The sequence below is a fragment of the Salarias fasciatus genome, chromosome 16, assembly GCF_902148845.1.
Source record: "Salarias fasciatus chromosome 16, fSalaFa1.1, whole genome shotgun sequence".
Classification (NCBI taxonomy): domain Eukaryota; kingdom Metazoa; phylum Chordata; class Actinopteri; order Blenniiformes; family Blenniidae; genus Salarias; species Salarias fasciatus.
Genome location: NC_043760.1, coordinates 26,815,417 through 26,880,919, shown reverse-complemented (window position 1 = coordinate 26,880,919; position 65,503 = coordinate 26,815,417). Strand labels below are relative to the sequence as shown.

Below are 65,503 nucleotides of genomic sequence, written 5' to 3'. Positions count from 1 at the left end.
CAGGCAAAGCTTAAGAGCAGGTGGAAGAGTTGAGTTGGATGTGGAGGGGTCCATTTTTATGTATAGTTGTGTGTCATCAGCGTAACAGTGGTACGACACTCCATGTTTTGTGATAATTTGTCCAAGGGGGAGCATATAAGTGATGAAGAGTATTGGACCGAGGACTGACCCTTGTGGAACACCACAAGTAACTGTATGGTTGCCCAAGAGTGACAAATTCTGTTCTCCCACTGAGGTACGACTGGAACCAGTTTAGAATGGTGCCAGAAAGACCACCAATCTCATCCTGGAGCCGGTGCAGCAGGATGTTATGATCGACAGTGTCGAATGCTGCAGACAGGTCCAGGAGAACAAAGAGAGATGGTGAGCCCTGGTCAGCAGTCACAAGAAGGTCATTAATGACTCTGACCAGGGCTGTCTCCGTGCTGTAGGCTGTTCTGAAACCAGACTGGAACTTTTCGTACAGGTTGTGAGTCTGGAGGTGATTGTGAAGTTGTAATGCAATGACTTTTTCCAGTACCTTTGCGAGGAACGGTTCGTTTGAAATTGGTCTGTAGCTGTTGAGGATCTCAGGGTCCAGTGAGGGCTTTTTTAGAAGAGGGCGGATAACTGCAGTTTAGAGGGCAGGTGGGACTTGACCGGCTTGTAGTGAAAGGTTAATAACAGTGGTGATCATTGGGCTGACGGCTGAGATGTTTGCTGGATCCTATTCCTACAACCCTAATAAAATCAAACATGTAGAGCCGGGTTCCTCAATTAGTGGACCGCGGTCCACGACCGGACCGCGGCACACCTGCTCGGTAGTGACCGATGGCAATCTGAAGCTTTCTGAAGCAACAAAGATTTCAACACAATTGTATCAAAAAAAGGTTCAGTACTCGAAGCTTTTCAAATCAGAGCCCAACAAGGACCCCTGGTGGTGAAAGTCAAGGAAAGCATGTCATGTGTCAGAGCTGAATGAATGAATGTGATGTATGAGTAATTACATTTTTTTAAATTATTGAATGATTTGTCCACATCACTAAAACCTAGTATAGCTAATATTTTGATGTCAGCATTTCTATTGTTCATAGGTCAACCTGAATAAAGACGGGGATGAAAAAGCAGAGTATTCATATGCATGACTGAATGTGTTTGAAGTGACCAGTACATTTGCTGTGTCTCACATAACAAGTCAGCAGCAAGCTGACTTATCATTTGAGACACAGTAATTATTTAGGTATCATGAGAGACAGTGGAATTGAATTGACGTTGGCAGATGCTGGCCACAAACTAAACACTGGACCTAGAAAAATAAATTACTAATGAGGGATGTTTTTTAAAGAAGGGATTTGGTCTGACAAAACAATACTTTCAATATGACATATTGTTGCAACTAGCAACCACCCACCCTAATTGTGTGACCGAGAAGAAATCTGAAAAAGTGCTCTCTGGCAATGGAACAGTGTTTGTAGGAGTTTTGGAGACTGTAGGGAAGGTATAACGTAAAGAGGCCACTTTGTTGGTGAAGAACTTCATGAATCTGTTACACTGATTGACACTCGTGTCGCTATGCGTGTGAGGTTTGAGTAAGGAATTTATTGTGGAGAAAAGCTGCTTAGAATTACTAATGCTATTTGAAATTTTATGTGAGTAGTATTGAGATCTGGCTATGGAGAAGGAATTTGGAGTACGCTTTCTGATGGTCCCGGAAGGCATATTTGTGCACTAGCAGGCCACTGGAGATGTAACGACGTTCCAGGGCACGGCCCACATCCCCTGGAGCTCCGCTGTATACCAGGGGGATGATCTAGAAAAAGTAACTGTCCTTGTCTTAAGTGGTGCATGTAGCTCAAGGACGTTGTGTTGGCTGGAGTTATAATGGTCAACAGATGTATTAGCAGTTTTAAACTGAGAAATTGAGGAGACTTGATTCATGTCCTGGTTAAGAAGAGCAGAGTCTATGTTTATCAGGTTTCTAAACTGAATTTGGCGCTTTTGTTTCTGATTTGGGGCCTGAAGAGCAAGTTCCAAAGAGATGACCATGTGATCAGACACACCAAGGCCATAGACCTGTAGGTTGCTGATGGGGGCAGTGTCAGTTATGACCAGGTCTAATGTATGGCCTTTTGTGTGTGTGGGGGAGGTGACAAGCTGCGTGAGGTGCGGATAATCCAGAAGCGCAGGGGTTCTGCTGCAGGACGGTTTGATGGAGAGTCAACATGCAGGTTAAAATCCCCCAGTATGACTGTACTGGAGGAAGTTGCACACAGAGATGTAAGAAGGTCCTGTAATTCAGTGATAAATCTGGGATTAGGTTTTAGTGGGAGATAAATTAGAATTATTGTTGTAGATGTTTTCTGAAATGCACATTTAAATAGCAGGCACTCAAATGAAGTGAGCTCTGGCATTGGAAGGGGAGTGATGTTCAGGTCTCTACGATAGATGACTGCAAGCCCTCCTCCACGGCCAGAGGATCTAGCTTTCTCTAGGTAAGTGTATTCAGGTGGGCAGGCTTCATTTAGAGCGAGATTGGAGTGGGGTTTGTGCCAGGTTTCAGTAAGACATATAAGGTGTAATTTCTTGTCAAGGATGTGTTCACAGATAAGACTGGGTTTGTTGGTCAAAGACTGAGAATTGAAAATGCATTCCAGGATTAAAATAAATAGAAATAATTAAAAACAATAAATTAGAAAGTAAAGTGCTAAGGAGTTAAAAACACTGAAGAGACTTAAACAACATCGCCCCCCTCTCCGGCCTGAGATGACAGGGTTGTACAATCTGATGGCCCATGGCACAAAAGAGTTCTTTAGTCTGTCTGTGGAGCAGGTCAATGAGAGGAACCGAGTGCTCACTGAGCTCCCCTGTTGGGAGAACACTGAGTGCAGGGGCTGGCCCTGGTTAGACAAGATGTTCTTTATTTTTGCCAAAGTCCTCTGTTCCACAACCTTCTCCACAGAGTCCAGGCTCAGTCCAATGACAGAACCAGCTCTCCTGATGAGGTGGTCCAGCCTCTGAATGTCAACCTCCCTGGCACTGCCCCCCCAGCACACAACCGCATAGAACAACACACTCGACACAATGGACTGATAGAAAACATGGAGCAGCTCGGAGCAGACTTTGAAGGAGGAGAGCCTCTGCAGGAAGTACATCCTGCTCTGCCCCTTTTTATAAACTGTCTCCATGTTCTGTGCCCAATTCAATTTGTGGTCCAGGTGAAGTCCCAGGTACTTGTATGAGGGCACCACCTCCACCTCTGCTCCACTGATGGTGACAGGACGGGAGGAGGAGGGCACCCGGCGGAAGTCCAGCACCACTTCCTTGGTTTTAGAGGTGTTGAGCTGGAGCATATTCCGCCTGCACCAGCCCTCAAAGTCCTTCACCAGGCCTCTGTACTCCCCCTCCTCACCCCCCCTCACACATGCCACAACAGCAGTGTCATTGGAGAACTTCTGCACGTGGCATGTGTCGGAGTTGTACTGAAAGTCCGAGGTGTATAGGGTGAAGAGGAGGGGCGATAGCACTGTTCCCTGTGGCACTCCAATACTACACGTCCGAACAGCCCCACTGTGGACTGTTTTAAGTCTCTGACTGTTTTAAGTCTCGTCTTAAGGCCCACTTTTATTCTTTGTCTTTTAACGCCACGTAAGTTGTGTGGTCCTCTGTGTCTTTTAATTTATTTTTATCTTATTTATTATTTTATTTCACACTTTTTATTTTATGTTTTATTCATTTTATGGTTTTATTGTTTGTATTTGTTTTTATTTTGTTGTTCTTGTGCAGCACTCTGGAGACTTTTGTCTGTTTTAAAATGTGCTTTATAAATAAAATGGATTGGATTGGAAACAGGACTGAGATGTAGACTGTTGACCTCCCATCCTGACGAACTGTGGCCTGTTGTTTAAATAGTCCATAATCCAGTTCACCAGGTGAAGGTCGACATCCATATTGTTGAGCTTCTCCTGGAGCAGGCAGGGCTGGATTGTATTAAAGGCGCTCGAGAAATCAAAAAAGAGCAGCCTCACAGCACATCCACCCACGTCCAGGTAGGAGAGTGCACGGTGTCGGAGATAGAGCACTGCATCCTCCACTCCCACCTTCTCCTGGTAGGCAAACTGGAGTGTGTCCCCCCCCACCCTGTACCAGTGGTCGCATGAGCAGCAGAACAAGTCGCTCCAGCGTTTTCATCACGTGGGATGTAAGTGCAACAGGTCTGTAATCGTTCAGCTCATGGGGCGGCTCTTCTTAGGTACAGGGACAATGCAAGATGTTTTCCACACTGAGGGGACCCTTCCCAGGCGCAGACTCAGACTGTAGACGTGGTGTAGGGGGATCACCAGCTCCTCAGCACAGACCTTGAGGAGCCTTGGGCTGATGCGATCCGGTCCAGCTGCCTTCCTGGGGTGGAGTTTAATCAGCTCCATCCTTACCTGGTCCACTGATATAATAGGGAGGGAGGAAAGGGGCCCTGGGTAGAGAGATATGTACAGGGAGAAACTGAGGTGCCCTTGGTCGGAGGAACAGAGGGTGGAGGAGGGGGGCCGGTGACTGGGGAGGGACTGATACATAAAGCTATTAACAAGGCTAAATCATATCTTAAAGTTTTATTAGTCTCATTTTACGTGAAGTCTGAAACACTATAAGGGGAACCTGCTTTTGCACTTTTAAGACAGCAGGCCATTGTTTATAGTTTCATTCTTATGAGTATGAAGAAGCAGTCCTCCTGTGGTTGACAGTGTTCATCAGTCATTTTCTTTGTCACATGTTGAAATCATTGATGGAACAATGACACCACATGTATAATTCTTTGTGCACATAATGTGAACGCTGCAAAACAGCGACTAACCACTTCCTTGTGTGGAGCCTCCTCTGCAGATGCATTCAGGGCTGATGACACTCTTCTCACTCTCTGTCTGAACGACACAATGTTCAGTTCAAACCAAGCAGCTCTGCTCTTCTTTCAGCTGCTGGGGATGCATCGTGTCTTTGAAGGTACGGTAAGGTTTACATTACTGATAACAAATTTAATTCTACTTCAGATTGTCTTTATTGCTGACTGGATGTTTCCTTTTGTGAATGTTTCAGATCAGCAGAGGACGGCTGTGATGTTCAGAGGAGAACCAGTCCAGCTCAACTGAAATATATCAATGAGAAATGCACCACAATTCGCCTGGATGAAAGAATGAGACTATTTGTAAGCTTCCCTCTCCAAGACAAATCATACATCAGGACTCTTTTACCAGGCTCAGTATTCTGAATGCTCAGGCTGAAGATGAAGGACTTTATTCATGCTCTGTAACCAGGATGGACTGCACATAATAAATTGAATGGAATGTAACTGTGACTGATAAACCTGAGAAAGGTAGGTAAACCTTCCCAGCATCTCCACAGAAGATAAAACATTGTCCACTTGCTGCCTCGATCTCATTGTAGTTCTGTTTTGATGCAGATTCACGGAGATTTCTGGTTATACCCGCCATACGATTTCCTCTCTGCTTCATGATATTAACTATCTGCATCTACAGGTGAGTGAAAGTATAAGTTTATCTCTGATTCAAAGTTTGATTCACTCATTCATTAAGTTCAGTTATCTGGAAGAAGCTGCTCAGTAATCTGGACGTTTGTGTAGATTCATGAAAGAACAAGATACAAAAAAACGAAGCAATATGACCTCTGTTACAAAAGTTCCCTGATGTTCATTCAGGACCACAAAAGCATGACAGGAACTGTGGGTGTATTCATGTTACTTACAGTTGTGCTCAAAAGTTTCCATACACTTGGAAAGAACAATGTCTTGGCTCTTTTGAGTCCCCAGGTATTTCTATAAGTCTGATTTTTCTTTGGTAGAATGATTGGAACTGATACTTCTTTGTCACAAAAAACATTGATGAAGTTTGGTTCTTTTATGAATTTATTATGGGTTCACAGAGAAAGTGACCAAATCTGCTTGGTCAAAAACATACATACAGCAACGTGAATGAGCAATTTTGGTGACTCAGAAAGCTGAGTGAAATGACCTTCGTAGCATGGCTTGTTACCTTCTTGTGAGTGATCATGAGTGATTTCCCAGAGGCCATTAAATAAGTCTCATAGGATAGAAACGCCCTCAGTCGGTACAATACACAGGTTTCAGTGTCCACAGTGTTTTACATCACCAAGGACTGACAGGCTGCTGTGTAAGAAGGAGGCCCTTGCTCCAAAAAGCAGCAACTGAAGGCTCGACTGAAGTTTACTGCTGATCACATGGACAAAGACGAGACCTTCTGGAGGAAAGTTCTGTGGTCAGACGAAACAAAAATTGAGCTGTTTGGCCATAATGTCCAGCAATATGTTTGGAGGACAAAAGGTGAAACCTTTAACCCCAAGAACACCGTGACTACCGTCAAGCATGGTGGTGGTAGTATCATGCTGTGGGGCTGCTTTTCTGCCAATTGACCTGGTGCTTTACAGAGAGTAAATGGGATAATGAAGGAGGATTACCTTAAAACTCTTCAAGATAACCTCAAATCATCAACCCGAAAGTTGGATCTTGGGTGCAGTTGGATGTTCCCAGAGCCGTCCTGGGCTTGTTAGCTGCCCCAGACGAGCTCGAGACGAGCGCCCCGTCGGACTGGTGTGGGGTGTGGTGCGGTGCTGACATGGAGCGTTGGAGTGGGGGGGCGCGGTGCGGTGCGGTGCACTCACATTGCACCCTAGTCCGCCTATGCTTAGCCGGCCCTGGGTGTTCCAACAGGACAATGATCCCAAACACACATCAAAAGTGGTAATGGCTAAATCAGGCTACAATAAAGGTTTAAGTTCTGACTTAAACCCCATTGAGAACATGTGGACAAGCTGAAGAAACAAGTCCATGTCAGAAAACCAACAAATTTAACTGAACTGCATCAATTCTGTGAAGAGGAGTGGTCAACGATTCAACCAGAAGCTTGTGGATGGCGACCAAAAAATCGAATAAGAAATGGCCAAGGGACATGTAACTGAATATTAGCATTGCTGTATATTTTTTAACTGGCAGATTTGGTCACTTTTTCTGTTAACCCATAATAAAGTCATAAAAAAACTAAACTTCATGAGTGTTTTTATGACAAAGAAGTATCAGTTCCAGTAATTCTATCAGAGAAAAATCAGAGTTGTAGAAATAACTGGAGACTCAAGAGAGAGCCATGACGTTATGTTCTTTACAAGCGTATGTAAAATTTTGGCCACAGCTGTATGATGGACATCTTTCATGTTGTCGTCTGGATTGAGTTGAGGATTAATAAGACTTCCTCCAGCAAATGATAGTTTAATGTACACCACCAGAGTTGGGTATGTAACGACAAGTAACGAGCGTTACAAGTAGTTAAATTACTTTTGATGGGAACGAGTAGTGTAACGACACTACTCCTTCTAGATTGGTAGTTAAACTAGCGTTACAAATGAAATGCTACGATCGTTACTTTTACAATGACTGCAAACCAAAATATTGTTATTTAAGCAGAGTTTTTTTATTACCACCAGTAGATGGAACGGTGGCCATACGAGCAACTACTCGCTATCTCTTCCGGGTCAGGGCTGATGGAACTGTCAAAGTCAAATTGGTTACCTTATATAAATTTGTGCCCCACTGACAACACTGCACTCCCTCCTACTGTAAATGCCCCTTTTAAATGAATACTCCGAAGATTAGGGACCCTCACCCTTTCCCTATCATTGAGAAAGTTAGACAAGCTCATAAATTCCTGTGTCTCTGGTTCCCAGCTGTTAGCATCGTAGTAGCTTAGCTCGAAGCTCAGCTGGAAGTCAGTCAGAGCCGGACTACGCAAATGGACAAAATACACCTTCCAGTGGTCCAGGGGACGGCGTATTAGCACGTGAAGTAAATCCGAATGGTTATGAAACATTTTAAAAGGCGTGTTTTCTTTTCAATCCGTTAAAAAAAAAGTTCTGATACACACAGATCTGCGCATGTGCAGTGCTCCACGGAAGGATATAAGGGAGCACAGCTCCGCGGAGCACTATGCAGTAATGAGTAGTGTAACTTCTTTACTATTTCCATGGAGTAATCAAGTAGTGTAAGGCACTACTTTTTTCAAAAGTAACTAGTAACGGGTAACTCTTTACTTTTTTGAGTAACGGACCCCAACTCTGTACACCACACACTGTTAATGTGTCTTCAACTTCATTTCATTAATTTCCAACTTGTTAAATTTACTGGGATTTTTGTTTTTTATTTTCCAAAGAAGAATTTTCACATTTATTTTATAACAACTTTACCAGTCTTGTCCATTTAAGATAAATGAACTTTTTGTTGCCCTGAAGTAAAATGAGTTTTACACCCCTGTTATATTCAGCACAGCATTCAGTTTTAGATGGGGAGGCTAACACTACTTTTAAGGTTTGATTTAAAGGGGACATGTTATGTTTTTTTTTTCACTTTGTGAAGTCATCCAACATGACTTAATAAAATCCTGAAATCTTTTTCCCCCCATTTGTCCTTAAATGATTTTCTGAAACATACAGCTGACCTGAATATTTCATATTTTGGAAACGCTTATAAAATCACCATGGCAAAGTTATGAGGCAGAAACAAAAAAAAAACAAAACAAAAAAAAAAACCTAACTGGCCTCCTTTTAGTTTGCTATTTGTTGCCGTAGCTTCATTATGACGTTCAAATTTGAAAACTGTTTCCTCCCTGTCTTGCTGCACCACATTTTGTGAAAATGAAACATAAACGGAAGCTGAAATGGTTGAGTTTGAGTTTGGTCTGCACAAACTCTGAACAAACGATGAATTTGGGGCGAACAAACTTAACCATTATGTTTTTGGGCTTTTGAGACTGATATGACGTGACTGAAAAATAGCATAATGTGTCCCTTTAAATCTTTTCTATTTAAAAAAGCTTACAGTCAGAACTGGCTCAGGCCACGTTGGAGCACTTTCAAGTTGAGCAGGGATAACTGGCTTGTGGTGGCCAAGCGTTCATAACGACGTCGCTTTTTGATCCTTCGATGTCGGCTCTTCCTGTCATTGTGAAGCAGAATTCACCAAGCGTTGGATTGTTCACCCACTAATAGGGAACGTGAGCTGGGTTTAGACCGTCGTGAGACAGGTTAGTTTTACCCTAATGATGATGTGTTGTTGGCATAGTAATCCTGCTGAAAGACATTCATCTGACTGAGCTTCTCTTCTCTGCTCTCCTTTCTGTCTCCAGACATATTTCATCATCAAATGTCACCAACTCCTGCAGTCTGAGCCTTTTCTGTCCTCTCTTCCTGTGGGAACTTTGATGGTGGAAACTTACAACCGGTGAGTGTATTTGGTCATTAACCACTTTTGAAAACATATTGGTGTTGAAGGATCGTGGAATTCAGTAGTGTGAAAGCAATCTTTAAGGAAGGCTAAAGGTTATTTAGTGATTTTTGTTCCAAAGAAATGGTGAAATATGCTTGAGTTTGATCAGATTAAACCACATCTGCACTCTATTCTTGTTGTATGCCACCTTTAAACCAGATAATTATTGTAATGAGAATCATTTCTGAATGAACTTCAGTGCATAAAGGTCAGGATCGATGGATAATGGATAGAATCATTAATTTTTTTTTATCTATACAAATATTCTGTCTTTGGGTTGTAATGTTCATTTTGCCCATATTTCAGGGACAGACCTGAAAACACTTATTTGCATCTTCAAACTGATCACATATCATTGCATTGACTATATGTCGATGCATATTTAGTTTCTCATTCTCACTCTCTCCCATCAGTTTATTACTCCTTCTGGATGTAGCTCTCCTCATCCTCTCAGCTATCCTATCGCCAATAGTTCAGTTGTTTCCTGCACAAGTCAAGAGGCATTTCTCCTGTCTCAACTGAGAGAGCACACTCTGGTTTCACTGCTCAGCAAACCCTCAAGGCCAGAGCCTGAACTCCATCCAAACCTGTCAAAATCAAATAGCAATCTTCATTCATTCATTCATTTTCCGCCGCTTCATCCCTTTCGGGGTCGCGAGTGGCTGGAGCCGATCCCAGCTGCTGTGGGCGAAGGCGGGGTACACCCTGGACAGTTCGCCAGTCTGTCGCAGGGCTGACATATATAGACAAACAACCATTCACTCACACATTCATACCTAGGGGCAATTTAGGGTGATCAATTAACCTACCATGCATGTTTTTGGACCGTGGGAGGAAGCCGGAGTACCCGGAGGGAACCCACGCACACACGGGGAGAACATGCAAACTCCACACAGAAAGGCCCCGAGCCCCGGCCGGTATTTGAACCCAGGACCTTCTTGCTGTGAGGCAAGAGCACTAACCACCGCGCCACCGTGCGGCCCCAAATAGCAATCTCTCAGATCTATTGGCAGATTTATGAAAACGTCATTGCTTATTATTGAAAAGAGTGTGGGACAGATGACACCCCCCCTGTGGCATTTCACTTCTCTAGGAAACAACTGACCGATAGTTCTGTGCCTATTTTCACTTCCTATAGTTCTTTTCCTATCTAACCTCCACTCACATATTGTTGCCAATCTACTGGACACCATAAAGGTAAACCCAGCACTGGCTTCAACCCTAGTTTTACTTCTATCATTTAAGCACACTAAATCCCCCTCTTTTAACAATTCTGTTATTACCTGTCCACTACTGTCAATCCTCTCACTTCCCCACAGTATGAAAAACCTCACATGAAAACACATTACTCTCCCCATGTTCCTCAAGTTAATTTAGCTGAAGTATTTTACAGCTGTAAGGTATCCCTTATCTTCACAAATGTGATCCATCCTCTACCTGATCCCTTCTGACAGACACTTAAATCACAAGATCCAAATCTTTGCTGTGATGCTCCTTGCATTCCAGTGCAGAATCAGCATGATGATTATCAACCACATGGCTCCTGCCTGTGCTCTTACTTCCAGTTCATCCCTTACTTCTTCCTAATTCAGTCCTTATTGCTGTCACACTCGTCTGGATCCTGTCAGTTTTAGATTAACACCAGCTGTTGCATTCATCACTCCTGCTATAAAAGTCACCAACTTCTTGTCTTGCTATGCTTTCCTCTTTTCTAATTTTCCTTTTCCTCCATTAGTTGTTCATTGCACCCATTGCTGGTATTCTGCCTTCCCTCTCTTAGGATCCTGACTGTCAGTGTATTTTTTTGTTTCCTTTGTACCTGCTGTGCCTCCACCTCCTTCCTCATCAGCTCACATCCTCAGTACGCTGCACTATGACTCCCTCCAGTTACAACACTTCACCATGGCACCTTCTTCACATGCCTCATATCTATGTTCACCACCACACCGAACACTTGCCTTTCTTTTCTCCAGCTTTGGTGCGTACTCTCACTTTGTACCTCATCAACCCATAAAACCCTTCATTTGGGTGAGAGCCTCCTTCGAATTTAACTATCATCGTCTTTCTTCTCGACTCCCTTTGTCATCCTGACCACACTTAGACTTTATCAAACCCTCTGCCAGCTTTTTTACATCAACATTCAGGGTATCCCAGATATTATTATTATATAAAGTGCAACCACTTTAGTGGCTGTTTATAATGATGCTTTTCACATCATCTTCTCCAGACAATGAGGATCACATAGACGGACTGTCACATGAGCAAACAGCCTTGTGTTTCACAGACTGAGGCGAATAGAGAAAGAATAATTTTCCAAGCTATTATTACCCTAAATGTCTGAAATGGACATTAGAATGTGGCGGGAAAAAAAACACCCAGTAATATGTGAATCTCAGCATGTTGTGTCAGAGTGTCCACAGCAGCATCATCACTGATATTCACTCATGTCCAGGATTTGATGCACTTTCACCACAAAAACACACATCTCATTTCAGTGTTTTATTTTGTGAATTTTTCATGATTCTGTTTTTCTTTACATTTGAGGTTTATGCTAAAAAGATTGGAAATATTATCATGCCAAATGTATTTCAAGAAACATTTTCATTTCTTCCTCACAGACTGTCAACTTCAAGTTACTGTATTTAAGACTTTGTTTGTTTTGGTTTTTTGCAAGCACTTTGATTAGAATCTATGCTATGATCTAAGTTCAGCTGAGTATATTAAGAAGTCACTAAGTGACTGATAATTTTATTTTATTCTGTATAAAGACCAAATTCCTTATGTGTTTTGAAACGTTAAAATAAAGGAAAAAAGGAAAAAAGGTGCATACCCCCCGCCCCCCCCCCCCGCCCCCCCCCACTACAGGTTCCCACACTGTCACTACTCTCCTCCACTAACTCTTCATCCTCCTTTCCAGCTGGAAATCTCCCGGACCTCCTCCACCGCCTCCTCTCCACTCCTGACCTCCTGCCTTGAATCAGCCAGCTCACTGCTTCCCTGCTTCTCACTAGTTCTACCACCAGGCGGCGCTGTGGTGCAGGATGGGAACCAGACCAGCTCCTGTTGGGCAGTTTGTTTATTTAAATGTATGTTCTGTGTTTTTGCTTTTGTCCTGTTTTTTTCTTTATTCACTTTTGTTTGTTTGTTTGTTTGTTTGTTTGTTTGTTTGTTTGGTTGGTTTTTCGAAATCAAGCTTCTTCAACTACTACTACTGTTGCTGAGCCTTATAAAAATATATTAGAGGTATATGTGAACAGTTACATTTGCTGAGTTTATGGTCGCTGCTCAGCGATATTATGTAAAGACATTATATACATATATTACAATATTTATCAAGTAAATATGTATTGGACAATAAATATATTATAATATTATTGATTGATTGATTGATTGATTTTATTTGTTTCATTCTTTTTTAAAAGAAAGAAATGAAAAGGAACAGAAAGAAGTGAGACTTATGATGTCTGCCCCTATTAACATAAAATAAATGACAATTTGTCAAGATTTAACATATCACAAAAAAAAAAAATGCAAAATTCAATACAACAATTTCACTAAATCAAAATACAAATATGACCATTTCACAAATAATTGCAGATCAAATACAACCATTTCCCAAGTGTAAATACAAAACAAACAAACAAAAAAAAAAAAAAAACCTTAATGAAATATGTTCAAAAGAAACAATCATTCTAAGTTTGACCATTCTTTAAAACAGAGTCGTACCCTCCCAATAACTGTGCTTTTAAACATTTCTTGAAGATGTGAATGGACTGAGACCTCTTAATTTCACTGTCAAGTTTATTCCATAAATTGATTCCTTTTGTTGTGATGCATCTTTCTTTCAATTTGGTTCTTGATTCTGGTCGTTTGAAAACTTCAGTGCCTCTTAATCTATATTGACTGTCTCGCTTTGCAAATCTATTCTGTAAATTAAATGGTAATTTTTTCCGGTGAGCTTTATACATTGTTTTAAGAAGGTTGAGTTTTACCAATTCTTTCATTTTTAAGGATTTCAATTTTATAAATATTGGGTTAGTGTGGTCTCTGTAACCACTTCCATTCACCACACGAATCGCTCGTTTCTGTAAGAGGAAGAGTGGTTCAGTGTAGGTCTTACAAGCATTTCCCCAGACTTCAACACAGTAGGTCAGATATGGTATAATCAATGAATTGTACAACAGAAACAAAGAATTATTGTGAAGTGACTCTTTCAATTTGTACAGAACAGCAATGGTTTGAGAAATCTTAGTTTTAACGTACTCTATATGGGATTTCCATGTTAGTTGTTCATCCAGCAATACACCTAAAAACTTAATTTCATTTGTTCTCTCAATCTCTATACCTTCCACTGTCAGTGTTGTGTCAACGTCTGTCCTTCTGTAACTGAAAATCATATATTTGGTCTTACTGATGTTCAAAGATAGTTTGTTAGCGTTGAACCATTTTATAACATTCTGAAACTCTTTTTCTACAATTTCTAATACTTCATTTATATTGTCTCCAGCATAATACAAAGTAGTATCATCCGCAAACAAGATGCATTTCAATAAGCTGGAAGCAGTGTCAATGTCATTGATATAAAGAAGAAAGAGCACTGGTCCAAGGACGGATCCTTGAGGAACCCCACAAGTTACGTTTCCATTTTTAGATTTTATATCGTTGATTTGAACAAATTGTTTTCTGTCTTTTAAATAGCTTTTGACCCATTCATGAGCAACACCTCTTATACCGTACTTATATAATTTATACAGCAATATGTCATGATCTAGAGTATCAAATGCTTTTTGAAGATCTACGAAGACACTTACTAAGAAACGTTTCTTGTCCATTGCATTTGTGATTTCTTCTGCCAGTTCCATAATTGCTGTGGCGGTTGAGTGATTAGTCCGAAATCCATATGATTGTTACTTAAATGTTGTGTTTAACAATAAATTTATTTAATCTGATCACAAATAATTTTTCTAAATTTTTGAGAGCTGAGGAAGTAACGATATAGGTCTGTAATTGGAGACATCATTTTTATTTCCTTTTTTGAAAAGTGGAATTACTTTGGCTATTTTCATACTCTCTGGAAATGTTCCTGTGGTAAATGACAAGTTACAGATGTATTTAAAGGGTTCAATCACGACATCTATTATTTGTTTTATCAGTGACATGTTCATGTCTGTATAGTCATTGGAGTTTTTATTTGGAAATTTACGAACAATACTGACTATTTCATTTGCTTGTACAGGCTCAAGAAAGATGCTACGTTCATTATTTTGTATTATTCCACTATTTATGTTTTCGTCTGGGATATTTTGAGATAGATTTTTCCCTATATTCACAAAGTAATTATTAAATTCCTCTACAATGTCCTGTTTTTCAAAAATGTCTATTTTGTTTTTGGTTATATGGTTTGGAATTATGGGTTTAACCTTGCCTTTGTGCAAGACTGTGTTAATTACACTCCATGTGTTTTTTGTACTATTTTTGCTTTTCTCTATTAATTTTGTGTAGTAATCCTTTTTCTGTTGTCTTAGAATTGATATCAGTTTATTTTTATATTTTTTATACCGAACCTCGGCTTCTTTTGTTCTTAGTTTGAGAAACATTCTGTAGAGATAATTTTTTTTCTTACAGGCGTTATATATGAATATATCAAGTAATAAATACATAGAATCGCAGTAATGTTTTTTTGACAGGTCAGCAGCCACCTCCTCACGAATTATTCAAACATTATGTACTTCCTGAGTGAGTTTCGTTTTTGTTTAGTTTAATTACGTATGATGAACATGAAAACAAAAGACCATCGACTGAACTCCCTCGTCTGTCTCCTCTTTCTCTACTTCCAAAATTATGAATTAAAAACAAACAAAAACAAAAACGAGGCTCTGGGGTCTCCAACCCTGTTCCTGGAGCCCTATCCAGCATGTTTTAGTTCTCTCCTGCTTCAACACACCTGAATATTCTGTACCAAGCACAGAGCAAAGCCCAATAATGAGACTGTTCATGCCAGCAGGTGTGTTGAAGGAAGAGATGTTGTTCGGGCTCCAGGGACAGGAGAACCCGCTCTGTTGAATCCATCTGTGCGCCTGCGCACCATCTTCTCTGAGCTGCAGACAGCAAATGGGAAGAAGTCACATTCTGCTCTCCGTCCTTTATGGACCTTTTCAGTCATCATATTCCTCGGAATCGTTTTGCTCCGTCACGCAACCTGCTGATTCTGATGTTGGTGATCTTTTGGAGCCGAAGTACACAAGGTATGGAGCTTTTTCTGCCGTCTTTGTCCTGTTACAGTCCAGGCCGTGAGCACCTCCGTCATATTCCATACAATGTTATTAAATCGACAGAGTTAAAGTCCTGCAGAGATCACGAGATGAGTGAAGTTGACTTGTTCTGAAGGAGAGCATCCTGCAGGACACCTATATTCTACTGTGTACAAGGCAGCAGTCTTTGTTTTCGTATGTTCGTTCGCGCGAACAACTACACTGAGTGCATTGACAAGGAAAACCGCAATATGGTCAAAAAGGAGTAGGAAAAAGCACAGCCATATTGAGACACTGACGTGCCCCTGGGCAAGTTCTTTCAAAGTGCCCCCTCTAAGCTAAAATTCTGACGCCTACAAAATCCTAAAGCACTTATTGCCCCCCCAAAGCACACATTTAGTGTTAGAACAGGAGCAAGTCCCCTGGTCTCAGCTGATCTATGAGCCCTCTGGTTGCATAGAAAGTTAACACGCTTTTTGAAAGCGACCACTCTGAAAACTTCAAATACCATACTTGTAAAAATCTTAAATTTGGGTAAACATATAAAGGAGGCTAAATAACAGGGACAGTGATACTGAAAGCAGTTCAAAACTTTTTGCTTTAATTATTTAATTGCAGTCACAGTTCATGGACAAAAGAAAAAGAAAATCTGAAATGATCAGCAATTTGCCTGAAAATGCTCAAAGCATTTTAAACATAAAGTCATTCTCGCAACAAGAAAAAGGACGAGTTCAGAATTCTAAGAGCGACAATTATTTTTACATGTCCATGTTTCTTAGGTGCAATTTTGCAGTAAATACTACTACTACTACTACTACTACTACTACTACTACTACTACTAATAATAATAATAATAATCTAATCACGAGTTAACAAATGTATAGGAAACGCTCATAAGTGCAAACATAAAGCCCGTGACATGTGGACGATTATTGTTTACAACCATCGGTTCAACCCGGTTACAATAGTAACAAGTTCAGTTCTTCTCTTTTACTGAAAAAGCGCAAAAGCGCTGCATCGCATCATTTTTTTTTTTAATTAAAAGGAAAACAAATATATACAAACTCTCGCGGGGGCAAACAGTCAGGAGTCAGGCAATCAAAAAATAAATAAATACCACAAGCAAGGAAAAAAATACAAGGGGGGGGGGGGGGGGTCAAACCATGATGGTTTGACCCCCCTTGTAATTTTTTTTGATGGCATCAAACATGGCACAAACAAATCAACACAAGTTAACGTCAATTAAATATGCAGTGGTCTAGGTCTTCTGTCAAATCAAAAGAAAACGGGACATATCACGGCATATTTTTTGGGGACAGCACCTGACATTCTTTTCAGAGACAGAAAATACAGGTCAAACTGCTTTTTGAATTTATTAAAGGAGGGTCTTTTGTTCTTCCATTTATTGCAATGTAAATGATATTTTCCCAGGAGAAGAATGATATTAATTATCATAGAGAGGGCTGTGTCTGGATACGTTTTGTAATAAAGGATGTCAGAGAGGTTCAGACTTTGAATATCATTGATCTTAAAAGAATTCCAGTCTCTAACATCACTCCAAAATTTTTTAGAGAGAGGACAAGAAAAAAATAGATGCTCTAATGATTCATTTGGTTCATCACAGAAAACACAGGGATTAACTTCAAAACCAAATCTGTTTTTTAAGAATTCTCCAACCGGGTAAATCTTGTGAATAATTTTAAAATGTGTTTCCTTCACTTTTGGGGGAATTGGCCACTTCATAAAACACTTTTGAGCTTTTTCCAGTTTTGACCAAATTTCGACATCATTAAAAGGTGGATGGATCTGGCTTTTATAATTACAGAAAATGATTGATTTGAATCTCTCCAGAGATCCGGAGCTCTCCCGTCAGCCTCCGTGGGGCAGCTCCACTCGGCCCGTGGAAGCCACGGCCTGCTTCACGCGCCTCTGTGGAGCAAGCCGCGGCGCGGCAGCTCCGGATCTCCGCTCCCGGGTGGAGACGCGCTCTGTGCCGGCCGCGGAGCGCGCAGGGACCCGCCGCAGAACCACGGAGGCGCGTGAAGCAGGCCACGGCTGCTGGAGCTCTCCCGTCGCCGCCGTGGAGCAGCTCCGGGCCGTTTACCCAATCGGCCCCAACTCAGCAGGGAGTGCTGCTGAGACTGGCCGCCTGTGAGTGCTTTGGGACGGCGGAGAGGCTCACGCAGCACCCGCTGCTTGCTGATAACAGCGGAGACGTCCTGTCACGTCTCCAGAGCACCAGGAAAAGCCGCTAAATTTGTCGCTAGTTACTTTTGACAAAAAAAGTCGAAAAGAGGCTTTGGAAAGTCGCCAGATTAGCAAGAAAGTCAACAAGTTGGCAACACTGCCGCCCCTGATCCCAGCAGTGTTTGAGTCCGTGTCCACGGCGGCCATGTTCTTCCTGTTCGGCAACGCGCATACAGCGTCAATTTACGTCACATCCCCACGATTGCGCGGGAAATTCGGACCCCGAACAGCAACAAATTATTTGGCACACAGCCTGTATAAGGCAGCAGACAGATACGTGGATTGGCCTGTTATTTTAGGTTTTTAATGCTTCACGACCCATTAGCATTGAATAAAGTGGAAATGCATGTGCAGTTTTTCCACAAATCTTGCCTTAAGTCCCTTTAATGGGAGTGGAATTGCTTTACATATTTTAGTGAATTCTAACCTGGAACAATTCAAATTAAACTTGTTAGTAAAGATTTGAAAATCAATAAAATGTCCTCCCTCATCCAACAAATCAGTCACAAAGCACAAGCCCTTCTCATGCCATTTTTCTTTAAAAATAGATTTTCTATTTATTACTACTAGTCTGTTATTCCAGAGAGTTGAACTATGTGGTGAAAAATTGTGGGAAAATATCATTTTCCCAAAAATCTAAATTTGTTTGTAAAAATTAGACAGTTGCATCACATCATTGAACACATCACCACGTCCTGCCGGTGTAGGTACCAGATGTGTCCTTTTTAACATTTAATGCCGAGATTGCACTATCCGGAACTGCGGATATCCACAACTCCATTCTGACTAGGCGTAATGAATTTTGGATATCCGGAATTTTCATTAAAGATATATATAATGTAGTTTTGACTATCCGAAAGGACTGATAGAGATATCTAAATTTCAGTTTCGCCTAGTCAAAACTGAGATTTAGATATCTCTAATGACATCACTGAAAACGTCATGAAACGCATCACATATCCTAAATGACAAGTACAGATATCTGTAATTGAGTTTCCACTAGGCGAAATGTAAGGTAAAGATATCTTAAACGTCACTATGACGTGTCGGAATGACGTTGCTCTATTTTAGATATCCAGAAATGCGTAACTTCCCAACCCCGCCAGAAAAAACAGGAAGCTTATTGCAAATGAAGCCTTTCCATGGCGGCAGTATTAAACAATATTGTACAAAAATGCCACGGAGTAGAACGAGCCCTCAGTCAGGGCATTCGCGGGGAGATAGAGCGTCGTGCTGTCCAAAGCTGTCAAAGCAATGCAGAACGAATTGAACATTTGCTGTCGCCGGACACAAAAAAATGCGCTTATAGCCTGCTTAGATGAGCTACGAACGCTCATTTACACAAATGTACCGGCCGTGAGAAATCGAGGTTCCTTTGTGAGGCGCATTTGTGGCATTTAGAGCCATTAGTGGATTAAGAACTGTTATATAAAGCAGTGTCTAACTCTGACCAGTAGATGGCGCGTTCGCTACACGGTGTATTCGGGTGTAGGGATAGTCTCACGTGATTACACTCCGAAAACGGGAACACACACGGAAGCCCCGAATGTATCAACTGTGGTGTTAAAATACATATTTTTGCTCTTTGCAGAACCAAAATGAAAGAAATTCAAGTTAAATGTGTAGTGGAGTGCAACTTCGCCTCGTGCCACGCTACACATTCGGTTCAAATCAGCATTTCACCGCTTCCCGCCTGAAAGTGGGAGGAGTAATTGCACGACATTATGGATATCTGCAACGTCATTTCGTCTAGTCAAAACTGTCATTCAAGATATCTTTAATTCCATTTCGCCTAGGCAGAATTGTAGTTACTGATATCTCCATGTTTTAGATATCTCTATCAAAATGAATTAAAGATATCGCTAACATAATTTTAGATATCTATCCGTTTCCTATCCGTAATTCCCATTTGAGATATCTACAACATAGTTTTGACTAGGCGTTACTTTAACTTAAGATATCTACAACGAATTCCGCCTAGTCAAAACTGAGTTATGGATATCCATAAAGAAACATGTAGATATCTGTAAGTAAGGAGGGGTTGGAGATATCTCGAATTGGAATTTTGACTATCCGTAATTCAGTTGTAGATATCTGCAACTGGAATTTCGCCTATCCGTAATTCAATTGCAGATATCCGTAACTCATATTGCGGATAGGCGAAATGACGTTACTAGTTACTAGTAATTCTATAAGTCATTGGTACCGACATCTGCTTTTTCTCACAACAAGAGAGAGGTTGCGCTTCAGGCGCCCTTCTTCTTCTGTGGGTCTGTGTAAAATCAGGTTGAACATGCAAGCAGCACACCTAGTGGCATGAAGTGCAAATGCGGTCATGGCGTCGTATTGACTGACTGTAAAGCATCAAGTTGACGCAAGCCGGGTAGTCGTGGGGCCCCATTAGGTAGGTTCCAGACGTGTCATTGGAAATCATCCCGGGGATTTCAAGTTGTGGTTAATCCGGCCTTGGGAAAAAGCAAAATGTTATAAAATGCTGTTTTTTCCAATCACACATAGTTCAGTAACCACAAAACACAGCAAAGAACGCAAACATCAAGGAAATACGCTGATTCATGGTACCAGCTCTCTATCCCATCTTCATGTCTTATTTCACTGTAATTCTGTGATTTTCAGAAAATCAATTTAAGAAAGAACTTAGAAAATTTAGAAAAGAACAAGCAACACAAAGAAAAAATACAAAGTACAGTTCTAGTCATTTGATATTCAGAATGTGTCAGTTGTTTTTCAAGATTTCCTATATTTTATTTACTAAGGTTGAATAATACGTTTGAAACAAATAGAATAATAAGTTTGAAACAGTCTGCTCTTCTGTGCTTTCTTAAATGTATTTGAATGTATTTCATAGAAGCAAAGTACAATTTGATACAAGTGTTTTGTCTTTTTCAAAGTTACTGCAGCCAGAAAAATAGCCAAGATCATCTGGTTTAATTTTTAACATTGAAGTGACTCAGTATCACAGAAGTCTTTCTGAATACTGAAAGATTTGCCTTCATTTGTTTTTACAACAATCCTATGAACATGATGGATGACAGGCAGAACACAGGATTGATCTTGTGTTGTTAAAGCACAGAGTTCTCCCAAAATGACCTCAAACGGTTCACATCTAAAGCTGTAGAACTCGTCCACACCGTCCAGTAAAACATTTACTCAGGTCCAACAGGACCTGTGTTTCTGTGTTTTATTTTTTTTTTTATTTTGTGGGCATTTTTATTCACACCATTGCTATTTCTCTGTTGCTGTTGCAAATCATCCTTACTTACAGACTGGTAGAACATGTCTTTGCTCTTTCTGTTTGTTTGTAATGATTGAACAAAGAATTTATTATGAACGACTTACTGTAATTTGCTTTAATTTATCTTCTATTCTGCAGCATCTTCATGACTTCAACTCCCTCATTGTTCAGGCCCACGGGGTTTTGATTCCTGTATAATTATGTAGTTATGTCTCTGTTTCAGTGATGTTGTTGTTCTTCCAGGTGTCTCAGTGACTGGTGGAGACCTGACCGTGGTGGAGGGACATGATGTTACTTTACCCTGCAAGATGACTGAGCAGGAGAAGACACTCACTCAGATATCATGGAGGAGGAAGACCAGAGGAATGCCTGGAAATCCTTTTTTTTACACCATTTCAGAAGAAAACGGTCCACATTTTTTCAATGGTCCTGATCCTCGAATCAGTTTCATTGGACATTTTGCAGAGAGGAATGGAACTCTACAAATATCCAATGTTTCGTTAAATGATGAAGGAAGCTACACGTGTATTTTTTCTTTGTTTCCCAGTGGAACTTCCAGTACAGAAATACCTCTACGAGTAGAAGGTACATGACATTTACTATGTGAGGTGCATGAGAGAAAATTGCTGGTCTTTCCTTCTTGCTCGTATTTTCACCTTTCTGTCTACTTTTCATTCTCCTCCAGTCCCTCCAGCTACAAGCCTCAACTCCACACTTCTTATTTTGGGAAATGAAGAAGTTCTTCTTGCCACCTGCACAGCTGCTGCCTCCCGGCCCGCTGCGCAGCTGCGGTGGATCACTGGCGCTCTTGAGAAGAATTTAAGGGAAACGACCAGCGTCACGGAGCTCGATAATGGAACCACGACCACGGTGTCGTCGCTGTTTGGAGTGCCAAGGAGAGAAATCAGCGGTCATGAAGTGCAGTGTGTGGTCAGCAGCTCGGCCCTGGCAGAAGAACACCGCGAGGCTTTCACCTTACAGGTCTTCTGTAGGTACTTTCCTTCCTCACTTGTTGATGGATGTTCTCATTCCAGTTCTTCTGTTATTTATTATCAGTTTTATCAAGATAGTCACACTCATGTCGTCAAGAATGTTTACAGCAGACATGACAGGAAGTTTAAAAAGATAAAAGATTGTGATCAGTGTCAGAGGGAAGCAAGTTTGAACCATCTGTTTATCTAAATGTCGTTTCAGGCTTTGAATTAATCCTTATTGCTCTGCATGTTGTATTTTGAAGATACTTTATTTTGTGACTGTTTGACTCACAGTCATGAAAACCCCAAGAAGTCTTCTGTGGTGAAGAAATCCCTTCAGTCACCTTTTAATTTTTGAAAACTCTTCTTTTACAAGCAACTTCAAAAAGAGTCAAATTCAAAAAATTGAAACCAGACGATATAATATCAAAAGGATGTGCCTGAATGAAGCATGTTCATATGGAAGATTTGTTTTTCCACCCAAATGTCAGCTTTTCAGTTCACTGCTGCAGACGAGGATCTGTGAGACTCTAACATTCTCCCCTCTGCTGTGATTTGGTCTCCACTTTATTCGGCATCATTCTAATGAAAGAAGTGCAGTGCTGTGGCTTTTTTAATTTGACAGTTCAGAAGTCGAAAGCAAAATTAGCACATCTGCATAAAAAGCTGCATCGACTGCTGAAAACTTTCACAGCTAAAAGTAAGATCCGATTTCTTTAAAATTTGCCAGTGAAGCAGAAAGAGCGTCTTTTCAGCGTCAGCTTCACGGACATCTCTCTTCAAATGTGTCATTGAGTCGCTGTGCAAAGGCTGAACCTGTTTTGATCCAGTTAATCTGTTTACACTGCAAACTCAGTGTTATTTGGGACATTCACAGCTGCTCTGTTGCCAAAGGCAGAAGTTGCCACCAGGATCCAGTTCAATTTTTGTTTGTTCACAGCAGCATTTCAATGTCAGCACTCTTTTAGTAACACAAACCTATGTGTTGCTGAGCAGTAAAAACCATTTTTGTATGAAAAGTAACAACAATTTAACCCAACTGCTGGATCAGAAAGGGACAAACCCCTTTTTGGGTTAACTTGTGTGGACACACACGGGGAGAACATGCAAACTCCACACAGAAAGGCCCCCACTAGCAACACATAAGTTGGGTTAACCCAACATCTGTTAGTGTGTACTTTTGGTTCAATTTGGGGTTTTTTTTTTTAGAAAGAGTAACCAATTTTCTGGGTTATAGGGCTTTTATTTTAAACCAGTTTCTGGTTTTTCAAGGTTATGGACCATTTATGAACTGTTTTTCAGAGAGCAGCCCATTTAGATAGTAAAGTGGGGCGTTCTTTTCTTTCTTTCTTTCTTTAGTCACTCATGTCAGCAGGGAGTTGTTCAGCAGGAGGCAGTTAGCTCCTCCTCTCATCATTTCCATCTGTTACACCTCAGCTGCTGCAGGCTGTGTCAGTAGTGGTAAACTGGTGGAAGATACCCGATCAAATTCAAACACTACTGACTTCATTAGAGGAAATCTTGCACACGGTGCCTTCAAATATAACTTTATGTTTGAAGGAAAAAAAGAGGTGATAATGTTTGGCTCCAGTGGCTCCAGACAGTGACTTTATGTTGGAGTCAGCCAGTCATCACTCCCACGTCTCCAGGAGCTTCAGATCGCTGCAGACCGACTGCTTAGTGGAGCACACCAGAGGGAACACATCACTCCCATCCTGCCTCTCTTCCACTGGCTGTTAGTGGTGGGCGGATCGATCCAAATATTGATAGTATCGATACCAAAGTTAGTATCAGTATCGACCGATACCAGCACGTTGAGATCGATATTTTTTTTCTGCTCTGGCAGAGTTAGCGCAGCCTCTCTGTCGGACCTCAGCTCACTTCAGTGCTCAGACGCTTGTTAACGCGCTCTGCGCCGCTCCCTCCTCCCTCTGCGAGAGAGAGAGAGAGAGAGAGAGAGAGAGAACGAGAGAGAGAGAGAGAGAAGGAGAGAGTGAGGAAAAGCGATGGTGGACGGATAAAGATGCGCTGTGTGGACATATTTCACAGCTTCAGACAAAGACACTGCATCATGTGTGCATGAAGGTGATTCGCTGCTGCGGTAACACCACCAATCTGCACAAACTTTTAAAAGCAGCGTAAACGGACCAGACCCCGACACAGACAGAGGTGTCTGCCTGAGGTTTCCAACAGAAGCCTCCAGAACATCCAGGGAGCTGTTTTAGCCAAGTTAAGATTTTGGTATTTCCAGCATAATTTGACGTTGCTTTTCAATTGGTGGTCAAAGATGTCATTTTAGCAGTGATTAAACTATTGTCATATATTTAGTCAATTGAAAGAAATTCTGATTGTGTTAATGGAACTAAAAAAATATAATATATATCAAAGGTGGTGGTGAATGACAGCCAGCTATAGTTTACAGTATATTTACACTAATGACAGGAGTTGTTTAATGTGGTTCAGCATGTGACTCTGGAGATGCTGTGTCTTGACACAGCTTGTGTGTTTTTAAAGTTTTTTTTATCGTGTTATTGCTGTGCATTTTCAGATATTTTTTTAAATGTATTTATTTACTGTAGTATAACTGCTCACGATATCCAGGGGCGAAAAGCAACCTCAGGGCATAAGCTCATTGACAAAAGAGCAAAGAGCCAATAGTACTTTGCACCTTATTTGCACTAATGACTTTTTTCATAAATACCTGTGGGTAATGGTACTTTTTGTTGTACTGCTTATACTGTTAAATTTTTTTTAAATTATATTTTCAGTGTTGACATTTTCTGTGTGTGAAAAAGGCAAAAGGAATAATTTTTATTGAAATGTTGACATTGTTGTAGTAATCTTGTGTTTTTTGATAAAAACTGTTCTTTGATTTGGTTAAAATCTTGGTCCCGTGTTTTATTTTCCAGGTGAGGTGATTACAAATAGCTCCTCTTTCTCTCTCAGCTCCCTCAGGCTCACTGAGCAGCTCCCCTTCTCCTTCTGCTGATCAGACAGACACACTGGTTCATTAACGGCAAATTTAAGATGAGGAACAGGAGCAGGAACTGTTAGGAGCTACTTCAGAGCGTCAGACAGCGAAACTGCTACCTGTGATGTATGTAAAATAAAAATAAAAACTTAAAAAAAATTTTTAAAAACCTGGTCAAAAAGTATCGGTATCGGTATTGGTATCGCGCTGTGGACCGCGGCGCTCTGCTCCTCTCTATTTTCTCCGTGAGCTGCGCGCGCCGTGCACCGCCAGTTCTGAAGCTGGACAGAGCAGATCCCACCACACAGGCAGTCGGGAACGGAAAATACGACAGAATCCGGTCCATTTTCAAATTAAAAACAAGTAAAATAACATAAATTGTTGCTTAAATAAATTGTTGCTTTTCAGTTTTCCTTTTCACATAAACACACACACACACACACACACACACACACACACACACACGCACACACACACACACACACAGGGAGAGAGGGCGACAGGGCGACAGACGTACGCTGCAGCGCTCCGCTCTGATCACAGCCTCGATCACAATGTGGTTTCATTATATATGGTGTTCTATGCTTTTTGGTCACTGATTTGAGCTGTGGCGGAGGTTTGCGCTCTCTGAGTGCCATTCTAGTTCTAAACTCAAAAACTCACAACTGAGATAACATTTCACGAGATATAAAATGAAAAAATATAATATATATATAATAAAAAATATATTCTCTTTCTCAAAATAAGAAACAATAAGCAACAAATAAGAAGCCTCAAGGGGTCAAAACTGCATAAATGATGTAAATAACTTTCCAGTGCCTTCAGCTGTATCAGGCTCTGGTGGTGGACATTCCGTCTTTCCGTTTTTCAGAGACGTATTCACTCACCCTTCTATCAGTCTCTCTGAAGCGTCGCTCTCGGGGCCACGGAAAGCTTTTCTCATTGCGTTATCATAGGCGTTTTTTCTGTGCTCTCCAATATCGAACGAGGCGTTCTGCTACATCATACCTCCTGGCGGCTTGGCAGTTGTTTGATGACTCTGCTGCGTTGATCACCATCAGTTTAAAGTTGGTATCATAACTTGGCCTCTGTTGTTTGCTCAGTTGTCCAGCTTTCGAGCCCCTTTGTTCCAGATGATCCCTCATTTTTCATCAGATCATTTGATCTCATTTCATCGCTCCACTCGCTCTCTGCTCAGTGATACTTTGGCTCCATCTAGCGGCACGGATGAGTATTGACCATCTACCGTAAGTCCGCGATTATAACACGACCCCACTTTTGAGGATGCAATTTCTGGAAAAAAACATCATCTTATATTCGGGCCAACATGGTATTTAAATCTCTGAGTGGCCTCGCCCGCTTCACCTCTCCACTCCTGCCGGGGCCTCAGGTCAGCTGATCAGCTGCTCCTGGAGGCACCGAGGTCCAGACGGAGGCTCAGAGCTTTTCCTGTTGTTGCTCCGAAGTGTTGGAATGAGCCACGGCCCGTCAGACGAACCCCTGAACTCATCTGAAGACACTTTTTACTCCTTGACTTTTATCCCAGTTTGAGACTCGGCTCCTTTTTCAATTGTCACCGTTTTATTGTTTTCGTTGTATTTTTATTCTTTTATTGCTCACACCTGATGCTTTAAAGTTTTTATCTGTATTTACTGTGTATACAGCACTTTGTTGCAGCGGTCTTTTTTTTTTTTTAATACTTTATAAATAAAGTTGAGGTGAGGTCATTCATTTTCAGTCACACCAGAGAAAAGCATCTTGTGGTTGCAGTAACTGTGAAACTATTTCTGTGAATTCCTCTTTAAAGCATGCTGGAGCTGCTGTGAATAACTCTCTCACTCTTGTCCTGTTTGCAGTTCCCCCCATGAACGTGACCATCGTAGAAACGTCAGACGACACGCTTGAATGTGTTTCTGACGGAAACCCAGAACCGAGCGTCAGGTGGACCAGGTACAGTTAGTCAAACTGGACTATTTTTGTTTTGATCTTGAAATTCACCTGTATCCTGTCAGACCTCTGCCACACACACACACACACACACACACACACACACACACACACACACACACACACACACACACACACACACACACACACACACACACACATAAAGATGATCAAATGTTGTGAACTATTGACTCCTGAACTCAATGTGAAAATGTGTGTCATCTTTTTGAATCTATAAATACACACATGATGGGAACCTGGCTTTCATAATGGAGCTTGATTTTGTTCATAAAACTGATGTTTGCAAATGTTAGAAAAGCAGCAGAAGTGAGCAGTCCGCTACATCTACAAGTTGTTCCTCTCAGTTTTCACGTTAACCCTCAGAGGAACTCCACACGGTCACTGCCCAGTTTGAGTTCTCCATACTTTGTCTGCGTTGGGTCTTTTTTCCATTTCTGCTTTGCAAACTAATTGACTAAATGGTTGTATTTCGTTACCCGTCATAAACGTTGCCAGGTGAAACTCCTGATTCTGCATCAAAAAAGGATGAACAAAAATATGGAGAGTTCTGACACAACTCATAAAAAAATATATATCTTTGAGAATTTACAAGTGAAACAAGAAAGGCCGAAAAACTTTTGTAGTCTGTAATCTCTAATCAGTTATAAAATATACACATCATATGGTGACATTTCAAAACAGCTGTTATATATAATAATGCATTGGTTTTATATTGCGCTTTTCAGGACACTCAAAGACGCTTTACATTGCATTATTCATTCACACCATACCAGGTGGTGGTAAGCTACTGCTGTAGCCACAGCTGCCCTGGGGCGGACTGACGGAAGCGAGGCTGCCAGTCTGTGCCATCAGCCCCTCCGACCACCACCAACCATTCACTCTCACAACTTTCATACGAGGTCTTGCCCAATGTCTTGCCTATGCCTATGTCTTGCCCAAGGACACAACGAGCAGGAGCGGGGATCAAACCGCCAACCTTCCGGTTATAAGACGACCCGCTCTACCAACTGAGCTACTGTCGCCCCATATATGTAAAAAGAAGTGAGATAGTCATCTGACTGTTTAACTGTCAGAAAAAAGGAAGTATAACACATGACCGTGGAACCGTTTTATCAACCATGTTTCTCGTTTTTCTTGCCTGGGCACTTTTTTAAATAATGTATCTATTTCATCACCCATGAGTGGGGATACAAAATAAATCATTTTATTAAATATGTTGCTTGTGCTTTTTCCCCACTCATGAGTACAAGTTTCACCACGGAATATACTTCAAGACATTGAAAGTCATTCATCATTAATCAATACATCTGCAGTTTAATTTCATTATGGAGACTTTTATTCATGTTTGCTGAAACTTCCTGCTTTTTTAGCTGCATTTACATCCAAAGCAAACAGCTCCAGCATGTAAAAGCTTTACTGTTTTTCTTTATTGTTATTTGAACTCACATTTTGGATCAGTGAACTGAAACACATATTAGAATCTAACATCCAATAGTAAAAACATCTCTCATACATTAAACAGGTTGAGGAGAGCTGCTTTTCTCAGAATACAACCGACAGCAGAACTTTTGTTTGCAATTCCATGATGACAGGTGATGATAAGCGTCACCTGCTTCCTCTAATTACATGTCAGTTTTAACCCAAAACAACAGTTAACCGTCTCCACACACAGACTCCAGGTGTGGCAATAAACACATTAGATAAGCTTTTTTTTTTTTTTTCATGCAGTTCTTGAACCTGGAAGTCACCGGTTTCTGTAAAACAGGAGAAATTACAACTCTTAATGTGAGTTAGAGACAAAGGGCTTTATTTCAACGGCCCAGTGCAGAGTGGTGGGATTCTTTCTGCTTTTGCACATTTCTGGTTGAGAGTTATGATGCACATAAAACAAAACCGATCTGTCTTTTACCTTGGAAGTTCTAATATAGGAGTTTTTATTTGTTTCAATTTTCTGTTTCTGTTTTGTGGGGGGGGGGGGGGGGGGGGGGGGGCATCGTACTTAATCGATAAATTATCTATACACACATATGCATACAATTGAGTCAGTGATGAGTGAGTGGTCTTTCAAGGAACATGACAGTTTTTCTTTGATGTCCGTCATTACTCTGAATCAGAATTGTGCAAAAGCACAAAGACAAACGAGCTGAATTCATCTCTGAGTCGTGACAGAGCAGCATGTTGGTCACAGCAAAGCGAGGAAAGGAAAAGTAATTCTTCTTTCTTAATTATGCTGCACTTTGTGTCACGCATTGAAGACGAGGAGAGGCGGGGACTTCCAGTTTGTTGACCAGATTGTAGACAGCAGAAATAAGGAGCTCCCAGTCAAATAATCATAAAAAAACAAAGAAACCCCTTTTAACTTCAACTTGAGGGTGGAATAATTCTCAACATGGATACAAGACTAAACTCAAAGACAAAAGCAAAGACGACGAGGTCCGAAATGCAAAATCCAAAGGTGCAGATTGGGAGCGCGGCTAATGAAGGGCTAGCTAGCAAAGACCAGCAGCCCAGCTGGGTGAAAGAGATACAAGCTGAAGTGGCTGAAATAGAAACAGGACAGAACAACGTGGATGCTTAACTGGACAAAATCAGCAAACAAATGGAGGACACCTGGAGAGGAGCGCATGAAGATTTGGGACAACTGAAAGACTTAATGGACGAATTGGGGGATGAATGAAAGGAAAGTTGGAAGAGAAGAAACAACAAGTTTGAGACCGTGGACGAGGAAATGCTGAGGAAAGATATCGAACCTCTGGAAGAATACGTAGCTGAGGGAGAGGAGTGGCACACTGATGTTCATGACATTATTAAGATGTCGCTGGAAAAACAAAAAAAGCTGCAAGAGAAATTGAAACAGGTTTGATCAGGATTACGCGGCCGAAGTGGCATCAAAATGTCGAAATGTGGAATCCGGTTTCAGTCACCGATGGACACATTGAGGGTCCGCTGTCCTGAGGGAGTCCAAGTTTACCACAACGCCCAAGATGTAGCTGGGGCGTCAGAAAGGATGGCAGATACCGGATCCTGGAGATGAGGAGCCGACACCGACGCAGAGACTGGAGGCAGCGTGTCAGTGGATCAGAGTGGAGAAATGAGGACGAGAGGACCAGAGAAGACTGAGAGGGACGTACTCCGACACAGGGTGGAAGAGAAGCAAGGAAAAAACAAACACCTGGTTAATCCTAAAACTGATATATTTCATGTTTTTTGTTGGGTTTTTTTTACTTTCCCAGAGGGATTTTGAACAACCCACAGATGAGTAACAGAGAAAATAAAGCTCGATGAACATTACATTATGCAAAGTTATTTAGATTTCTTGAGCTAAATATTGTGTCTCGTGTGACCTCGTTATGTTCAGGATTATAGTTAGTTTTTTGAGTGAAGGGAAATTAAGAAAGGTTCATTGGACCACCTGTGATACATATATCATTTGATAGAGTGAGGTGGACGTACCTATATATGCATTGACTAGCAAAATCCTGCTGACAGGAATCGAACCAAGAACGTTTCGATTATAAGACAACTGCGCTCCCCACTAATCCACAGCTGCCCCCATTTTTTTTGGTAATGATTAATATATTTAAAAACAATGAAGTCAGTCCTTTAGTTTCTCCACTTTCTATGACAGACTGAAACATTTGTGCAGAATTTTGCCTTGTTGATTAAATCAGTGTAATTAACATATAAGACATATAGAACTTAAAACACCAATGAAAGAAAAAAATAAACATTTGGAAGAAGCTTAGTCGTGTCTGAAAACAACTGCTGGTTGCACAACCCCAGACTGTGCTGCAGTGACTCCAGATCAGGGTTTGCTTCACTCCTCCTGGATCTGGATCTCTAAAGGACTGACTTGTTGCAGCAGTCCTGAACCTTCAGCAAATAGCTTGGTGTCAGTGAAGCACAAGATGATGACACTTTCTGTAATGATGTGAAGCAATGGGAGGATTTTTAAAATGTGGGCTTTAGTTCATGAGCCCCTTCTGTCCCAGAGGTGGGACAGTTTGTGTGTCTCCATGATTTAGAGAGCCCAGTCCTCAAGGCAGGGTTTTCCATGCTGAACAGGTCAGAGACTAGAGACCAGACAGACTTCATAAAAGCCTGAAACGTGCACCGGAAATGCAACTCAATTAAGATAATTTATTAAAAACTGTCCTGTGGTCCAGCTCTTTGTTGGTCTGATTCCTCTCTCAGACCCTCCATCTCATGCTGTGTCTTATGTCTCTCTTTCAGATCTGACAAGACTTTACCCGAGTCTGACTTCAGAGTTGATGGTGGGAAGCTGACGTTTCTGCGATGTGCTTCTGATCTGAAAGGCTTCTATCAGTGTGAGGTTTCAAACCCATACGGACAACAAAGCCAGCAGTTCTACTGGACTGTATGTTCAGGTGAGGCTCAGGCACAGTTTTACATAGTAGATTGGTGTTGCTGATGTTTTTAAATAAACATGGTATTTTTCTGTGATGTTGTGCTTCCAGAGGCTTGATAGGATAGTGGGCCCAGAGGGAACAACTTCTGTTCAGGATGAGAATTTATTTTCTCTTCTTTCAACGAACGACACAGGAATGCTTTAAAGTTTAAAGTTTAACTCAGAGCTGACAGAAGAGGCGACTTTAGTCTGTTACCAAGACAACAGAGACTAATGGCTTAATGGATGACTGCTCACCCTCCACCCAGTACACAACAGACAGTGGTTGTTCCATTAAAGCTCGTGTCCGGAGTTTCCGTTCTTTTCCAACGTATGTATCATTTTTCAACAGAGCTTAAATGTGTCAGTCTAGTTCGATACTACAATATAATATTAACATAAAGCAATATAAAAATGTATTTATGAGCCCCACCTTCGTCTCATAGACCCCCGTGTTATCCGAAAAAGCACCGGTCAGCAACAGCCAATAGATTTCCAGCTTCCGCATTCTCGCGCTGTCAGTCAAAGTGTGGAGCAGCCAGAGAGCACGGCCGCTCGCCCAGGCAGAGGTGAGTTTGCAACGCAGCAGCCGCCGCGCTTACCTCGGATATATCCACTGTCTGCTGAACATCCACCGTAAACAGCTAAACATGTAGAATTCTGTCGGGCTTGGAGGCTCTCATTTTCACCCGACAGCGTGCACAATTAAGGGGGCGTGGCTTGGTCGCTCATGAAAGCAGAGGGAGGGTGGAACCTGAGACTTTGGATTAAAAAAAATCTCTCTCTTTCAAAACTCCGGACACGAGCTTAAAGAACTTACAGCAAGTCCAGTCATGTTAATAAAGCTCATGGTCTTGGTAATCGACCCTTTGATGCTTTGACTGCTTCACAACTTGTCTCAACAAGAATATTGCTGTGTACAGTAGAGTTGAATGGCGTTTGGAGACAATGGTAGTGACCTTAATGTCATGCGTAATTAGGGTTGCCAACTCCCAGAGATTGAAATAAGGAACGCCTCTCGCGGGCAGCTGAAAAAAACAAGGTTTTTTGGGGGTGAAAAACGCACATATAACAGCATGTGGCCACAGTTATACCTATTGCAGACTATAAAAACACATTAGGCTACTGCATCACACCTACAGTAGCAAGACTGCAATAACTCATGATCAGCTTGATCAGTTTGTATTTGAGGCCTACAGTGAGGCAGTTATCATTCAAGTATCATCATCATGATGGACAGCAGCTCTCAGCCACTGCACCGGACGGTAGAGCAGCTCAGCAGCTCCTTCAGAGGCGACTGAGACCCTCAGAGCAGGAAGGAGCTACCACAGGTCTCTCATCCCCACCGCTGTCAGACTGTACAGTTCTACTGTGCAGAATATAACCTAATCCTGGACATTATAATATCCTGCAACCGCCTTTTCAGAAATTCAGCGACACTTCATCATCCATTCACTCTGCTAAAACATATTGTACGTATTATATCATACTGCATCATATATTGCATATTGTATTGTATATATTGTGTGTATATATATATATATACATATCCTGTTACATTTTTAAGATTCAGGTTGTACATACAGTTAAATCTTCATTGTCTTTAGCTTCTATTGTCCATCCTCATATGATTTGCACTATAACTTGTTAATTATTGCACCGTGCATTACTTTTGCACCCTGCTGTGGGTTCTATGAGCCTATACACCTGTACATTTCTCCACTGTGAGATTAATAAAGTCTTCTATTCCTATTCTATTCTATATTTGTTGCTAAATGTGCAAAATAACAAACAGCTGCTGTCTCTTCTGGATTTTAACATGTTCTTTTTTTTATTTTCAACTAAAAAAGTGCAAAATCAAAACTGAAAAACCTTCTAAACAAAAAAACCAACCGGTTCCGTTTCTAAACTGAAAACACTCCACAGTCTGCAGCAGCAGACACAAATCAATGAACTAAACATGATATATCCGATATGGAAACGGCACAAACTTACATGTCTCTGGAAGCCATGCTGCGCGCTGCTGTAATGTTTTGATTTACTTCTTCCCATGCGCTCTGTGACGAACTGACTACTGGCCAATGAGCTGCCGTAGCCTCCCAGGAACGGTCTTTTTTTGACTAATGAGATAAGATTAGGTGCGTTCGACATGAGAAAGCCAGAGGCAGACCTTTAAGACTTTTGAGCCGCCCCGCCCAGATGTGGCCCGGCGTCACTGATACGTAAGACCTACGTAGGGCATCGAAAACTCGCGAGACCCAAACGAGATCAGTCACAGAGGTAGCCGCGTGAGCTACTGGAGAGCAACTCACCGCGGCTACCTGGCCCACCTGTCTGTTTCATACAGGCAGGGGATTGGACCCGAGCCCACTCGTCATCAGTTTGATGACAACGCGCTTTATTTGCATAAATAAACATCCAGTCCCGGCTCCAGTCCAGTGTAGAAGGGGGGGGGGGGGGGTCGAAAAAGTAACGGAGCAACACAAAGACAGAATCCACAGATCAGAGGCCTGTTCTACTGTGTCCAACAACGTATGATCATTAATCACACTGCTAAAAAGCACAAATAGTAATAAAAGAAATGATAAAATAACCAGCCCTCACCTTTAGTAGAGCTGGAGTCTCCACTTTTTTTTTTTTTGGAATTTTGAATAGCACAACACTTCATATTGATTTGACCAAGCCAGTGGAGTTTGCTGTTGTTTTTTAAGCACAAAATAGACTGAAAACTTTATTTATTAATTTTTTGGACTGAGGGGGCGAGGCAGTCTGCCCCCCTTGATGCCTGGTAGCACTTGCAGCAGCAGGCACGCTTCACATGACAGAAGCCAAAACGTAACTTCAAATTATTTTGTTTTTTTTAAATTGTATTCATTTCAGTTAACTGAATATGATTTAACACAATGTGACACACAAAAGAAATTATGAATTATTTTGTTTTTAATAAGAAAAACAAAATTACCCCTCTGACAGCCAGGGGGGGGCAAGGAGGCACGGGGGGGGGGGGGGGGGGGGGGGGGGGGGGGGGGGGGGTCATTGCCACCCCGGACGACGGGCCTGTAAACACCCCCCACAGTGGAGTCATGAGAAACACACCAACATAGAGAACATAGGGTTGTCCGACTTGGAGGCAGACTTATAACTCCGCCCCACGGCTGCGCCGTCTGCTTCATCTAGCTCCGTCTACCTCTGGCTTTGCCATTGTGAACGCACCTATTGATTCTGTGTTGTCGAGTCATTTCTGTCAGCTCATTGGCCACAGAACGTCAGAGAGCCGGTGAACAATTTACCGTAAGTTTTCAAAAAAAAGCGCATGTTCCATTGCTCACGTTTTGACTCTCACAAAAATACGGAACAAAGTGCGTTCCTTTTCAGCTCATTACGGAACGCACACTTTTACATCCAAATACGGAACGATTCCGTTTTTCAAGGAACGGTTGGCAACTCTATGCGTAATCTAAAAATAAAGGTCACAGCCAGAGCAAAAACTAAATATAAAAGCACACTGAAACACTTAGAATGTTAAACAATGTATTTCCTGCTTTAATGACAGATGCTTGCTTGAAGTCATTCTTTATTCTTTTGGTGTTTTTTTGCTTCCAGGATCCAACCCTGCTCCTTGGATCTTATTTGGTTTTTCGTTTTTCCTGAACGTCATCGGTGCAGTGTGGTACTTGTATAAATCTGGATACATTACAAGGTACTCAGCCCAATACCCCACAATTTACTGAATGAAACGTATGAATGTACATGGATATATGACGTGGAACTTTTGTTGTGTGATTCTTGTTTTTCAGATACAGTGGGGTCCTCAGGGTTCCGACTGATTCCAACTCACCAGACAGGGTTAGGTTTGCTATGCTCTCCTGTATTTTCATGTCTCCCTCTTTAAAGGGCAACTCCGGTTTTTTGACACCTGGACCTTATTTATAGGTGTGTGCATGCTCATATACTCACTCAGACAAACATCGTGCAGCTCGGAGTCCTTCAGAAGTTATTTAGATCCAAACGATGTAGCCGCACTAGCGGGGGTGCCACAGCAATGGAGCGTTAGCGCGGGACATAATCTCTGCAAAGTCGCTCATTTCGGCTGTATTTCTTCATCCATCGCCAGTGTTATCATAAAGTCAGCTCGTCTACCGTCTTCAGGTGGGTCAGCTGAAGAGCTGACAGTTTTCGCTAACTTAGCCACAATTAGCTCGGATGGGAACGTTGCGGCGCTCCTCTCCCCAGCAGAGAGGCACTTTGAGTCGGCCTCGGCTGTCACGGTGCCCCGGCGTCTGACTTCCAGGGGCCGAGTTGGAAAACGGCCCTCAGCTGCTCCACGGAGGCTCCGGACACTGGCGAAGACGCACGGCTCACACGCGGCCGCTGGGCCGCTGGACGTCTCTCCTCGCCGGGAGGAAGCGTATCTCTGCTCCCCGGCGGATACACGCTCCACGCCGGCCGCTGGATGCGCGACGGCCGGAGCGCTCTCCTCGCTGGGAGAATCCAGATCTCCGCCGCCCGGCGGATGCGCGCTCCGAGCCAGGCCGCGGGACACCGCCGGAGGCCCCCCTTCCGACCGAAAGGCAACCCAGCGCCGATGGAGGAAAAATACAGCCGAAATGAGCGACTTTGCAGAGATTATGTCCCGCGCTAACGCTCCATTGCCGTGGCCCCCGCTAGTGCGGCGACATCGTTTGGATCTAAATAACTTCTGAAGGACTCCGAGCTGCACGATGTTTGTCTGAGTGAGTATATGAGCATGCACACACCTATAAATAAGGTCCAGGTGTCAAAAAACCGGAGTTGCCCTTTAAGTACAATTTTTTCCTGATGGAATTATTGGAGATATGTTGCATTTTACATCTGGAGCTTTTGATGAGGAGCATTGCAGCAGATTTTTAGATGTTTATCTTTCTTGGAGCTTGTGGTGGAGGGGCTTGGCTCAGCTGGGGTGCAGGACGGAGGGATGGCTGCAGTGGCTGCAGACGGGGATGTGGTGAGGGATAACTGTGATCTCCTGTGCCTGATTACTGACTGGCCCTCAGCCCTCCTTCTCCCAGGGCCGGCAAAGTTTTAAAGCCGCTCCAGCAGACAGTGAGAGGGGAATGGAAGGCAGCAAGGGCGAGCGGCGCTCAGCCGACGTCGGAAAAGCCGCAGGACTTGGTAGCTGGAGGTCACCGAAAGAGGGCCTCCAGCTGTTCTTTAGTGTTTTGGATTTTGAAAAGCCTCCCCAGGTGTTGGGGTTTTGTGTTTGAATAAAGAGACTTAAACGCGCCATTGGCTGCCTCCATTCATGCTGCAGAACTCCGCAGATGGTCAGCGAGCCGTTACAGAGCTGTTGAATCGCTGTTGTTTTAATGCTCTTTCCCTTTTGAGTGTTTTAGTCTTGAGATCTACAAACAGTCTGTAGAAAAGCCTTTCTGTTGGAGAGAGATGTTATTTTGACCACTTGTTATTGGTCCAGTTTTCATGGGTGTTTTTTACAATCCGATTGAAAACAGTCTAATTAAACGAGTTTGTGTACATGGACGGCATTGAAGTGATCCTCGTTCAATCATCGTATAAATGGGCCCTGGCTGAAGCAGATTACATGGTGTCCTCCACAATGGATGACATATCCGTAACGTGCGCGTCAGGTTTCTTGTGGAATTCTCAGGTTCTGATCTTTAGCTTTGCAGTCGGCAGTCCTCATCGCCCCGGCAGTGTGGTTTAATCTGCTGTCACTGACCGGCTGGCTTCTGTCCCATGGGGCTCCGCTCCGCCTGCCGGCCCTCCGCTCTGCCGATCGAAGCTCTTTGAGCAACTCGCTGTTGTGCGATTTGCAGCCATCTTGCCTCTCCATCCAAAACTTTTTCTCAACCACCGTCCAGGTCTTCTGCTTGTGTTTGACTTTCCTAATTCCTGCTTCCTGTTTACTGCGCTCGTCACTGTCACTGCATACGAGGGAACGCATACGCAGAACAAATAAACCCATACAATCTACTCTTCATCACCAGCTGTTTATATGAGCCGTACGATTGGCATAGATGACCTCGTACAATCAAATACGAAAGATAATCTGCTCTGAGTGAAGCGGATCCACTCAGGTGTTTATATGAAACATTTACAATCCCACCTTCACCTTAACATCTGATTATAAGGAGGATTTTGTGGCCCATGTCAACGTGCCTAATGTGTCTGTCCCCAGGTACCAGGCACTGGGAGAGGAAGGGATTCTTCTGGCTCACATGAAATGGTGAAGTTTAACCTGTTAGTCTGTATTTCATGGCTTCTAGGGCTGTCCCGATCATTCGACGTAGTCGACGTCGTCGATGACGTAAATACGTCGGCACGCACACTATACCGTCGAATGACGTAAACACGTCGACACGTGCACACCGTCACATGTAAACAAGTGCGAGCAGAAATGGCAGAGGCTCCGGTTCCCAGCGGGGAAGAGGAGAGCGGCACCACGACGAAGCGGCCAAAAAAGTCCAAAGTATGGACATATTTCAAAGAAAAATCAAACGAGTTGGTGGTTTGTAGCCTTTGCAAAGCCGAGTTGACGTACCACAGCAGTTATGAACAAACACCTGAAGCGACGTCACCCAGGTGTACTGCCGGAGGATGAGTGAAAGCAAAAAGCTGGAGGATCGTAAGTCCATCTAACTAACTAATTAATATGACGTGTTAACGTGCATCGTTAAGTTTCATTTCTCGAAGCAGCGGTTGCAGTCAAAGTTACACAGTGTTGTGTTTCAGCTTTATGCATTATGTAGCTAACGTTAGCGGAGCTATTTCCCTCCAGTCAAATTGTGTTGGTGCTTATAGATAACGTCACTGGTTCCGCTGCTTTATGTGCCCATAAACAGTAAGACGTGGCATCTATTTATACATCTACTCCGCTGCTGCTCCGGACAGCTCTCGGTCTCACCGTCTCTGTGCAGACCTCGGGCGCAGCACAGCATGCAGATATTATTTACGGTGGTGTGTTGCTCTCGCTGCTTTAAGAAAACAAACAAACATAAAAAACAACAGGAAACACTCACTTGCTCACCATAGTCCGTGACTGCACTAATATATAATGTGTGCCTTTTCAAAATCATTGTGGTAATATTTCAGTATGCATTCTGCTTTATCCGTCTATTTTTCAGGTTAAAGCAAACTGAACAACAGTCACTTAAAAAGAGTTAGTCAATGTCTTCAGTATTTGACTTCTTTGGACTTTGTGTTTATTTAAGAGCGATTTATTTATTTATTTTTTACTTGGGCTCCTGAACATGCACTCACACATTGTTTCACTGTAATGCATACAGAAATACCTCGTTCATGTTCACACTTGATGATGCCTGCCTAAAAGATATGACTGTTCATTCAATTTCAAGTTGTTTTTTTTTTAACTTTAAAGCTCGTGTCCGGAGTTTCCGTTCGTTTCCAACGTATGTATCATTTTTCAACAGAGCTTAAATGTGTTAGTCTGGTTCGATACTTTACTATAATATTAGCATAAAGCAATATAAAAATTTATTTATGAGCCCCACCTTCGTCTCATAGACCCCCATGTTATCCGAAAAAGCGCCAGTCAGCGTCAGCCAATAGAATGCGAGCTTCCGCCTTCTCATGCTGTCAGTCAACATGTGCGCGCAGCCAGAGAGCACGGCCGCTCGCCCAGGCAGAGGAGAGTTAGCAAAGCAGCAGCCACCCCGCTTACCTCGGATCTATCCATGGTCTGCTGAACATCCACCGTAAACAGCTCAACATGTAGGATGCTGTAGGACTCGGAGGCTCTCATTTTACAGATAATTCGCGTGCATGATTAAAGGGGCGTGGCTTGGTCGCTCATGAAAGCAGAGGGAGGGCGGAAAAAACCTCTCTCTTTCAAAACTCCGGACACGAGCTTTAATAAACAAATTATTTGGATAACTGTTCAGAAGTGTTTTTGTGAATTAATAATCGTCAACCAAAAAATAATCGCTATTCGCTGGAGTAGCTGAAAAAATTAATCGTTAGACTAATCGACTAATCGTAAAGATAGTTGATAGATTAATCGGGAGAAAAATAATCGTTTGGGACAGCCCTAATGGCTTCACTTTCAGTACAGCTGATAGAATTGCTTGAGCTATTTTGCATTTTACATGTGTAGCTTTCATTTGTCTGTTTCCAGGTCCCTCAGTGATGTCTGCGGCTTCCTGATGCAAGAAGCTGAAAGCAGGTTGACTGGAAGCTTGCTGTCGTTGTTTCTGTGGCTTTTAATTGATGTGAAATTAAAGCGATACTTCAACATTTTGGCAAATTGGCCCATTTAGCACAATTCCTTAGTCAGTTCGAACAGCATACTCACTTTTTTTGTGAGGGCGAGCTATTGTTTATTCAGAGGCACAATGGAAGTGGATGGTATTTTTGTTCCCCCTCATCAAACTCATCAAATACACAATCCAACAACCCCAAAACACTTTGGTGGACACGTTATAATCCGCACATTCACTACGCTGTGGAACACCAACAAATAATATTGTAGCGTTACGACACTGAAGCAAATACTGGGAACTACTTTTTCTTTTGAAATCACTACGCCCAGACGCCATGTTTAGTAAGTAGTTCTGTCTCAGCAATCTTTGCATAAACAACTCAATCTGGTAATTTTGCATTAATATTTCACAGTGTAGTGAATGTGCGGATTATAACGTGTCCACCAAAGTGTTTTGGGGTTGTTGGATTGTGTATTTGATGAGTTTGACGAGGGGGAACAAAAATACCACTCACCTCCATTGTGTCCGTCCTGAAAACCTTCCCCGAATCACCTCTGGATAAACAACAGCTCGCCCTCACAAAAAAAGTAAGTATGTTGTTCGAAATGACTAAGGAATTGCGCTAAATGGGCCAATTTGCCAAAATGTTGAAGTATCCCTTTAAAATCTGATTGCAGAGTTTGGCAACCTTTTAAATTCTAGTGTAGCGAACAGCTGAATGGTAGTTATTCCCTATTGAAACAATAACATAAAATACGATAAGTAATTGGTCACCTGAAGTAATACAGTATCTGGTTGTCTTGTTTTATTAGTGACCTTAATCCTTTTCTATCAATATACGTTTGTGGAATATTCAGTTAAAGTAAGAAAGTCAGAGTGAGTCATGCATACCATAACTCTTCATATCAATAATGCAGCACTGGTTCTTTTCTCGACCTGTTAATCATTTATTAATTACTGAGTACATTGTAGCCATATAGGAGCCATAAAACATGTTTCAATTAGAGTAAATTACAGCCTTTGTTTTTTTCATTAAACAGTTTTGATTATTGTTTGAATAATTTAGACCCTAAAATAACTTTCAACTGAAGTCTCACGGTAATTTACCAAATTATTGATGGAGGTTATTAAAAGTAATTTAAAAGGTTATCGTTATGTGTTTGCCAAACTCTTCCTTTGCTGTGGCCACAGAGCAGGAAGTACAGCAGATGTTCGCTTTGATAACTTGAAGCTCTGCATGAGTAGCTCCACACAAAGCAACGGCTTTAACGGTCCAACGTCTCCTGTGTGTTTTTTCAACAACTGATTGTGTCTGAGAGCGTGAAGGCTTCAAGTTACATCGACGTGTCAGACCCCCTTTTATTTACATGTTAGGTGCTTTGTACAGTAGAAGCTTGTAATTGCACGTTCCTCTCAGTTAAAAGTTGGTCCAGAATATTTCAGTTTGAGCCGTCATAGTGTGAAAGTGTTCCAAAGTTGTTCTGGTTTTCTGATCTCAGACCTGCTGATGAATCACTCCAGCATTAATATGTACTTTAATTCTGAGTCTTTCTGACCGGCTCAGCTAAATTCCAAAGCCGTGCACCTTAACCTTCACCACAGGCTCCTCGTCCAACAGGACCTGAATTGATTGAAACACTGTTTAATTGTTATCAGATCAATAATTTTGTGCCTTTTTATTCACGATCGTCGGTATTTGTGCACATGATTCAAATAGATGTGCAATATGAAGGTTAAGCTAACCAACTTTTAACATCACCGTAGGGTGACCAGATGTCCCGCTTTGTGCGGGACAGTCCCGCATTTTGAATCAATTTTTAACGCATCCCGCAAATTGAGATCATGTCCCGCATTGACAGTGGCACCTGATTCTTTTGAAATGCAGTCTCACCGAGGCTATAACCTGCCGCTGATCAAACAGCTGTGTGTCTGTGGTCGGGACATGGGAGAGCCGTCCTCAGGGGACAGGGTGGGCTCTGGGATGACCTGTCAATACAGCCAGACGCGAGCAATTTTTCCGTTTTACATGGAGGTGAATATGAAGTGAGACGACACCAACAGTTTGAGACTCACAAAAAACGTGTGGCTCAAAAGAGCAGTTCCCATTCCATAAATATGTTCCTGCTGAAACCCAAACAACTCCAACACAGATAAAGTGACAGCAGCTGAACTAACAAGCGTCTGACACGACGTACAATCCTCCGTTCATACAGGTCAACACTGGCAGTGAGCTACAGTACGTCTTATTTGAATATGAGTTTCAGTATTGTTCTATCAGGACAAACACTTTAATAGTGTGGTGTTTGTATTTTGTATCTTTTTGTGCCTTCAGTACCACAATGTTTATTTATTTATTTAACATTTTATTTTTGGAGGTGTGGCCCCTTGAGATGCACCATCTCGTTTTCAAGGTGTTCCTCTGAAATAAATGACAATTAACATAAAGAGCATGGCATAAGATGTGGCGATGCACAGTAAATAACAGGTTAATACATCATTTAAAATGCATTTGGTAGAGGTCTAATTAGTCTGCTGTTCTGAACTGCATGAGTGAGGTGAGCTCCTCGCAGCATTTTTTTATTCAGATTGTTGGATTTGATTTGTTGAGCCTGCAGGTGAATGGAGCTTCTTCAGGAGCCACATCTTGTACTTGAATATGTGGTTCATTATTGTTCAGAACAAACACTTTAATGTGGTGTTTGGAGTTGAGCGAAGGTTTTGTTGTTATCTTACATGAACCTGGGAAAGTTGCATTAAAACGAAATATCATATACCGTATTTTCGGCACTATAAGGCTCACTGGATTAATAGGCGCAAAGTCAATGAATGGTTTTTATTAAAAAAAAAAAATCATACATGGGGCGCACCACATTCTAAGGCGCATAGGATGCAGTGGCAGACCGTGCATTTCACACTCGGGCCTTCAGAACAGATCCGCCTGAACCAATCCACCTCTCAATAACTATTTTATGTCTGTAAAAAAAACTCCTTTTCTGCAGATATGCATATAAAGAGCTGTTGCACAGCAGATAGATACTTGTGCAGCCAGAATAAATGCCTTTGCTGAAGTGCACAAGTCTCCTACTACATCTGTGCACATACAATAAGCATTAACAACTTAATAAAACAGCAATATTATTTAGGAAAAGAGGAACATTTTACTCACCAAAATCCCGATTATTTGTAAACAAAATCCATCCTCATTTCCTTCCTTAAAAGAGTTCAATTGTTCTGTCTTATAAATTATCCGTGCGTTTCAGTTCCATAAAGCCAGGACTGAAAGATTCGTCACTTCAGGGAAAAGTTAAGGGGAAATGAAAAGAACGTGCGGTGTGACAGTTTATCCACTGATTACCTATTTTTTTCGACAATTCTTGATGTGTAAACATTTTAGACATTTGGTTACGACATTAACTATGCCTGACAAGAGCTACTGTATTTGTGAAATTTGTTTTTTATTTGTGAAAACGTTTAAAGGGATATTTTACCGTTTTTGCTGTATAACCACTCCTTATTACACGAGGTCCAGATTGAAAACCACTGCACCTAGACTCTTCAAATCTGGACTGAATTATTCTACACAGACTACAGTTTCATAAAAACATAGTCTCTGATTTGTGAAACTTTTATTCTATTTGTAAAAAGGCGACAAAGGCACTTTTTGCAGTTTTTTTCAGCATATAGACCACATTACACCAGGTCTAGGTCGAGAACCACGGCACTTAGACTTTTCAAATCTGGACTGAATTATTCTACAGAAACTGCAGATTCATAAAAACACAGTCTCTCATTTGTGAAACTTTCATTCTATTTGTGAAAATGCAATAAATGCACATTTCACTGTTTCTTTCAGCATATAGACCATATTACACCAGGTCTAGGTGGAGAACCACGGCACTTAGACTTTTCAAATCTGGACTGAATTATTCTACAGAAACTGCAGATTCATAAAAACACAGTCTCTCATTTGTGAAACTTTTATTCTATTTGTGAAAATGCAATAAATGCACATTTCACTGTTTCTTTCAGCATATAGACCATATTACACCAGGTCTAGGTGGAGAACCATTGCACCCAGACTCTTCAAATCAGGACTGAATTATTTTACACAGACTACAGTTTCATAATAACATAGTCTCTGATTTGTGAAACTTTCATTCTATTTGTGAAAATGCAATAAATGCATATTTCACTGTTTTTTTTCTAATCAAGACCATTTTACACCAGGTCTAGGTCGTGAACCACTACACTTAGACTCTTCAAATCTGGACTGAATTATTCTACACAGACTACAGTTTCATAATAACATAGTCTCTGATTTGTGAAACTTTTATTGTATTTGTGAAAATGCAATAAATGCACATTTCACGGTTTTTTTCAGCATATAGACCACATTACACCAGGTCTCGGTTGAGAACCACTGCACCTAGACTCTTCAAATCTGGACTGAATTATTCTACACAGACTGTAGATTCATAAAAACATAGTCTCTGATTTGTGAAACTTTTATTCTATTTGTGAAAATGCAATAAAGGCACTTTTTGCAGTTTTTTCAGCGTATAGACCACATTACACCAGGTCTCGGTCGAGAACCACTACGCCTAGACTCATCAAATCTGGACTGAATTATCCTACACAGACTACAGTTTCATAAAAACACAGTCTCTGATTTGTGAAACTTTTATTCTATTTGTGAAAATGCAATAAATGCACATTTCACGTTTTTTTTCAGCATATAGACCACATTACACCAGGTCAAGGTTGAGAACCACTGCTCTTAGACTCTTCAAATCTGGACTGAATTATTCTACAGAGACTACAGATTCATAAAAACATAGTCTCTGATTTGTGAAACTTTTATTCTATTTGTGAAAATGCTACAAAGGCACTTTTTGCAGTTTTTGTCAGCATATAGACCACATTACACCAGGTCGAGCTCGAGAAACACTACACTTAGACTTTTCAAATCTGGACTGAATCTGGAAGCCGGCGCAGCGTGACTTAGCTCTCAGGCTAGCAACCCAGTCACAGACTTAGTCCAGGACATGTTGCAATGTCCCGCAGTGCCCCCGTTCCAGGCCTACGGGCAGCGTGTCTGGGATGCCCCGCTCACCGCCAAGAGGACGGTGAGGGTTGTGTTACATCGCTAAGGAGCAGCTATCCTCCCCTCTTCCCGCGCTTGTATGACTGAGCATACCAAGCTCGGCGGGGCTCTTTCCCTCCCTTCTCTCGTTACGTGATATAGCAGAGAATGGCCAGCGTGGCACGTGCGAAGCAGCCCGGACGCACGGCGCTATCACCGGCTCTCCCTTCACGCGCTCGCCGCGCTGCTGCCGTGTAGCGGGACGCAGCAGCGAGCTTAGCCGCTGGCTCTCCCGCCGAGCGTGACGCGCAAATGGAGCACCGTCGAGGTCCTGCACGGTGCCCCACAACGCTCCAAACTACTTTCTGCCGGCTCCCGCCTGTGTAAAGCACAGCCAGGCGTCAGAGCTGCGGAGCCACACCGGCCGGGTCCCAGCTGATGAGCGCCCCGCCCCGGTAGCATCACCGTGGTCGGCGGCCCGAGAAACTTCAGGACCACACCGCCTCCGCCGGGTTCGTCCCCAACAAAGCGCTGGTCGGCGGCCCCGAAGCGGCTGCCCGAGCTCTTTCATGGGACGCCCTCTCCACAGCTACATATCTCAAGAGCAGCTATCCTCCCCCTCCCCGTGCTTGTATCTGGGTTTGGAGCTGGACAACCAGGGAGAAAGTGATCCCAACATAGCACGCCACGTCCAGAGCGTGAGCGGCTGTACAACGGCCTGAGGAGCCCCGCCTGAACATCAAGCTCGGCGGGGCTCTTCCCTCCCTTTGCCCGCTATGTGATAGCTGCGTAGAACGGTGAGCGGACTGCGCATGGAGCAAACGCTCCAGGCTGCACTATCCGCCGGCTTCGGCTCGTGTGAGTACGATGAAGCGTCAGAGCTGCAAAGCCGTGCCGGCCTGGGTCCCCACTGTGGGCTATCCCGGCCCTGGCAGCACCCGTAACGCTCCCAGCTGTGTTTTTCCGCCGGTTTCTGTTCGTGTTAGCACAGCGAGGCGTCAGAACGGCGGAGCCGTGCCGCCGCGGGCTACCGCCGTGCAGAGTCCCGGCCCCAGCATCACTCAAACCGCTTCCAGCGATGTTTCTCCGCCGGCTCCTGTCTGTGTTAGCACAGCGGAGTGGCAGGGAGGTGGACTTGTGCCGGCCCGGGTTCCCGCCATAGGGCACCCCGGTCCCGGCTTCATTTGTTACACTCCCAGCAATGTTTCTCCGCTGGCCTCCTCCTGTATTGACACGGCGAAGCCTCAGAGCGGTGGAGCTTTGCCTGCCTGGGCTCCCGCTGTTGAGCGTCCCGGTCCCGGCATCACTACCGAGGTTCAGCGGCCCGATAAGCCTTGGGATCACGCTGTCACCACCAGGTTGCCCCCAACAAAGCGCTGGTCCGCGGCCCCAAAGCGGCCGCCCGCGCTCTTTCATGGGACGCCTCCTCAACAGCCCTTTTCGCCAGGGTCCCCGCCGTCCCCCGAGGCCGGGAGGACGGATGGGCTGTCTCCTCAGGCCGTTGTACAGCTGCCCACGCTCTGGACGTGACGTGCTATGTTGGGATCGCTTTCTCCCTGGCTGTCCAGGACACTGAGAAGAGGCTATGCCCTGCAGTTCGCCTGTCGCCCGCCTCTCTGCAATGGGGTTCTTTGTACGCGGCTCGCATGCCCTGCGGGGGCGACCGCTCTTGAAGCAGAAGTGTCCTCACCCCTCCACCGGGGCGCGGTTACGGAGCTGGGCGCAGAGGAGGCACACTCGGGTTTTTATTCCCCCTATTTCTTGGTTCCCAAGAAGAGCGGAGGGCATGAGACCCATTCTGGACCTGCAGGTCCGAAACACTCACATAGCCACCAGGAGGTACCACATGCTGATGGTCAAACACTTCCTGGAGAGCTGCTGGGGTTCTTGGTGAACTGGGACAAGAGCGCGCTCACCCCAGCACAGCACATGGCTTACCTGGGTTTGGAGCTGGACATGCTCTCTATGATGGCCCGCCTCTCTGCGGACAGGCCGGCCTCCCTCCTCTCGGCCCTGAGGTCTGCATTGACCACACCTCTGGTCAGGGTCCATTTTGTCAGGACCGTCCTGGGTTTTTAATGGCCGCGGCCCACCCAGTGGTACGGTTGGGCCTTCTACACATGCACAGGCTGCAACGGCGGTGTGCATGCCTCTGCTGCTTGGGGAAGCGGGACGGATGCAGAAAGGTCTCAATCCCTACCAGGGATGGATCCTGCTCTCCTATGCAAGGAGTCCCCCTGGGCTGCGTATCGCATCACGTCGAGGTGTTCACGGATGCATCTCCTGCAGGATGGGGAGACACCCTAGACCACCACGTGGTGGGCGGTGCCTGGGATTCCATGGAGTTCCTCCAGGCCCTGCTAGTCAGCGGCCGTGCTGCATCCACACTGCAGTGTTTGCATTGGCCATTACAGCAGGTTACGGCGGCTTCAGCCGCTTCCCTGCATGCAGTCACCCGCTGGTGAAGTGGCTACGGCCACCCCCCAGGCATGTGGTCTCCCCGTGGGACCTCCACATTGTGCTGGAGGGTCTCAAGGGGCCCCCTTGAGCCTTTGGAGCAGGCGGAGGACTGCTTTCTCTCCTTCAAGGCCGCCATCTTGTTAGCGCTAAATCCGCCAAGAGAGTCAGGGATCTCTGCGCCTTGTCGATCCGCCCATCCTGCAGACTGTTCAACCAGGATGGGGGACTTGTGCATCTCTGGCCTAACCCGGCCTTTCATCCCAAGGTGATCACTTTGGACTTCCGGTTGCGAGTGATCCGGGTCAGAACGCTTAGCTCCCTGCCTGGCTCGTCTGAGGACGACCCACAGCTGCGGTTGCTGTGCCCGGTTAGGTCCCTGTGTTATGTCCAGCGCACAGCTGGCTTTCACACCACAGACCAGCTGTTTGTGAGGTTTGGAGCCCAGGGGCGTGGAGCCCCGCTGACCTCTCAGTGTCTCGCCCACTGGGTGGGGGGCACGACTGCAGCTGCTTATGAGGAACAGAATCTCTCACCATCGGCAGTGATTCGTGCCCATTCCACACGTGTGGCTGCCTCTGCAGCCCTGTACAGAGGTGTCACGGTGGGTGACATCTGCCAGGCTGCCTCCTGGGCCTCTGCGTCCACTTTTGTGCGTTCAGATCTGTTGGATATGTGTACAGACTCTGTGACCATGTCGGGTTCAGCAAGAACACGAGTTCGGTCGCTTAACCGTTTCGGTCCTTTAGCCTGCCCGCCGCGTCCCGAGTGGGGCCGGGGACCAGGACTTTCCCCACCTGCCGATTGGTTTTTGCCACGGTCTGTGGATGTTGTTGCAGTGGCGGCGCTTAGCGGCAACAGGAGTTCTGCCGCTTGCCGTATGGGATTCTCTCGCCGGCTGCCGCTTCCCGTGTGTGGGTCTCGGACCAAGGGCTCCCCGCCTGCCGCTGTGACTTGCCCCAGCTGTCATGTGTGTGTGTCGCTGTGGCGATGCTTGTTCACATTGTGGGCGGCGCTTGGGCGTATGGATGCCCTCCTCGTTCTTCGGGAGTTCTGCGGATGTTCTGAACATACGGTTTGTTTACTTCCGTCTTACACACCAATACCGATCCCATCAGCAGGCCAGCTAGGGGTACATTCATTGACCTACGGCCTTCGCCTGGGTGTGTGCCACTAGCGAAGCCCGTAGGTGGGCTAAGCACTTAGTTACTGGACGTAACTCCAGTTCTACGAGTAAGTGCATGCCCGCGCATGCTGCGCCATCAGGCGGTGGGGATTGGTGCATCGAGCTTGTACTGTCTCAGTTGATTGGCTGCGCCAAGGGGAGTGCCACTAGCGAAGCCCGGAGGTGGGCTAAGCACTTACGAAGTACAATAGAGAAGGCAGTAAGGCAGAGACAGTAAGATAATGGAAAACCTTAAATGTTGCAGGAAGGCAGAATCAGGAAAAAAGGGGTAGCAGCCTGACACACAATAGAGAAAAAAAAAAGCAAAAAGAGCCTTTACCGTATTTTCACAGATAGAAAAAACATTTCACAAAACAGAGACTGTGTTTTTATAAATCTACAGTCTCTATAAAATAATTCAGTCCAGATTCGAAGAGTCGAAGTGTAGTGGTTCTTGACCTAGACCTGGTGTAAAGTGGTCTTGATTAGAAAAAAACAGTGAAATATGCATTTATTGCATTTTCACAAACAGAATGAAAGTTTCACAAATCAGAGACAACGTTTTTATGAATCTACAGTCTGTGTAGAATAATTCAGTCCAGATTTGAAGAGTCTAAAGCAGTGTTTCTCGACCTCGACCTGGTGTAATGTGGTCTATATGCTGAAAAAACTGCAAAAAGTGCCTTTGTCACATTTTCACAAATAGAATAAAAGTTTCACAAATCAGAGACTATGTTTTTATGAAACTGTAGTCTCTGTAGAATAATTCAGTCCTGATTTAAAGAGTCTAGGTGCAGTGGTTCTCAACCTTGACCTGGTGTAATGTGGTCTGGATGAGAAAGAAACAGTGATATGTGCCTTTATTGCATTTTCACAAATAGAATAAAAGTTTCACAAATCAGAGACTGTGTTTTTATGAATCTGCAGTTTCTGTAGAATAATTCAGTCCAGATTTGATGAGTCTAATTGTCGTGGTCCTCGACCTAGACCTGGTGTAATGTGGTCTTGATAAGAAAAAAACAGCGAAAAGTGCCTTTATCGCATTTTCACAAATAGAATAAAAGTTTCACAAATCAGAGACAACGTTTTTATGAATCTACAGTCTGTGTAGAATAATTCAGTCCAGATTTGAAGAGTCTAAAGCAGTGTTTCTCGACCTCGACCTGGTGTAATGTGGTCTATATGCTGAAAAAACTGCAAAAAGTGCCTTTGTCACATTTTCACAAATAGAATAAAAGTTTCACAAATCAGAGACTATGTTTTTATGAAACTGTAGTCTCTGTAGAATAATTCAGTCCTGATTTAAAGAGTCTAGGTGCAGTGGTTCTCAACCTTGACCTGGTGTAATGTGGTCTGGATGAGAAAGAAACAGTGATATGTGCCTTTATTGCATTTTCACAAATAGAATAAAAGTTTCACAAATCAGAGACTGTGTTTTTATGAATCTGCAGTTTCTGTAGAATAATTCAGTCCAGATTTGATGAGTCTAATTGTCGTGGTCCTCGACCTAGACCTGGTGTAATGTGGTCTTGATAAGAAAAAAACAGCGAAAAGTGCCTTTATCGCATTTTCACAAATAGAATAAAAGTTTCACAAATCAGAGACTATGTTTTTATGAATCTACAGTCTGTGTAGAATAATTCAGTCCAGATTTGAAGAGTCTAAGAGCTGTGGTTCTCCACCTAGGCCTGGTGTAATGTGGTCTATATGCTGAAAAAAACAGTGATATGTGCCTTTATTGCATTTTCACAAATAGAATAAAAGTTTCACAAATCAGAGACTGTGTTTTTATGAATCTACCGTCTGTGTAGAATAATTCAGTCCAGATTTGAAGAGTCTAGGTGCATTGGTTTTCAATCTGGACCTGGTGTAATCAGGAGTGTTTATGCAGCAAAAGCGGTGAATTATCCCCTTAAACGTTTTCACAAATAAAATACAAATTTCAGAAATACAGTATCTCTTGTCAGGCATAGTTAATGTCTTACTCAAATGTCTAAAATGTTTACACATCAAGAAGTGTCGAAAAAAAAAAAAGGTATTCAGTGGATAAACTGTCACACCGCACGTTCTTTTCATTTCCCCTTAACTTTTCCCTTAAGTGACGAATCGGAAGCCAACTTCAGCCTCGTGCTGAAAGTCCAGCTTGCCCTGTGGTATTTCTGGCCTAAGTTTTATTTCTCTTCAGGTCTTCTTCTTCTTCTTTGGAATAATTGCGGGTGGCGACCAACAACTTAGGTGCATACCGCCACCTACTGTATCTCTTGGTGAATGTAAATCAGAAGGCCTGGATCTGCTGTTGTTAGTGTACGCTAGCGAGAAGGCGCTGAGTCGCCAACTCGAAATCTGATTGGCTGAAGCAACTGTCTGTTTGACGCTTCACTTTACTTTACTGCGCCATCAGGAACAGACTGTGAATGCCTCGGGCAGATTTCTTTGACCCTAGCAACAGATGATGCCTGAAATCTGATTGTTTAAATGATTTAATATGAAAAAAACATGTCTGGAAGCAGCGCAACCACGGGAAAACTATGAAAGGAACTGGAACATACCGTTTGGAATCATTTATTAATTATTTATGGACAAAATATAATTTACATCAGTCTGTAATTCAGATACTTTTTATGCCAGCAGAGAAGGCTTTGCAGGCCCTGACGGCCCACCACTGATAGGATGTATAGAATAGTATGAGAGAAATGCATATCGGCAGTCTCGGTGCTTACATTCTCGGCTGAAATGTGTGAATAAAGTGACATATCAGAGCGAGTTTGACTGAGGATCGCTCCTCTTCATGGATGTGCAGCTCAGAGCGCAGCCACGACTGGTCCAGTGCCCCACCGACAGCTCAGCCGCAGCCGGCCAGCCGCTCCCGGCGTCCCGGCGCGGGGGCTGCCGGGCGGGGGGAGGCCGTTCTCGGAGTCACAGCGTGCATGCTGCCGCCCGCTCCCCACGTCGGCTGGCTGTGCAGCCGCGTGCCGTGCTCCATTCTGTTTAAACTAGCTAGCTTAGCAGCTTAGCAAACAGGGGTTGTTTGCGCATATGAGCAGGGTGATTACCGTAATTCCCGCAAAAAAGGCGCATCCAATTATAAGGCGCTCTTTGGATTTTGAGAAAATTACAGGCTTTTACGTGCGCCTTATAGTGCGTAAAATATGGTACTTGAGCAGAATACCGGTACATTTTTTAAAACAACGCGACAACCACGACATCTTGGTGTCCCACACTGTCCCACTCAGATATAGTCTCTGTCCCACATGTGGTCAATTGGGATCTGGTCACCCTAATGTCTACCTGTCTGAAAACATGTTTATTTGAAAAGCAGCTTTTGTTTCTCCTGCTGTGGTTGATTTGGATGTGTTCAATATATCAAAAAGAGAAGCAGATTTTTTTCAGTTTTCTTTGTAGTAAAGTTTTTATTTACTGACTTTGCTGTTGCTCATTCTGATTAGATGTGTTTGCATTGTTCTCATTTAATAATTTTTTTTTTTTTTTTGCTTTTTGTAATTGCACTTGTTCAATTGTAATCTTCTTTCTCTTGAATTTCTTGTTAAAATTTAAAGTCTATTAGTTGAAGTGTTTCTCACTGCGCTATACTGGAACTTGTCCAGTTGAATGTCATTTATCAGTTATGGCCAAATCGCTTAACAATGGAAAAGGAAACGCAGCTGAACTTAGATAAAGACTTAATGCATGTAATGCAAATGAAAGGAGCAAAGCTTCATGAGCACAGAATCTTTCTGAAAAATTTACAATAAATAGATGTTTGACTGTTGCTTCAGAGTGAATTTCCTCAGCCACAGGATGGAGTAAAGGATATCCTGTCACATCTGGTTAAACCATTGTTTTAGTAGTCGTGCATTTCTGTCATTGCTGTTAAAACAGCAGAAAGTCTCTAAATTTTTCACTTTACTGGTGGGGAAGTCATCTCTGTGGAGAAGGCTGGATCTTCAGGATGGGATTTTTACAAAGAGTCATTAATATTTAAAATAGAAACACTGGTGGAATTAAGTTGTCTGGGAAATAATCACCAGGAGGAATGATACACTAAGCTTGAACATGCCACCGATCAGACAAAAAAAAGTGAAATATTGATTACACTGTAATTTTGCTTCTGGTGTGTGATCTCTGCAGTCATTGTGAAGCATTTGACTTACAGATATTTTAACTTTGATGTGATGTGAAAAATATTGAAAAAAATCATAATATTTTTCTTTCACAAAAAGATTTAGAGTATTTGGGGCCTGGGGTCGAGGCAGTAACACCACAATGAATTATTGTCAGGACGACGTGCAGCTGGTAAGTCCTGCAGGTGTTTGGATATGATTTGATAAAAACAGGATCAGGTCCTTGACTGTGAGCCAAGCTCGGCCTCCTCACTTCAAACGGTAACAGAATTAATCATAAAGCACTGAGAACAGAACGGTCTGTCATTTCTAGAAACAACAAAATTGTAAGTTTTGCACTGAGTGCAGTCCAGTCCGTGCAAGTGCCACTCTGTAATTATGTGGTAAAAAAAAAAAAAAAAAGTAAAAGAAGAATAAAGTGTATAAAAACTGCATGTTCCACAGTGTTGCTCTCAGTTCAGGGTTTTAAAGAGAGCAGTAAAATGCCTGAAAAGCACTCAGAGTAAAAAAAAACAACAAAAAAATCAGTCAGATCATGACCCTGTTCCTGGGCCTTTTCAGGTCCTTCACCGTCAGCAGAGACAGAAAACTGTGTTTACTCAGTAAATATTTACCAGCGGGTTAACTGGCATGTGAAGGCAAACATTCAAAGCTGCCTATCACTGACAAGCAGTCCCCAGTTAACCTCACTCAGTTCCTCTAGCTCATCCATTTTTCTCGCTCTTTGGACCTCAACTTTGAGGATAAAATGTTCTCTTACTGTCCAAAGTATCAACTCAGCTTCATGTTACGACTGATCGTTTCATATAAAAAAAACTCACATTTAAGTTCATATATTTTGCATGTTGAAAATTCCTTTTGATGAAATGTTGTGACTATTACGTCAGCCTTTTCATTAATGCTTGAATCATGTTTGTGGATGAAACTGTTGAGTCTGTTCAAAAAGAAGACCGAAGTTACTGAAGTGAAGAGTTTTGGTTTAAATTAAAGGGCAGCTGATTGAGCATAAAAGAGAAGAGTTTTCTCGTGAAACTTCTGTTATGTGTTGGCGTGCTGCGATTTTCCACTTCATCATCTGATCATTTGTAAAGTTGGACATTTCCATCACTTTGATTCACGGCTTGTCATTCAGGGACCAGCAGAGAACCGCTGTGCTGGAACACCCCAAGAAAAAAACAACTTTTTTTCTGCAATCCAGTCATTTCCACTTCTTGGGAAACCCTGATCAGTTTGAGACAAATCTTATGAAAGTATTTCAGTGAAGTTTCTCCACCAGGTTTATTGCAGTAACTTTTACTCACTGAAAATGTTGGAGAGATACTGAGGTTTAAAAAAAATTCCACATTATATTTTCAAATTGTGAAAGATTATTCTGTTTGTTAGTTTTTTTTTTTGTTTTTTTTGTTTTTATCTTGTTCAATTTAGTCCTTAAAAAGTGGATAAATGGACCATTCATGAAGACACGATCACTACAAAAAATTATTTTCAGCAGTTGAAGCCTTCTGTACATGATTTTTTTTCATGCTTCAGTTTCACTTTTCCGCCTCCCCGGTCCTCCCTGAAGAGACGAGTATCGAGTATCGAGTGTGACGACCTCCCATGTGGCAGGCAGAGCAGTGTTTCACCACAGTGAGAGGGCGGGTGGGGATGGGCGGGGCGGGGTGGCTTAAGGTCACAGGCAGTGGTGTCGTTGCTGATATATCATATTTTCATTTATCATTTCAGATAAACAGTCATTTTATCTTTGGTGCGGTCAGGACAGCTGCCATTTTAATGAGATTGAGATCAAATGTATGTTATGTCAGTAACCCGCTTTCAAGCATTTCACGAACATAAGAGGAGTTTCTATAACATTCTCCTTTATTTTGTTTTTTCTGTTATGTAGTTACTGACTTTGTGTAGTTATTTAACATTCAGTTCTTCTGTATTTTTGATATTTTAAATTTCCATTTTATGTATTCTGTGTTCTACCCTATGTAGAGTAACCCTGCAAGATTTTACCGTGGGATGAATAAAGTATTACTCTTTTTTTTATCATGTTCTCCAGGAAGAAAAGAGACTTTTCTGCTGAATTCCGTCACTCCCTTTAGCTGACCTGCAGCACTCTGCTGTGGTTTTACTCCTACGCCGTCTCTCCTCTAATAAACAGGGTCTGTAGGAGCACTGAAACTCCTACAGTCTGGCGACAGCTGTTCGACATTCCAGATGTCTATCACCCTGATTTGACGGAAAAAAATAGCAGTTCTGACATTCAGTATATACCTACAGGAGGTTTGTTTTGTACTATTTAAAAATAGAGGAGCCATGTGGCAGAGGGAAGGTCTGTCACCTGACCTGACTCATAGAAACTCACGGGACAGGATGGAAACAGGACTGAGGGTAAAGTGTCGTCAACATCAGAACAACCAAGATTTATAGGCTGTAGTTTAAGTGTTCAACATGTCTTCTGTTACGCTGTTTCCTCTCTTCTCAGGGCTGATTTCATCCACTGTGTGATTTAGTTCCTCTTCCAGTCATGCTGTGGCCAAACACACAATGAATCAGCTCATTTTAACCTAAAACACTTTGAAAAAATGTTTTGTGATAAACTGATGATGAATTAGGAGGTGTCTCAAGAATATTGATAACAGTGATTACTTTTAAGGTGCATTTAAGTGCTCACCTATTAGACTGTCAGGTCAGTGTTTGTGGTGGTGTTAAATTGGACAGCCAAGTGAGAATGTAAAGGAAGTGGAAACTGTTAGTGTTTGTGTGGAGAATGGTTGAGCCTCTGATATAAAGAACAAGCCAGCAGGAAGTGTGGATATTTAGTTTAATAAGTAAGAAAAGTGAAAAGTCATCTGAATAAATAATCCTGGTAATGTCCAGGTGACCCGGCTGGAGACACATCAGCAAAGTGCAAATCCTTTATTTGCTGCCTGTACAGGACCACAGCTGAGCAGCTGCAGCCTGGCGTGCCAGACTGACTTTATTTATGTTACACACATATAAAGACATGTATCCCTGAGCATGGAGAGACAGTCTGGTGTGCCAGGCTCGAGCAGCTGAACATTGCAATAGCAGACATTATCAAAGCTTTATCAGAGGCTTCTGAAGTAGCTTGATGCAGGATGGAAGCAATGCTTCATGGGTACTGAGCTATTTTTACCTCCCCACATCCTTTTTGTTTCACACTTATAACCACCGAGAACACCAAACATCTGCTTCTGCACAACTCTTCATCTTGTTTTTTGCTGTACTAATTTATATTTTCACAGAACATGTTTTCCAATTAAAAAAATGTTTGTGCTTCATTGATGGAGGCAAGTCCAACACAGAATGTAGTCCCTACTAGACAACATATGGTGAGTTAATAATTCTACATTATTGAAGATTTTCAATTTCATGATGAAAAGTGGGACAATAGATAAAATGTAAAACATCTAACATTTCTAACCATTGCAGCTCTTCTCCCTTATAAACTCTAAAAAATGTGAAACTGTGAATCAAAAAGTAAATGTTATCAATAGATTATTCTGATCACACCTTTACTTTTGGGACTGTTGTTTGATTTACGCTGCAGCTTCCTTTAATTCATTACCAGCCACTTTACTGAGCATGTGGACACTCAGAGTCCTGTCTTTCTCTTTTTTCCCCATCCATCCATCCATCCATCCATCCATCCATCCATCTTGTTTTTCATCCCACAGGGTGTAACAGTGGAAATTAAATGAGTCAGAAAATCCTGTCCAGACCGCCGTCACTGGCCCCTCCCAGAGGAGACAGATGTGTGTTGGTCGTGGGTGGACAGGAGGTGTGTGTGTGTGTGTGTGTGTGTGTGTGTGTGTGTGTGTGTGTGTGTGTGTGTGTGTGTGCGCGCGCAAAGGGGGTGGTGTGGTTTTATTAACCTTTTTGTGTTTTCAACCTGCCAAGCGCTTTGAGCCACACCGTGTGTGAAAGGTGCTCTGTAAATAAGATGTGATTTGGTTGATTTGGTTTCGGCCCCTCCCTGATGCTTGGAACTAATCTTTTCATATCCAGGGCGTCCATTTGGTTCCAGGTCACGGTTCATGCATGGAAACGTTTGACTCACTGACAAACTGAGAGCTCTGCTCTGCTTTGCGTCGCTCTGCCCTCTTTTGACTCGTGAGGCTGCGGTTCAAGCTGAGAGCAGGAAAATTAAAGCTTTGAGCTGAAATGATGATGCAGGGCGGCTGTGGCTCGGCTGGAGGGTTGCTAGTTGCTCTTGTGTCGATGTTCCCTGGAGCAACACGCTGAACCACTAATGCAGTGGAAACGTGCTGTAAAAGTAAAATCATTTAGTCTCTCAGCACTGATGGCTTCAGAAGAGACTCCCACGCCGCCCACCCAGTGTGGCGTACTTCCTGTGAGTTTTTCTGCCCTGCCCACGGGCGACCACTTCCCTCTGTCCACATGAAACACCTGTCATAACAAGAGCTACAGCTTCTGGACTAAAATAGAAATAAAAGTAAATGGTGCAGGTGGATATGCAGAACTAAGAGTCAGAGATTTTACCTGAAATTAATTTACTTAACTTAAATAAGAATGTGCAGGTGTTCCGGTGGCCGGAGAGAGAAGGAGAAAAAAAAACAAATATTGTGCGCTCTTTCACATAAAGTACATTAAAAACAAATAAACTAAAAAAGTATGACGTTCAGAACAGGTTTTCTTAAATATTCGATTCACTAAGGCTTGTCACCACGGGAATGTTTCTTGTTTCTTTGTTCAATTTTCAAGCAGTTTTCATAAATGTCCTCAGTTTGCTGCTGAAAAACAAAAAGAAACATCGCTTAGTTCAAATATTCGGCATCAAGACAAACATTCCTATTAGTCTCTTTGCAAAACAACAACTGCAGAGTAAAAGTTTGTGTCTTCTCCACAGAGAACATCAGGGTTAATTTACTCACCATTTCTTGTATGGGGTTAATGGTAATTCTGTCAAAAAAAGAAAAAGACATTTCATTTTCATCCCACTGCTGTAAAGTCACTCTTACATTCATACAGACTCATATGTTCAATCAAATAAAAGCATAAATGCGACATACTCTTTGTCCTTCTTGCAGACGGTTCTCAGGAAAATCCAAGTGAATATGAAGATCAGAAAACACACACAGACGACTGTCGTTCCCACAGAAATCATAAGGACGTTGAGCTTTTTCTCTTCTCTCTCTGGGGAATAAATACACAAAGTTCAAGTAAAAATACAAGAGTGCAAAAAAACTGCAACGCATGGGGACACAGTGGAAACACAAACCCACTGAATTGACAACAACTGTGCAGCAAGAAGCTGAAGAACAAAAGGTCAAGAGGGAGTAACTGGACCATGAGAGTGTTTGATGGCTTCATACAGGAAGCTCATTAGTCCTCGGTCTGCTGGTTCCTGTGACTCCAAGGTTTGTTGCAAGATTTGCGTGTGTGTGTGTGTGTGTGTGTGTGTGTGTGTGTGTGTGTGTGTGTGTGTGTGTGTGTGTGTGTGTGTGTGTGTGTGTGCCGGTTCTAGATAAGTTAGTTTTTCATACTGGTACAATATAGATAGAGTTTCAGTTGCCACCATCGTCCTAAACGAGGCGTGCACGTGTGTGCAGCTGTATTCACCTTTTGTTGTGGAGTAAACTTTTTCTGAATGTTTCACATTACAATACACTGGAATCACATATTTCTATGAAATTATAATTCCTCTTCCTTTTGCTTTGCATTAGCTTAAGTCTGAATTTTATTTCAACTGTGTAAATAATTATGACCTTTACCGTCCTCTTGACACATGACCTGTTTCTTTGTCCTGCCGCGGCGCCCACACTGAAGCTCTGCAGTGCAGCTTTTGAAAAGCCTGACCTGCAAGTTAAAAACTGCTAATCCAACCTCAAAGTACAGCCCGTTGATAGCATACCGGTTACAATGAGCTCCCAGTTTTGGCTGAAGATTCCTGCCACTGTAGTCGACTCGCAGCTGTAGTTTCCAGTGTGATGCTTCTGGGCCTTGTCGATCAGGAGCGCATACAGCCGAGACGCTGATGTAGAAACATTCAAGTTTAGCGCTGCGGCTTCTGGACTGTAGTGAAGCTCTCCGCCGGAGCTGTAACTGAACAGGTAAACTCCATTCATATTCCATGTCAGCTGAATGAATTTACTGGTGGAGGCGTTGCAGTGCAGGCTCACTGGGCTGCCAACCGTCTTTGAGATCTGGCTTCCCTCTGTGAAAGAAGGAAACATTTAAATAAAGAGTTTTTTCCACATTGTCACCGTCACACAGCAGCACAGATAAAAAAGAATAGCTTAATCACCATGCTTAGTTGAGCTTGGAGTAAAAAGTGGAAAAAGAAAGAAGCGGAAAGCTTTTGTTAATTTTATGCATACAATTAAAAAAAAGAAATTACTCATCGAAGCCTCATTTAAAAAAAACAAGCCTCAAAGTTGTGCCTTGTTTCCTGTATAAGTGTGATTAACAAATAGCTTTACCTGCTGATGAGAACATGTTGAGTAGGCAGAATATCAAGGTCCAGTTGATGCTCAAATATTTCAAAACTTCCTCCATTTCACCTTGAAATCAAAGTATTTCATTGCAAATTATCAAATGCGGCAAACACGGGATATACAGTCGCGGGACGACAGCACCGAACGAGGGTCTCACGTTATAAAGCAAAGTAAATTCAAAGCAACGAATACAAGCAACAAATATAAACTAGGCAAACACATGCGTCACACACTTTCCGATGTCCTGTCGAGCTTTGAATATAATGAGCACATCAGCCTTATTTTAGCTCCTTCACTGCTGAACCTCACCTGTGACGTTAATCCAAAAGGAAGGCAAGAAGCGTATCTGTGAATCTTCAGAGCAGAAAGTGAACACGCAGATAAGACGACTTAACCTAAATTTGTCAGAGCCCCCCACACACCAGACGTACTCTTCAAACAGGAAATGGTGGCTTTTCTTTCTGACAGCGGAACATACACTGAGGTCTCACTGCGGCTGTCACTGGCAGTCTTGAATGGAAACAACTTTGATAAAACCATGTAACAACCAGTAATGCAGGAATGACCAACAACCAAACACCTGACAATAATTAAAATGTAATAAAGTGCCAATAAGAATGTTTGAGCCGTCATATTGTCATAATATTTGGCCACTAATGTCAGGTTTGGTGCAGTTTGCAGAGTCTCTCCTCAGCCTGTCAGAGCAGCAGGACAGACGCAGCCACAGCATCCTGTCCTGAAGCTGCTCCTTTGGAGGTGATGCTGTGCAGTGGAGGCGGTGGGTTAATGTGCACAGCTGACAGGAGCCCGTCCAGACCATCCAGCTCTGTGCCTTCTTCACTCATCTGTCCACATGTGTGCTGTCCTTCCTCTAATGCCACCACCACCACCTCCACCAGCACAAAGCCACATAAAAGAAGGCGGTCGCAATTACAGACTGACAGAACATCCGCAGCAGACTCTGAAAGACACTAATCTTCTGAGGAAGTTCAGGACTCTGTGCTTTACTCCCAGGAAATTCTGTCTGTACAGTGTCAACACAGTCCCCTCTGATACTGACAGGCTCCGGCCGCCGCCTCAGTCTTCTGCAGTCCGCCTCCATATCTTCAGCCTTGGCAGTGTTGAGTTGCGCCATGTGACACAGTCCTGGATCAGATCCCTGTTCTCCTCCCTCTGTCCACTCCCCACACAGCCCATAATATCAGTGCTGTCTGTGAATGTTTTGCATCACTCCGAGCTGCCTCTGAAGTCTGATGTGTACTGGGTAAACAGGATCAGAGGGAGTCCAATCCCTGCAGCCTGCAGCGCTTCTGACCACGGGGTCAGACCTGCAGCCCCCCAGTCAGTACTGAGGTCTGCCTATAATCCGTGCCACCAATTTGTGTCCGAGGAGGCTGGATGGTGCTAAAGGTGCTGGGAAAGTCCAAAAACTGTGATTCTCACTGCTTCATTGTCTCTTCAGGTGGGAGAGAGAGAGATCAGTGTAGGATGTGAACAGTGGCGTCCTCGGTCAGGCAGGCCTTCAGCAGTCGTACAGATTCTCTTTGTGGGCCTGCTGCCTTAAAGGGGCGTGGCCTCCCCACACTCCTGGGCGAGGGAGCGTGCTCCTTTGTACTGGAGTTGGCAGCAGTTCATCTGAAGTGGAAGTGAGTTATGGAGGCCAAACCTTTCTCTCAATAACGGGTCATTGTGAAGTCATCAAATATTGGATTGTTCACTTAAAGAATGTTGTTATGAGAGATGCTAGTTTGACCTGACTGTTGCTGAGATGTTACAATTGTAATCTGACTGGACATCCGAAGGTAAAAAAAAAAAAATGAAAAGAAAGAAAGAAAAGATAACAGCATACATTTCAGATGTCGTCATGTGGATTCGGGTCTCATGAGGATGTCACAGTTTTTGGCTTGTTCCTTATAGCAAAGGCTTGATTCAGTGTTATCCACTAAAAGTCAATGTAACAATAAGTAAGACACAGACTCAGAGAACAGCGGCTCGTTGTCTGGGAATTCAGAATATTCAGTGGGTTCAGGTTGCTTCCCAGATAACATAAAGCCCTACTGTTCTCAGCATTACGTCCCTGCAGCCACAGTCACACACAACTATCACAAGTCAGTCGAGACGTCAGTCATGTGCACCGAAATAAAGGAACCATTCATGATAACAGATGGTTACAAGCAGCTCGGTGTTTTCCAGCTCAGTGACAAGGCCTTTTTCAGGCACTGTAGCCAATGCAGCATTGCTGAGAGGAGGAACGAACATTTACATTTTTCGCTTTCTCTCCAAGAGAACTTGACTGCTAAGTTGCTTTCTCAGTGTGTTCGGGGGGGTTAGGAGTTTCGCTCTGAGGGTTTGTTTTAATCTCAAGGTGCTTTGAGATTAAAACTGTTGCTCTGGTTCTTCACAACTTTCTATGTGCTTTATATGTCGGGGAAACTCCTGGTGAAACCTCCAGCAGACAGAATTCACAGAATCAGACTGAGAGCAAGTGAAAAGTTCAAAAACATGTTTTAATTGATGCTTTTGCCACAATAGAAACATATCACAGAATACAACCTAATCTGAGGCTGTTCAGCAGTTGTTTCAGTTCAGCTTTTACAGGGTGCAGTAAATACGGAAGGCAGTAGGTACCATTTTTAAGGTCTTTGGTATGACCCGGCCAGGGCGCAAACCCGTGACCTCCCGGTTGTGAGGCGGATGCTCTACCACTATGCCATCACTCCGGTGCCTACTGCCTTCTAGCCAGGTGCTCGGCATATATAGAATGGGGTAGGGAGTCGAACACACAGAGCTACCAGAGGACTAACCCCCCCACTGTAGCTTCCACTACTAATCACAGTAGCTGTGTGGCCTGGGGTTACGACTCGGAGATCGGCGCCGCCCTACGCACTTAGCACGGGAGACTTTGACTTTTGAGTAAATACGGAGCTGAAGCTGAAGCAATATTAGCAGGTGTGAGATAAGGTGTGTTTGGGTTTTCCCTGATAATCTCAGTTGAAGGACAGAACGCCCTGGGTACACAGGCTGTGAGGACTGCATCACGTCATCTTTACTGAGGTACTAAAACACTCTATTATACTCTACAGATTGAGCTAAACTGCAGCACACACAGCGAAGTGTGTAGTGTCTGTGCAGTCCCTTCACTCCAGGAAGTTCTGCGTTGAGGTTGTTTGTACCGCAGACGAGTTTACCGCCACAACACCAGGGGCGGAGACAGATGGGTTACACGTTGCAGTCATAATAAGCAGTTTGGCACAAAGATAATCAGAGCTGAGATCCAGGTTCAAGCCAGCAGGCTGTAGTGGGGAGTCAGTTATCTCTAGTGAAACTGAGGAGTGAAACTTGGAGGAGTATCTTTAATTTGAAGTCGTGGGGAAAGAGGAGGAGGAGCAAGCAGCCAATGAAACCATAACCGTCAAACCAAAACCACAGAAAAGTCTAAGATGTCATGCTTAAACAGGAAGCAAAGACAGAACTCACAAAGAAAGCCTGGAGGGACAGGAACACAGAGAACACAAGGAGCACAAAGAGCACAGAAAGCTAACACACCAAAACACACACGAACAAGCAAGACACACAACAGAAGCCCAAAACGTACCGCTGTGACCAAGTGAAGACAGGAGAAACACGTCAGGCAGGAGAACAGCAACAAGACACAAGGTGCATCATGACGTCCCTTTCTGACAAAAGTCTTATTTACTATGTTTCACAGTTGTTATTTAACCTTCTGTAAAATATTTTTACCCTTGCATGTGTGATACGACTGCTTAAGAAGAAAAAGTGAGTTTGGCCAGTTCTGCTGTGTTTGCTTCAAGTTCCAAGTGAGTCTTGTCCTTGTAGCCAAACGTTTCTCCTCAAGGTTATGTTTGTGTTGACTGAGTTTGATGGTTTTTTTCCTCCCAGGGTAAAAGCTTGTCAAGAACTTAAAGGGCTTCAAACTGAGAGGATCTTTTCCACACTCACACCTTGTACTACCTTATAGCTAGCTTTTGTGATGATCAGTTGAAAAGGCAAATATAAGTGAAGCTGAGCTCTGTGGTGAAACCTGTGGCACAGCGTTGGGTTCCCCATGTAGATAACAGTCGAGGTGTGGCTCAGGCTTTTGATCTCGTCTTTTGTTCCTGTTTCCCTTCTCATGTTTCTGAGGCAGCTGGAGATTTATCCAAAGACAGTCCTGCATTATGAGCTCCCTGAAGAGGAATACCTTTCACTATGAGTTTCACAAACGGTGCCGGTGTGAGATTGTAAATGGACCGACATTTGGAATAAGAACCTCCCCCCACTCTGATGTTTATGGCTTGCTACAGGTGTATGTATATATTTTGCTATAAGTGAACAGATATTTGTTATCAATGGGGTGTGGTTGGTGTTTTGGTTTGTTTTTTGTTTTAATAAAAAACAATATACTCCTTAAATCTTCCATGTTACATGCAGGACGCTGCTTTTCTCACATGTTTCCATATGCATAGGAATACTGACAGAAATAAAATATGTTGGATGAATATTGTCATCAGTAATTTTCAATGTTTTCTGTAAAAAAAAAATAAAAATTTGAATAAATTATTTCTGGTGGCAGTATTTGAAAGTGTATCCATGTTTCATCAGTTAAAAAGAATTAACTGTGGAAAATAATGTCTTTCAGTTAGTCTGTTCTTTTGTTCTGGGTTTTATTTGCCCAAGCTGCTGCTTGCTATTTGTAAAGACAGAAACAGGTTCTGCATGTCTCCGGGGGATGCTCGTTGCATTTTTCACAGACAGTTGAAAATGATCAGGAAGATATTCCTCATATTCCACAGCGGAACTTGGATCCCGGGGCCAATCTGACACCCGTGTGAAGGTTGTGAAAATGAGAGACTGTCACTAACTGGATGTTGTGTGAGGCGTTCCCCAGGGGCCAGTGCTGGGACCTAACCTGTTTAGAATACAACATATTCAAAGAATCTAAACGTGTCCATTTTTCGTTATTTATAGAGGACACAAACACTTTAGAAGGTGGTGAGGATTTACAGAAACGTTTGAACTTATAACTTAATCAGTTAGATAAAATGAAACTATGGTATGGGTATATAAGTTATTTCACTTCTGTGTGTTTGAAAGAATGAAAAGAAAGAAAAGAAAATTTGGATCAAAAGCTGTTGGCTTGCAGAAAAAGGTGTGTGAAGGAGCGTTACTGCAGGTCCATCCTCCCTGCTGCCATCAGACTCTACAATCAGCTCTGCTCCAGTTAAACCAAACACACACCACACACTCAGTGTCAAGACAATCTTCACCTTAATTTATCAAGTGCAACCATCCATCATCCATTCAGCTCTGTGAAACTCCTGTATTTATATCTTTTTGTGTTTCTCACATTTTTCAGTGATATTGTACATATGTGTCTTCCTGAAATGTAGATTTAAATTCTGTTTAAATTTACATCTGTTATTATTATTATTATAATATGCATATGTGTCTGTCTTAAATGTATATTTAAATTATATTTAGTTATGTCTGTTAGTTATATCCGTTAGTTAATTATATCTATCTTAAATTTATATTTAAATTATCTTTAATTTTTCTATATATCTTGGGTTTGGAATTTTTTGACATTTCACATTTCTACTGTATTTGTATTTCTTTTCTCTGTGCTTCAATTGTCCACTGTGGGATAAATAAAAGACTTGCAATTCAATTCAATAACTCTACCTTATATGACACTGCCCCCCACTGGTGATCTTAATTTTTGCACGTTTTCTATTCTAAAATGGAGTTTTATTGAGAATGAGACCTTGCCCAAGAACCAAAGAATTGATTAATTAAATAGACTGTTCTCCTTTTAAATCAAATAAAGTTTTTTTTGTGAGACAAATCAATCAAATGTTCTGAATGTTTTGAGACATGTTATTAAAGTCAGATCTGAATATACAGGAACTCTCACTTTAAACTGTTTCAATCCAAAGTTCCGCAACTTGAAGCAGGACAGCTGACAGTCATTCAGAGACCCGAAACACAACTGCATGGTGCCTGTTAAACACATCTATTATGAACCATAATGATCCATTTTGTGATTTCGTTATGATTTTAGAGTTTCATTTCCTGGATAAATGATAAAACGAAGAATTCTAAACTGTGACTAAAATCAGTTTCAGGCCAGTGAATTAAAACACAGTTATTTTATCCAAAGCAGTGTTTGCATTTATACTTTTATACAATTCCATCTTGAAATTTTAAATTTATGTAGACTTTCGTATGAACAATAGTCTCATATGGACGAGCACACCGGGTGGCTGCTGGCTGTTTGGGTGCTACTAGAAAAATCTGGAATCTAGAAAAAAAGAATTACTTACTGAAATAAAACAGAATATTCAAGTCAGAATTCTTGTTTTAAAAACGTTCAGTAAACACCATTAAAATTCAAATGAAAGCTTTTAAACTGCAAAGACAGCAACGACTGTCGAACTGATGAACAACTGACAAAATAAAGTCCCATTTACCAAATGAAACAACTGAATGACAGGACACCACCATGATCTGTGCAGTGACTCCTTCATGAGTCCAGAAGAACTAACTATTAACTCCTTATGTCCAATTTGAATATACTACAGTTGAAGATTACTTGGATTACTCAAG

General features: G+C 42.7%; 2 protein-coding genes across 6 annotated transcripts; one reads left to right on the top strand and one right to left on the bottom strand.

Annotated features, from left to right (window-relative positions):
- Nucleotides 1–4,837: 4,837 nt before the first annotated feature.
- LOC115402938 (nectin-4-like) lies at nt 4,838–39,737 on the top strand. Of its 3 annotated transcripts, XM_030111625.1 has the most exons (13): nt 4,838–4,971; nt 5,065–5,341; nt 5,429–5,504; nt 9,174–9,268; nt 12,231–12,399; nt 21,308–21,649; nt 21,750–22,052; nt 26,866–26,959; nt 31,211–31,365; nt 34,989–35,085; nt 35,183–35,231; nt 37,561–37,622; nt 39,517–39,737. In XM_030111625.1, the coding sequence occupies exons 6-13, from the start codon at nt 21,373–21,375 to the stop codon at nt 39,656–39,658; spliced, it is 1,179 nt and encodes a 392-aa protein (XP_029967485.1). In that variant the 5' UTR covers nt 4,838–4,971; nt 5,065–5,341; nt 5,429–5,504; nt 9,174–9,268; nt 12,231–12,399; nt 21,308–21,372; the 3' UTR covers nt 39,659–39,737. The 3 variants fall into 3 exon arrangements, with proteins under 3 accessions (XP_029967485.1, XP_029967483.1, XP_029967484.1); XM_030111623.1 differs by lacking the exons at nt 4,838–4,971; nt 5,065–5,341; nt 5,429–5,504; nt 9,174–9,268; nt 12,231–12,399 and adding an exon at nt 15,403–15,558; XM_030111624.1 differs by lacking the exons at nt 4,838–4,971; nt 5,065–5,341; nt 5,429–5,504; nt 9,174–9,268; nt 12,231–12,399 and adding an exon at nt 15,404–15,558 and having other exon boundaries at nt 37,561–37,608; nt 39,517–39,653.
- A 15,502-nt stretch (nt 39,738–55,239) lies between these two features.
- Nucleotides 55,240–59,476, bottom strand: LOC115402945 (uncharacterized). Of its 3 annotated transcripts, none has more exons than XM_030111644.1 (6): nt 59,207–59,476; nt 58,883–58,963; nt 58,315–58,617; nt 57,473–57,596; nt 57,335–57,362; nt 55,240–57,193 (listed from the first exon to the last, which is right to left on the bottom strand). In XM_030111644.1, the coding sequence occupies exons 2-6, from the start codon at nt 58,956–58,958 to the stop codon at nt 57,113–57,115; spliced, it is 612 nt and encodes a 203-aa protein (XP_029967504.1). In that variant the 5' UTR covers nt 58,959–58,963; nt 59,207–59,476; the 3' UTR covers nt 55,240–57,112. The 3 variants fall into 3 exon arrangements, with proteins under 3 accessions (XP_029967504.1, XP_029967505.1, XP_029967503.1); XM_030111645.1 differs by having other exon boundaries at nt 55,240–57,190; XM_030111643.1 differs by having other exon boundaries at nt 55,240–57,362; nt 58,883–59,238.
- Between the last annotated feature and the right edge of the window lie 6,027 nt (nt 59,477–65,503).

Bases quoted from the DNA above. Each gene is read 5' to 3' on its own strand.
- LOC115402938 (XM_030111623.1), top strand. From the start codon at position 15,459: ATGGACCTTTTCAGTCATCATATTCCTCGGAATCGTTTTGCTCCGTCA. The intron at 35,086-35,182 runs GTACTCAGCCCA...CTTGTTTTTCAG, and splicing joins AAATCTGGATACATTACAAG to ATACAGTGGGGTCCTCAGGG. The intron at 35,232-37,560 runs GTTAGGTTTGCT...GTCTGTCCCCAG, and splicing joins ATTCCAACTCACCAGACAGG to GTACCAGGCACTGGGAGAGG.
- LOC115402945 (XM_030111643.1), bottom strand. From the start codon at position 58,958: ATGGAGGAAGTTTTGAAATATTTGAGCATCAACTGGACCTTGATATTC. The intron at 57,597-58,314 runs GTATGCTATCAA...TTTATTCCCCAG, and splicing joins CTGGGAGCTCATTGTAACCG to AGAGAGAAGAGAAAAAGCTC. The intron at 57,363-57,472 runs GTATGTCGCATT...TTTTTTTGACAG, and splicing joins GTCTGCAAGAAGGACAAAGA to AATTACCATTAACCCCATAC.